Raw genomic sequence first — 72,089 nt, forward strand, 5'->3', positions numbered from 1 at the left:
CCCCCTCACCGATTTTTCAAATCAGCCTTACCAGCTTCTCTTCCAGACGGAGGTGGTATGCGCCGCAATACAAAAATTGTGTCACAATCAAGTCATTGTCAGGGTTCCCCCGTCGCAACAGGGAGAAGGCTTTTATTCGAGCCTGTTCGTGGTTCTGAAGCCAGACGGCTCAGTCAGACCAATCCTGAACCTCAAATCCCTCAATTTCTACCAATTTCAGACGTTACTGTTTGGTGAAAACCCTCGGAGCCGTGGACAGACCAAAGTAATGGCCGAAATGGTGGTTCTCCTGCGCAAACAAGGAGTCACAATTATCCCGTACTTGGACGATCTCCTGATAAAGGCGAGATCCAGGGACCAATTACTGCAAAACATTACACTCTCCGACAATTCTGCAGCAACATGGTTGGCTCCTAAACTTGCCAAAATCACAGTTGGTTCAGACGAGACGGCTGTCATTTTTGGGAATGATTCTGCACACAGAATTACAGAGAATTTTTCTTCCAGTGGAAAAGGCTCTGGAAATTCAGAACCTGGTCAAACAAATTCTGAAACCAGCAAGAGTATCGATCCATCAATGTACTCGGTTACTGGGGAAGATGGTGGCGGCCTACGAGGCCATTCAGTTTGGCAGGTTCCATGCCAGAGTGTTTCAGTGGGACCTGTTGGACAAGTGGTCCGGGTCCCATCTGCACATGCACCGAAGGATAACCCTGTCGTCCAAGACCAGAATCTCACTCCTGTGGTGGCTGCACAGCTCTCACCTCCAAGAGGGACGCAGGTTTGGGATCCAGGACTGGATCTTAGTGACCACGGATGCGAGTCTCCGAGGCTGGGGAGCAGTCACGCAGGGGGAAAGCTTCCAGGAAAGATGGTCAAGCCAGGAAATGTGTCTACACATAAACGTTCTGGAGTTAAGGGCCATTCACAACGGCCTTCTGAAAGCGGAACATCTTCGCAATCGGCTCGTCTTGATTCAGTCGGACAACATAACAGCAGTAGCGTACATAAACCGCCAGGGCGGAACAAAGAGCAGAGCGGCAATGGCAGAGGCCACAAAGGTGCTCCGTTGGGCGGAAAGGCATACAAGCGCTCTGTCAGCGATCTTCATTCCAGGAGTGGACAACTGGGAAGCAGACTTCCTCAGCAGACACGATCTCCATCCAGGAGAGTGGGGTCTTCATCAAGAGGTCTTTGCAGAAGTGACAAGTCTTTGGGGAATTCCTCAAATAGACATGATGGCGTCTCGCCTCAACAAGAAACTTCAGAGATATTGTTCCAGGTCGAGAGACCCTCAAGCAATAGCAGTGGACGCCCTAGTGACACCATGGGTGTTTCAGTCGGTGTACGTGTTTCCTCCGCTTCCACTCATTCCAAAAGTAATAAAGATCATAAGAAGAACAAAGGTTCAAGTGATCCTCATTGTTCCAGACTGGCCAAGGAGGGCTTGGTATCCAGATCTTCAGGAATTACTCATAGGAGATCCCTGGCCTCTTCCTCTGAGGGAGGATCTGTTACAGCAGGGGCCGTGCGTGTTCCAAGACTTACTGCAACTTCGTTTGACTGCTTGGAGGTTGAACGCCGGCTCCTAGCCCGGAATGGTATTCCCAAGGAAGTCATTCCCACTCTTATTCAGGCCAGGATAGGAGTAACGTCTAAACATTACCACCGTATTTGGAGAAAATACGTGTCTTGGTGTGAATCCAAGAAAGCTCCTATGGAAGAATTTCAGTTAGGACGTTTTCTCCATTTTCTACAAGCTGGTCTGGATGCGGGCCTAAAGTTGGGCTCAATTAAAGTTCAAATTTCAGCTTTGTCGGTTTTCTTCCAAAAACAGTTGGCCTCCCTTCCAGAAGTTCAGACCTTCGTGAAAGGCATTTTGCACATCCAACCTCCCTTTGTGCCCCCTGTGGCACCATGGGATCTTAACGTGGTGTTGCAGTTCCTTCAATCTCATTGGTTTGAACCTTTACAGAAGGTAGAGTTGAAATTCCTTACTTGGAAAGTAGTCATGCTGTTGGCCTTGGCATCCGCGAGGCAGGTGTCTGAATTGGCGGCCTTGTCTCACAAGAGCCCTTATTAGGTCTTCCATGAAGATAGGGCAGAGTTGAGGACTCGTCAGCAGTTTCTGCCGAAAGTGGTTTCATTGTTCCACTTGAACCAACCTATTGTGGTGCCAGTGGCTACTGCCGCCTTGCTGGAATCTAAGTTTCTCGATGTAGTAAGAGCTTTGACAAGCTTAGGAAGCTGTTTGTCCTGTATGCTCACAATAAAATTGGGGCTCCTGCTTACAAGCCGACTATTGCGCGCTGGATCTGTCATACGATTCAGCAGGCTCATTCTACGGCTGGATTGCCGTTACCGAAATTGGTGAAGGCCAATTCTACCAGAAAGGTGGGCTCGTCCTGGGCGGCTGTCCAGGGGGTCTCGGCATTACAACTTTGCTGAGCAGCTACTTGGTCGGGTTCAAACACCTTTGCGAAGTTCTACAAGTTTGATACCCTGGCTAATGAGGACCTCATGTTTGGTCAATCGGTGCTGCAGTCATCCGCACTCTCCCGCCCGTTCTAGAGCTTTGGTATAACCCCACGGTTCTTGATGTGACCCCAGCATCCTCTAGGACGTATGAGAAAATAGGATTTTAATACCAACCGGTAAATCCTTTTCTCTTAGTCCGTAGAGGATGCTGGGCGCCCGTCCCAATGCGTACTGTATCTGCAGTTATTAGTTGTGGTTACACACACATTGTGTTACGTTTATGGTCAGCCTGTTGCTGATGCTGTTTATGCCGTTGACTTGCGTTGTGTTAAATGCCATGTTGTACAGCGTGCTTGAGGTGTGAGCTGGTATGTATCGCACCTTAGTTTAACAATAAATCCTTTTCCTCGAAATGTCCGTCTACCTGGGCACAGTTCCTATAACTGGAGTCTGGAGGAGGGGCATAGAGGGAGGAGCCAGTTCATACCCCTTTGAAAGTTTTAAAGTGCCCATGTCTCCTGTGGATCCAGTCTATACCCCATGGTTCTTGATGTGACCCCAGCATCCTCTACGGACTAAGAGAAAAGGATTTACCGGTAGGTATTAAAATCCTATTTTAACTGCATATCATTGTTATGTAAAGAATGATTTTAGTGTAGGGATAGCAGAAATATGAGGAAACGTGAATCCGTAAATGTTTTGATCAAAATATGAACTATATATCTGTCCGCACACACACCTTAGTTCAAATGGTGCCAAATAACCCCGTCTTCCAGACCACAGACTTTACGGCTTTGCAGAGCCAGGCACCCTACCAGAGAGCTTTTCCCAAAATATGTGTGTCGCTAATGTGACAAGATTACCAAAGCTGGCATTTCATGTACTTGTGTGTGCGGCTAAGTCACTAACCCGTGTAAAAAAAAGTCACAAGACAGAGTTCCGATCCGACTGCGCCTTGTATCATTGTTCTTAGTTTGTCACTTTAGATTAGTACTTCTCTCGCAAAGGGATTCGTATAGTGTCCCTCCAACACTGTGAGCGACTTTGTATTGGATATGATACAAATAGGATGCTCAATGTAGGAACACGCTATCAGAGAGGAGAACGAGGACATATCTGTAACACCTGATACAGAGCTGTTTATCATACAAAGTCAGAGTAACGGTAAGGACAATCTCTGAGCTACTGTCTTGTATACATATACGGCATATATATTGGCATGCAGCTGGCAATGTATAAAAATAAGATTTTACACTTACCGGTAAATCTATTTCTCATAGTCCGTAGAGGATGCTGGGACTCCATAAGGACCATGGGGAATAGACGGGCTCCGCAGGAGACATGGGCACTTTAAGAAAGACTTTAGACTCTGGGTGTGCACTGGCTCCTCCCTCTATGCCCCTCCTCTACACCTCAGTTAGAGAAACTGTGCCCAGAGGAGATGGACAGTACGAGGGAAGGATTTTGTTAATCCAAGGGCAAGATTCATACCAGCCACACCAATCATACCGTCTAACTTGTGATAAACTACCCAGTTAACAGTATGAACAAACAACATAGTCTCGGTCCAAACCGATGAACTATAAGAAAACCCTTATGTAAGCAATAACTATATACAAGTCTTGCAGAAGAATTCCGCACTTGGGACGGGCGCCCAGCATCCTCTACGGACTACGAGAAATAGATTTACCGGTAAGTGTAAAATCTTATTTTCTCTAACGTCCTAGAGGATGCTGGGACTCCGTAAGGACCATGGGGATTATACCAAAGCTCCTAAACGAGCGGGAGAGTGCGGATGACTCTGCAGCACCGATTGAGCAAACCGGAGGTCCTCCTCCGCTAGGGTATCTAACTTATAGAACTTTGCAAAGGTGTTTGATCCCGACCAAGTAGCTGCTCGGCACAACTGTAATGCCGAGACCCCTCGGGCAGCCGCCCAAGAAGAGCCCACCTTCCTAGTGGAATGGGCCTTAACCGATTTTGGCAATGGCAATCCTGCCAAAGAATGTGCTTGCTGAATCGTGTTACAGATCCAGCGAGCAATAGTCTGCTTTGAAGCCGGTGCGCAAACCTTATTGGCTGCATACAGGATAAACAGCGCCTCTGTCTTCCTGACCCTAGCTGTTCTGGCCACATAAATCGTCAAAGCCCTGACCACATCAAGTGACTCGGAATCCTCCAAATCACGCGTAGCCACAGGCACGACAATAGGTTGGTTCATATGAAAAGATGAGACCACTTTAGGCAGGAATTGATGACGAGTCCTCAATTCTGCCCTATCCACGTGAAAAACCAGATAGGGACTTTTATATGACAAAGCCGCTAATTCCGAAACACGCCTTGCAGAAGCTAAGGCCAACAACATGACCGCCTTCTAAGTGAGATATTTCAACTCCACTGTTTTGAGTGGTTCAAACCAAGGTGACTTGAGGAAACTTAATACCACGTTAAGATCCCAAGGCGCCACCGGAGGTACAAAAGGAGGCTGAATATGCAGCACTCCCTTCACAAATGTCTGTACTTCAGGAAGAGAAGCCAATTCTTTTTGAAAGAAAATGGACAAGGCCGAAATTTGAACCTTTATGGATCCTAATTTTAGGCCCAAATTCACTCCTGTTTGAAGGAAGTGAAGTAGACGACCCAAATGGAACTCCTCCGTAGCAGTAGTCCTGGCCTCACACCAAGAAACATATTTTCGCCATATGCGGTGATAATGTTTTGCTGTCACTTCCTTCCTAGCCTTAATCAGGGTAGGAATGACCTCCTCCGGAATACTTTTTTCCGCTAGGATCCGGCGTTCAACCGCCATGCCGTCAAAAGCAGCCGCGGTAAGTCTTGGAACAGACAGGGCCCCTGTTGCAGCAGGTCCTGCCTTAGAGGAAGAGGCCACGGATCGTCTGTGAGCAACTCTTGCAGATCTGGATACCAAGTCCTTCGTGGCCAATCTGGAACAATGAGGATTGTTCTCACTCTTCTTTGTCTTATTATTCTCAACACCTTGGGTATGAGAGGCAAAGGAGGGAACACATAGACCGATCTGAACACCCATGGTGTCACCAGAGCGTCTACAGCTACCGCCTGAGGATCTCTTGATCTGGCGCAATATCGCTTCAGCTTTTTGTTGAGACGGGACGCCATCATGTCTATCTGAGGCAGTCCCCACCGACCCGCGATCTGTGCGAAGACTTCCTGATGAAGTCCCCACTCTCCCGGATGCAGGTCGTGTCTGCTGAGGAAGTCCGCTTCCCAGTTGTCCACCCCCGGGATGAACACTGCCGACAGTGCGCTTACATGATTCTCCGCCCAGCGAAGAATCCTGGTTGCTTCTGCCATGGCCACTCTGCTCCTTGTGCCGCCTTGGCGGATTACATGAGCCACTGCTGTGACATTGTCCGACTGAATCAGAACCGGTTTGCCCCGAAGTAATGCCTCCGCTTGACGTAGGCCGTTGTATATGGCCCTCAACTCCAGTACGTTGATGTGGAGACAAGTCTCTAGACTTGACCAGAGACCTTGGATATTTCTTCCCAGTGTGACTGCTCCCCAACCTCGGAGGCTTGCGTCCGTGGTCACCAGGATCCAGTCCTGAATGCCGAACCTGCGGCCTTCTAGGAGGTGAGCACTGTGCAGCCACCACAGGAGAGATATCCTGGCTCTGGGAGACAGGGTGATCCTTCGATGCCTTTGTAAATGAGACCCGGACCATTTGTCCAGCAGGTCCCATTGAAAGGTCCTCGCATGGAACCTGCCGAAGGGGATGGCATCGTACGATGCCACCATCTTCCCCAGGACACGTGTGCAGTGTAGCACTGAAACCTTTTTTGGCTTTAATAGGTTCCTGACCAGAGCGATGAGCTCCTGAGCCTTTTCCATCGGAAGAAAAACCTTTTTCTGGTCTGTGTCCAGAATCAGGCCCAAAAAGGTGAGACGCATTGTAGGAACCAGCTGGGACTTCGGAATATTGAGAATCCAGACGTGCTGTTGCAACGTCCTCACAGCCAGTGACACGCTGTCCAGTAACTTCTCTCGAGATCTCGCCTTTATGAGGAGATCGTCCAAGTATGGGATAATTGTGACACGCTGCCTGCGCAGGAGCACCATCATTTCCGCCATCACCTTGGTGAAAATTCTCGGGGCCGTGGAAAGCCCAAATGGCAACGTCTGAAATTGGTAATGACAGTCCTGTACCGCAAATCTCAGGAACGCCTGGTGAGGAAGAAAAATCGGAACATGAAGGTAAGCATCCTTTATGTCCAGGGAAACCATCCAATCCCCCTCCTCCAGGCTGGCGATGACCGCTCTGAGCGATTCCATCTTGAACTTTTTCAAGTACAGGTTCAGGGATTTCAGATTCAAAATGGGTCTGACCGAACCGTCCGGTTTCGGGACCACAAACAGGGTTGAGTAATACCCCTTCCCTTGCTGGAGAAGAGGAACCTTGACTATCACCTGTTGCAGATACAATTCTTGAATTGCAGTTAACACTAACTCCCTTTCTGTGGGAGAAGCTGGGAGAGCCGTTTTGAAAAACCGGCGAGGAGGTATCTCTTCGAATTCCAGCCTGTATCCCTGAGAAACAATCTCTATTGCCCAGGGATCCACCTGTGAGTGAACCCAGACGTGGCTGAAAAATCGAAGACGTGCCCCCACTTGAGCTGACCCCGCCAGGGATGCCCCAGCGTCATGCGGTGGATTTTGCAGACGTAGGGGAGGACTTCTGCTCCTGGGAACTAGCTGTGTGCAGCTTTTTTCCCTTGCCTTTACCTCTGGCAAGAAAGGACGATCCCCGTACCTTTTTGCTTTTATTTGAACGAAAGGACTGCATTTGGTAATGAGGTGCCTTCTTAGTATGTTGCGGGGGAACGTAAGGTAAAAAATTCGATTTACCAGCCGTAGCAGTAGAGACAAGGTCCGAGAGGCCTTCTCCAAACAACTCCTCCCCCTTGTAAGGCAACGACTCCATATGCCGCTTTGAGTCGGCATCCCTCGTCTACTGTCGGGTCCACAAGAGTCGCCTAGCAGAAACAGACATAGCATTTATTCTGGAGCTTAGTTAACTTCTTGCTTACGATCCGCAGGATTCTTGAGGGTAGCAGTATCCTGGGAAGGCAATGCCACCTTCTTGGATAAGCGTGTCAACGCCTTGTCTATTTTAGGCGAAGATTCCCATCGTATCCTGTCCTTTTCTGGGAATGGATACGCCATAAGAATCCTTTTGGGAACTTGTAGTCTCCTGTCTGGAGATTCCCAAGCCTTTTCGCACAATTCGCTTAGCTCAAATGGAGGACGGAAAGGTGATCTCAGGCTTTTTCTCTTTATACATGTGTACCCTCGTGTCAGGGACAGGGGGTTCCTCAGTAATATGCAAAACCTCTTTAATAGCAATGATCATGTAACGAATACTTTTAGCCACTTTTGGCTGTAATTTTGCATGCTCATAGTCGACACTGGAATCTGAATCCGTGTCGGTATCTGTGTCAGTGATCTGGGATAATGTGCGTTTCTGAGACCCAGAAGGTCCCTGTGCCACTGGGACAGGCATGGTCTGACTACCTGACTGATCCCTAGCTTCAGTCTTGTCCAATCTCTTATGCAATAAAATAAGAATTTACTTACCGATAATTCTATTTCTCGGAGTCCGTAGTGGATGCTGGGGTTCCTGAAAGGACCATGGGGAATAGCGGCTCCGCAGGAGACAGGGCACAAAAAGTAAAGCTTTAGGATCAGGTGGTGTGCACTGGCTCCTCCCCCTATGACCCTCCTCCAAGCCTCAGTTAGGATACTGTGCCCGGACGAGCGTACACAATAAGGAAGGATTTATGAATCCCGGGTAAGACTCATACCAGCCACACCAATCACACTGTACAACCTGTGATCTGAACCCAGTTAACAGTATGATAACAGCGGAGCCTCTGAAAGATGGCTCACAACAATAATAACCCGATTTTTGTAACTATGTACAAGTATTGCAGATAATCCGCACTTGGGATGGGCGCCCAGCATCCACTACGGACTCCGAGAAATAGAATTATCGGTAAGTAAATTCTTATTTTCTCTATCGTCCTAGTGGATGCTGGGGTTCCTGAAAGGACCATGGGGATTATACCAAAGCTCCCAAACGGGCGGGAGAGTGCGGATGACTCTGCAGCACCGAATGAGAGAACTCCAGGTCCTCCTTAGCCAGGTTATCAAATTTGTAGGATTTTACAAACGTGTTTGCCCCTGACTAAATAGCCGCTCGGCAAAGTTGTAAAGCCGAGACCCCTCGGGCAGCCGCCCAAGATGAGCCCACCTTCCTTGTGGAATGGGCATTTACATATTTTGGCTGTGGCAGGCCTGCCACAGAATGTGCAAGCTGAATTGTATTACACATCCAACTAGCAAAAGTCTGCTTAGAAGCAAGAGCACCCAGTTTGTTGGGTGCCTACAGGATAACAGCAAGTCAGTTTTCCTGACTCCAGCCGTCCTGGAACCTATATTTTCAGGGCCCTGACCACATCTAGCAACTTGGAGTCCTCCAAGTCCCTAGTAGGCGCAAGACACCACAATAAGCTGGTTCAGGTGAAACACTGACACCACCTTAGGGAGAGAACTGGGGACGAGTCCGCAGCTCTGCCCTGTCCGAATGGACAAACAGATATGGGCTTTTTTGAGAAAAAACCCACCAATTTGACACTCGCCTGGTCCAGGCCAGGTCCAAGAGCATGGTCACTTTTCATGTGAGATGCTTCAAATCCACAGATTTGACTGGTTTTAAACCAATGTGTTTTGAGGAATCCCAGAACTACGTTGAGATCCCACAGTGCCACTGGAGGCACAAAAGGGGGTTGTATATGCAATACTCCCTTGACAAACTTCTGGACTTCAGGAACTGAAGCCAATTCTTTCTGGAAGAAAAATCGACAGGGCCGAAATTTGAACCTTAATGGACCCCAATTTGAGGCCCATAGACACTCCTGTTTGCAGGAAATGCAGGAATCGACCGAGTTGAAATTTCTTCGTGGGGCCTTCCTGGCCTCACACCACGCAACATATTTTCGCCACATGTGGTGATAATGTTGTGCGGTCACCTCCTTTCTGGCTTTGACCAGGGTAGGAATGACCTCTTCCTGAATGCCTTTTCCCTTAGGATCCGGCGTTCCACCGCCATGCCGTCAAACGCAGCTGCGGTAAGTCTTGGAACAGACATGGTACTTGCTGAAACAAGTCCCTTCTTAGCGGCAGAGGCCATAAGTCCTCTGTGAGCATCTCTTGAAGTTCCGGGTACCAAGTCCTTCTTGGCCAATCCGGAGCCATGAGTATAGTTCTTACTCCTCTATGTCTTATAATTCTCAGTACCTTAGGTATGAAAAGCAGAGGATGGAACACATACACCGACTGGTACACCCACGGTGTTACCAGAACGTCCACAGCTATTGCCTGAGGGTCTCTTAACCTGGCGCAATACCTGTCCCGTTTTTTGTTCAGACGGGACGCCATCATGTCCACCTTTGGTAATTCCCAACGGTTTACAATCATGTGGAAAACTTCCCCATGAAGTTCCCACTCTGCCGGGTGGAGGTCGTGCCTACTGAGGAAGTCTGCTTCCCAGTTTCCATTCCCGGAATGAAACACTGCTGACAGTGCTATCACATGATTTTCCGCCCAGCGAAAAGTCCTTGCAGTTTTTGCCACTGCCCTCCTGCTTCTTGTGCCGCCCTGTCTATTTACGTGGGCGACTGCCGTGATGTTTTATCCCACTGGATCAATACCGGCTGACCTTGAAGCAGAGGTCTTGCTAAGCTTAGAGCATTATAAATTTACCCTTAGCTATATTTATGTGGAGAAAAGTCTCCAGACTTGATCACACTCCCTGGAAATTTTTTCCTTGTGTGACTGCTCCCCAGCCTCTCGGGCTGGCCTCCGTGGTCACCAACATCCAAAACTGAATGCCGAATCTGCGGCCCTCTAGAAGATGAGCACTCTGTAACCACCACAGGAGAGACACCCTTGTCCTTGGATATAGGGTTATCCGCTGATGCATCTGAAGATGCGATCCGGACCATTTGTCCAGCAGATCCCACTGAAAAGTTCTTGCATGAAATCTGCCGACTGGAATTGCTTCGAAGGAAGTCACCATTTTTTTTACCATGGCCCTTGTGCAATGATGCACTGATTTTAGGAGGTTCCTGACTAGCTCGGATAACTCCCTGGCTTTCTCTTCCGGGAGAAACACCTTTTTCTGGACTGTGTCCAGAATCATCCCTAAGCACAGGAGACTTGTTGTCGGGATCATGCTACTCCGACCTCCAACTGTTCCCTGGACTTTGCCCTTATCAGGAGATCGTCCAAGTAAGGGATAATTAAGACGCCTTTTCTTCGAAGAAGAACCATCATTTCGGCCATTACCTTGGTAAAGACCCGGGGTGCCGTGGACAATCCAAACGGCAGCGTCTGAAACTGATAGTGACAGTTCTGTACCACGAACCTGAGGTACCCTTAGTGATAAGGGCAAATTTGGGACATGGAGGTAAGCATCCCTGATGTCTCGGGACACCATATAGTCCCCTTCTTCCCGGTTCGTTATCACTGCTCTGAGTGACTCCATCTTGATTTGAACCTTTGTAAGTGTTCAAATTTTTTTAGATTTAGAATAGGTCTCACCTAGCCTTCTGGCTTCAGTACCACAATATAGTGTGGAATAATACCCCTTTTCTTGTTGTAGGAGGGGTAATTTAATTATCACCTGCTGGGAATACAGCTCGTGAATTGTTTCCCATACTGTCTCCTTGTCGGAGGGAGACCTTGGTAAAGCAGACTTCAGGAGCCTGCGCAGGGGAAACGTCTCGACATTCCAATCTGTACCCCTGGGATACTACTTGTAGGATCCAGGGGTCCTGTACGGTCTCAGCGTCATGCTGAGAGCTTGTCAGAAGCGGTGGAACGCTTCTGTTCCTGGGAATGGGCTGCCTGCTGCAGTCTTCTTCCCTTTCCTCTATCCCTGGGCAGATATGACTCTTATAGGGACGAAAGGACTGAAGCTGAAAAGACGGTGTCTTTTTCTGCAGAGATGTGACTTAGGGTAAAAAACGGTGGATTTTCCAGCAGTTGCCGTGGCCACCAGGTCCGATGGACCGACCCCAAATAACTCCTCTTCCTTTATACGGCAATACACCTTTGTGCCGTTTGGAATCTGCATCACCTGACCACTGTCGTGTCCATAAACATCTTCTGGCAGATATGGACATCGCACTTACTCTTGATGCCAGAGTGCAAATATCCCTCTGTGCATCTCGCATATATAGAAATGCATCCTTTAAATGCTCTATAGTCAATAAAATACTGTCCCTGTCAAGGGTATCAATATTTTTAGTCAGGGAATCCGACCAAGCCACCCCAGCTCTGCACATCCAGGCTGAGGCGATCGCTGGTCGCAGTATAACACCAGTATGTGTGTATATACTTTTTATGATATTTTCCAGCCTCCTGTCAGCTGGCTCCTTGAGGACGGCCCTATCTATAGACGGTACCGCCACTTGTTCTGATAAGCGTGTGAGCGCCTTATCCACCCTAAGGGGTGTTTCCCAACGCGCCCTAACTTCTGGCGGGAAAGGGTATACCGCCCATATTTTCTATCGGGGGGAACCCACGCATCATCACACACTTCATTTAATTTATCTGATTCAGGAAAAACTTCGGTAGTTTTTTCACATCCCACATAATACCCTCTTTTGTGGTACTTGTAGTATCAGAAATATGTAACACCTCCTTCATTGCCCTTAACGTGTGGCCCTAATAAGGAATACGTTTGTTTATTCACCGTCGACACTGGATTCAGTGTCCCTGTCTGTGTCGACCGACTAAAGTAAACGGGCGTTTTAAAACCCCTGACGGTGTTTTTGAGACGTCTGGACCGGTACTAATTGTTTGTCGGCCGTCTCATGTCGTCAACCGACCTTGCCGCGTGTTGACATTATCACGTAATTCCCTAAATAAGCCATCCATTCCGGTGTCGACTCCCTAGAGAGTGACATCACCATTACAGGCAATTGCTCCGCCTCCTCACCAACATCGTCCTCATACATGTCGACACACACGTACCGACACACAGCACACACACAGGGAATGCTCTGATAGAGGACAGGACCTACTAGCCCTTTGGAGAGACAGAGGGAGAGTTTGCCAGCACACACCAAAAACGCTATAATTATATAGGGACAACCTTATATAAGTGTTTTCCCTTATAGCATCTTTTTTATATATTTCTAACGCCAAATTAGTGCCCCCCCTCTCTGTTTTAACCCTGTTTCTGTAGTGCAGTGCAGGGGAGAGCCTGGGAGCCTTCCCTCCAACCTTTCTGTGAGGGAAAATGGCGCTGTGTGCTGAGGAGATAGGCCCCGCCCCTTTTTCGGCGGCCTCGTCTCCCGCTCTTAACGGATTCTGGCAGGGGTTAAATATCTCCATATAGCCCCCGGAGGCTATATGTGAGGTATTTTTAGCCAAAAATAGGTTTTCATTGCCTCCCAGGGCGCCCCCCTTCCAGCGCCCTGCACCCTCAGTGACTGCCGTGTGAAGTGTGCTGAGAGGAAATGGCGCACAGCTGCAGTGCTGTGCGCTACCTTAAGAAGACTGAGGAGTCTTCATGCCGCCGATTCTGGACCTTCTTCTTGTTTCAGCATCTGCAAGGGGGCCGGCGGCGAGGCTCCGGTGACCATCCAGGCTGTACCTGTGATCGTCCCTCTGGAGCTAATGTCCAGTAGCCAAAGAAGCCAATCCATCCTGCACGCAGGTGAGTTCACTTCTTCTCCCCTAAGTCCCTCGTTGCAGTGATCCTGTTGCCAGCAGGACTCACTGTAAAATAAAAAACCTAAGCTAAACTTTTCTAAGCAGCTCTTTAGGAGAGCCACCTAGATTGCACCCTTCTCGGCCGGGCACAAAAATCTAACTGAGGCTTGGAGGAGGGTCATAGGGGGAGGAGCCAGTGCACACCACCTGATCCTAAAGCTTTACTTTTTGTGCCCTGTCTCCTGCGGAGCCGCTATTCCCCATGGTCCTTTCAGGAACCCCAGCATCCACTAGGACGATAGAGAAATTTACATTAGCATTCAAGACATTCCACATATCCATCCAGTCCGGTGCCGGCGTTGCCGACGGCGACCTGACATTCATGCCCTCCCCCTCCTCCTTAGGCGAGCCTTCATCGTCAAACATACCGACACACTTCACACACACAGGGAAACTCTTTTCTGAAGACAGGTTCCCCCTTAGGCCCTTTGGAGAGACAGAGAGAGAGTATGCCAGCACACACCCCAGCGCTATATGACCCAGGAGAAAAACACAGAATGTTTACCCAGTAGCGCTGCTGTAATGTATAATCGCCAATTATGTGCCCCCCCTCTACTTTAAAACCCTCTTTCACCGTGTGTCAAGCAGGGGAGAGTCCGGGGAGCTTCCTCTCAGCGGTGCTGTGGAGAGAAAATGGCGCTGGTGAGTGCTGAGGGAGAAGCCCCGCTCCCTCGGCGGCGGGCTTCTGTCCCGCTCAAACTTTGTAAAACATGGCGGGGGCTCTTTTATATACATGTACAGTGCCCACCTGTACATGTATATAGGTCATTTTGCCATAGGAGAGGTTTATTGCTGCCCAGGGCGCCCCCCCTGCGCCCTTACAGTGACCGGAGTGTATGGGAGCAATGGCGCACAGCTGCAGTGCTGTGCGTTACCTCAGTGAAGCACCCGAAAGGCTTCTGCCGCCTCAGAATCTTCTTTCTTCGTTTCTTCCGGCTCTGTGAGGAGAACGGCGGCGCGGCTCTGGGATGAACGCCCAATGAACGCCCAGGACGAACCTGTGTTCCACTCCCTCTGGAGCTAATGGTGTCCAGTAGCCGAGAAGCAGAGCCTATCATTTAAGTTGATCTGCTCCTCTCTCCCTCGATGCAGGGAGTCTGTTGCCAGCAGTGCTCCCTGAAAATAAGAAAAAACCTAACAAATATGCTTTCTTAGCAGGAAACTCAGGAGAGTTCCCTGCAGTGCACCCATCTCTTCTGGGCACAGTCTAAAACTGAGGTCTGGAGGAGGGGCATAGAGGGAGGAGCCAGTGCACACCCAGAGTCTAAAGTCTTTCTTAAAGTGCCCATGTCTCCTGCGGAGCCCGTCTATTCCCCATGGTCCTTATGGAGTCCCAGCATCCTCTAGGACGTTAGAGAAATAGGAGTAACTGTGCGCCAGCTTCCAAAATGATGCAGCGCAGAATAGCATTTCCCTATCCCTGTAACCGTTCTATACTTCAGATCCACAGAATGACAATCGTATCCCACACGGCCGCTCCCCACAGAGAATCACATGCTCTTGTGCAGAGACAGGACAACGGTTGTATACTCTATTCCAGAGGTTCCCAAACTGTGTGCCGTGGCTCCCTGGGGTGCCTCGGGACACTTGCAGGGGTGCCCTGGGTTGGTGGTCCAGGACCAATTCAAATTATTCATGGTCAATATAATAGGCAAAACCAGTGCTGGTGGCTGCCAGTCATAAAATGTGGCCAAACAGAAGCAACTCTTGTCCCTCACCACACAACTGACCCTAAGGATGACCTATAGACGCGATCTACTTAATGTAATATTTATTTCTACATTTCTCAATAAGACATTTTTGGCCTAGGGGTGCCCTGAAAAAAATTCTGATATTCTAGGGCGCCGTGATTCAAAAAAGTTTGGAAACCACTGCTCTATTCTATTCCTATATGCTGCCACATCACTTGTCTGTAGTGATCGCCGTGTTAAACGTTTATAATTAGACTGGCCAATATTTGGTCAAACAATGAGAAAAGAAATACATTTATTATTATTATTATACAGTTGAGTTACAAGAGACCTATGGCTGAAATCCCGGCATCTGGACTGAACGCTGCTGGTAAACGTTTCATTGTCTGTAGATGATCGGTTTACTTCCATACCGGACGTTATTTTTCATGATTGGGTCACCGACCGGCATTTTCACTTTACACCACTTTAATCCCTTCTTCAGGATCGGTTTAACGCTGGATGGGGACCAGAAAGTGAGATATCTGGGGGAAACACAAAGGGATAGAAAATAGAAAACAATGACATTTTGCAGGATCTCCATATGTACCCAGGCCAGAGGGCTATGTGCTGTCACCAAGCCGCAACAATATAAACGCGGGCACCGCCCCTAGATGTAGCCGAAGGGCTGCTCGGATGCCGAAAACCATGGTGACCCGCAGGCAAAGTTTATCTTGTATTCTTCCCTATGTACAGTATGGCTGAGGATCACAGACAACTTAGTCCAGCATGTTACCTGTACATCACTTGTACCCCAAAAATATGACTAATTAGTCTTTCCTTTGATGTTAGTATTTATTATAATCAGAGCCTCATCCTCCATGTAGTAGGCAACAAGCCTAAATAGACATCTCACCTGTTTAGCTGGAACTTTGGCTTTGGCACACATCCCTCGGGCAGTTTAGGCCGGTGGTTCGGGAACAGGCCTGCAGGCAGAAAATATTACACAGATAGTCATTCCCGAACTCAGACTCCTATAAATACCAACCAAATATTGTAACGTCTTCTCTTTAGGAAGTTTCAGTCTTTTCACATGGGCCCCAATTTCCAATCCAATCTTGGTCATCAACGATTCACATACATGAACAGTGTGCAATTAACAGAATCCATTAAAAGCATAAGACCATCGTCACCTAAAAGCTTCACTAAAGTACATTTTGTAGGATTTAACATATGGCTGTTGGGAAAGAAAGTATCAGTCAACTAGCTTGACAAAATAGTGGTCTATATGGGTTACTTGAGGGCATTAGAGAGAACACTTCATGGTACGGATGAGACAATTCTCCCAATATATTTTCACTTTATTAAAAATAGTTTTTCCATATACCTTCTGAATACTAGTTAAGAGTAAGCTAATCACTTCACCCCCTGATTTGACACCCCTCTCAAGTGACTCGCGCTCCACTGCCGTGTAATTACCAAACCACACCATTCCATAGGTTAATACACTTTCAATGATACACAAATCAAAATTCACTAAAATTTCCCTACACATTCCTTCCGCTGCTGGGACTTTTTAACTAAATCCTGAGTGTGAACTTTCCAAGACATCCACTGTAATGTTAATACCTAAAAATTGAAATGAGTCCACCACCTCCACACTCCGCTCAGGTCTAACGGGCAATGAACCTGATCGTTCATTTTCCTAAAGTCTACTATAATTAATTTCGTTTTTTTCACGTTTAAGATTATGGGCCTAATTCAGAGTTGATCGCAGCAGCAAATTTGTTAGCAGATGGGCAAAACCATGTGCACTGCAGGGGGTGGGGGGCGGATGTAACATGTGCAGAGAGAGTTAGATTTGGGTGGGGTGTGTTCAAACTGAAATCTAAATTGCAGTGTAAAAATAAAGCAGCCAGTATTTACCCTCTGTGAAGAACAACTCTTCTATTCAATTTTTCTCATGCCACAGACATTCAAGATAAAATTCATCTATGTGATGCTCACATCAAGGCTTACTTCAAGAGACGCCGTTCTTTCATGTAACGGTTTCTTTCTCAGCAAGCCCGTTTGTCGTCCTCAATCGTTCCACAAGTTCGTATTTTGCTTGAATAGAAGAGTTGTTCTTCACAGAGGCTATAAAGAAACCTTTATATGTTTTGTCCTAAGTGTATGAAAGTAAGCACACATGTGAGGAGCATTTGTACACCATCTACACTAGGGTGAACCTTACGGATATCATTGCACTTCCCGAATAGCTATAGTCGATGGAATCTTGGCAGAAGTCACCCTATTTTACCATTCTTCCTGGGAATTTATATTGAATTTTTGTATATCCATTGTGCTTTTTTTTCATATCACCTAATGAAACTGAATCTGCACATGGACTATTCATTGTGATATTGACGGACTTTCCCACAGAAATTGACGAACAGTGAACATTACGGTAAAACATCACCGTTATCTTATCTTTGCGCCATAAGTGGGATCCTATCCAAACCCATATTTTGTTTATTCCCCCTTTTGGTGTGTGTGGTGACACATCAGGATACGACCTCACATCAGGCAGCAAAGGGAGTGCGCAGGAACATATCTAAAATTTGGTTTATTATTCCCATATAGACTAATATTAGCAATATCATCCACAAATGTAATTATGAGGACTGAATCAGAAATAGAAACAAAGTCATAATAAGTGAACAGGGAGTATAAGAGGGGTCTCAACACACATCCCCGTGGGACCCCCTGTACTTATCACAATCTCACCTGGCAGGGAATAATGCATTTTAAAAATCTGTGGCTTTTTTGTCAACGCAGAATCCATTTACAGACAAAATTATCCAGGCCCAATAGTGACAGTTTGTTCACTAAGGACGTTGGTACATCAGTGCTAAATGCTGAACTACCGTCCACGAATAGGATTATTACAAGGGAGTCTTTACTCTCCAAATGGGTAAGTACCTGATGAAGGTCAGCGTCATATGCTGATTCATTAGCTCTATATGCAAGCTGAAATGGGTCTAAATTAGTGGAAATACTCTCTGTTATGTGACCCATCATTAATCTCTCAAAGGCTTTCATTATGGGGGTAATTCTGAGTTGATCGCAGCAGCAAGTTTGTTAGCAATTGGGCAAAACCATGTGCACTACAGGGGGAGCAGATGTAACATGTGCAGAGAGAGTTAGATTTGGGTGGGTTATTTTGTTTCTGTGCAGGGTAAATACTGGCTGCTTTATTTTTACACTGCAATTTAGATTTCAGTTTGAACATACCCCACCCAAATCTAACTCTCTCTGCACATGTTACATCTGCCCCCCCTGCAGTGCACATGGTTTTGCCCAACTGCTAACAAATTTGATGCTGCGATCAACTCAGAATTAGGCCCTACAAGCGATATCAGGGCAATTGGACGGTGATCATTTGCCGCACAATCCTTATTTTTAGATACGGGAGCAATTACGGTCGATGAAAAGCACTTTGGCACAGTACATTGGGCAAGCAAAGGATGAAACGGCTCTAATAGGCTGTCATGTATTATTGGGCACTGGCTAGTACACTACATCCTCCAAGAATAAAACAAGGGGCTCAAAGTAATAGACCGAGGCATGTGCTATGTATGAGCTCAGCTGCACAAGTTATTCTTCGTTAAATGCCCAAGACTGCCCTCTGCCCTCCCCCCTAATACAGTCTCTACATCACCTGCCAGTTTTCAGCCTCTCCCATTATAAACTTCATGAAATCAATTTCAAAATAAAGGATTGGTGTATTTGAAACTCAAGTAGTCATCAACACCGTAACTTGTACTATATGAAGTCTTGTGTACATGGAACGGTTTTGTACAAGGGTCCTGCCGTGTTTTTTATTTTTATTGTTAAGGGTCTTTCTTATTGCCAGTATACCGACATCGGCATCCCGGGTGCTAGAATGCCGGCAGGGGGGCGAGCGCAACGAAGCCCCTTGCGGTGCTCAGTGGCGACTATTCTCCCTCTATGGGTGTCATGGGCACCTACCTTGCCGGTATTCCAGCGGCAGTGTAGTACCCCCATCAGGATCCCGCCATCGCTATTGAGACAGCTGGGATCCCAACGGGCGGTATGTTAACTGCATACCACCTGCAGAACATTTCTCAGCTTGATTAACAGGTGACAACAACTAGAGGGCAGCACTGAGCCAGGTGGGTCTCTTACCTGCACGATGGGCCATCCTCACACAGGCTTCCACTTTTCTCTGTTCCTCTAAACATAATCCGGTCACCCTGCGCGGTAACATTCCCCCGTCCGAGCGGATGAACTGGCTCAGGACTAAGACATCCTGCCGAGCAGATAATCGTCACATTATCCTACGTAACACATAGCACCAGCCAGGGATTGTGCCCTCTTATCTGCTGGAGGTAGATTTTCTATCAAACTTTTTTTTTTTAATATGTTTGTAAGTTTTTTCTTCTTCTCCTTAACATTTAACCAGCTCTTACTATTGTAATCATCTCTGTGACTCTAGTTGCCAGAGGTAGTATCTGTGACTATTGTTTGACTGACATGCCCCCATCGCAGAGGTTCCCAAACTGTGTGCCGTGGCTCCCTGGGGTACCTCAGGACACTTGCAGGGGTGCCCTTGATTGGTGGTCCAGGACCAATTCAAATTATTCATGGTCAATATAATAGGAAAAACCAGTGCTGGTGGCTGCCAGTCATAAAATATGTGTCCAAACAGAAGCAACTCTTGTCCCTCACCACACAACTGACCCTAAGGATGACATATAGACGCGATCTACTTAATGTAATATTTCTTTCTAAGTTTCTCAAAAGGAAATTTTTGGCCTTGGGGTGCAGTGAAAAAAAATCTGATATTCTAGGGCGCCGTGATTCAAAAAAGTTTGGAAACCACTGCCCCATCGACTGATTTCCTCAGGTGTGCCTATGGAGGGTTCTCAGCTCACCTACGTAGATAAGGGGAGAGAGGAAGCTTATAGCTAGGAGAAGGGCCAGGACAGCGGCATTAGGGCAGTAATAAGCCTCATGCACATGAGAATAGATTTATCTTACCAGGTAATCATACTTGTGTTTGAGGTTCCAGCGGCAGATGGGACACTGACCACTTGGGTTTGGAGGCGTCAAACCCACTTTCTCTTCAATAATCCGTCCTTCAATCTACAAAACAAGAGCTCACTCTGAATAATGCACAAGCATTCTGTATTCATCATTACACCTGAAGACAATGGAGGCTCTGCTATTGCTGGCGGATAGTGCTGCCGCCGTCTTGCACGTTCCCAACCACCGGCTACAAGTGTTACTCCGCTACCTTAGGCGTCTAGTGTTCCCTCACCCCTCTTAGAGTGGAGCTCGCATAGGTAACACCATCGTTACTTTATGGTGCATGTCGTACGGAACTGGGAATCATGAGCTCTTCAATGTACTGCGCTCTGTCACATGTCAGCGCTTTATAAATAAAGCGTAATAACACTAGTAGGATTAACAGGTGGGAAACGAGTTTCTAAGGCAACGTCCACTCATATTTATAGACATTCCTCCAATAGATAAGATGATTAGCAAGGACTTGTATTAATGTTTCTACTGCTTTATAGTTGCAAAGAGGATATAAAGTGGTCAGCTTCCATACTGCGCTAAGCGGTTACTTACGATCCAGAACATCGCTGCAGTAATACAAAAGACTAAAGGGTCTATGTACTAAGCCCTGGAGAGAAATGACTTGGACGCAGATAAAGTACCAGCCAATCAGCTCCTAACTGCCACGTTACAGGCTGGTATGTTTTAAAAATGACAATTAGGAGCTGATTGGCTGGTACTTGATCCCTGCCCACAGCTAACAGCATCACTATATAATGGATCCTCTGCGTGTGCTTGGCTCACAGGCAGCAGAGATGCTCTGCCTACAAATCGCTGGAGCTATACTAAGGGGGGTAGCAGAGACGGATGATACAGTACTCCTGGTGGAGTGTGACACACAGCCTGAATGGTCTGTGAAGAATACAGGTACTCAGCGGCTAGATAGCATCTATGACCATGTGTGTGCAGAGTCTGTGCTGTTCTTACATAAATAATTGTTTAATGAACCACAAAAAAAAACACAAGGAATTCAATGTCTGGCCAAAAGCAAATGTAAGACAGGCACAGAGTGGGCACAGCAAGAGAGAAAAGATTTAATATCCTTCGTTGGCATAGAAACCCACTGTATATCTGACAATTCATTTCATGTCTCTGGAAGTGCTGTGTGCGGGGAGCCAAGGGTGTCCAAACTGAGGCCCGTGAGAGGTCTCCTCTGGCAGCCACCCCCCCCCCCCCTAACAATACCATACTGTGAGTGATCTCTGCCTGAGCGTGACATACAGTATGTGCCCATCAGATTATCCACTTTCACTCCCACAGTGGGCTGCAGGCCACCCACAAGTGTGCAAGTCATAGACGGGGTATCAAGGACCATGGATGAGCTTCACAGGTTACACAGATGAGAACACAGTTGGAGATACTTTTTAATAAAGACATTGGGGATAATTCAGACCTGATCGCAGCTGTGTTTTCGTACAGCAGCGATCAGGTCTGAACTGCGCATGTGCGCCGGTGCATGGCTGACAGCCGACGGCTGTCTCAGCCCTACGATTGCCTCTGCCTGATTGACAGGCAGAGGTGGTTGCTGGGTCGGAGGGGGCAGGCCGGCGGCGTTTGGCCACCATTTAGGGGTCGCGGTCCGAGCAACCAACGCAGGCGTGCATGGACCGTTGTTGGCGGGGGGAAGGGGGGGCGCGTGGCAGCTGCGTGACATCACACGCAGCTGCTGTGACCCTGACAGTGATGACTAGCTCCCTGCCAGTGCGTAGGAGCTGCGCTGGCAGGGAGCTACTCTTTTAGTACAAAAGCATCGCCCGACATGCGGGGTGGACTAGCCCTGTGCTGGGCGTCCCCCTGCATGTCTGTGTGACTGATCCTAGATGTGCTAAATTTAGTACATCTAGGATCAGGTCTGAATTAGGCCCATTGCTGTAAGTAACAGGTATCTTCTGCCATAGGTCGACAGGTACAAAAGACCGACAGATGAAAGTGCGACAGTGGTTAAGGTAGTCAGGGACAAAAGGTCGACATGACAGGATGTAGTTATGTGACCGACGGACAAAAGTTTTTTGGGCCAATCTTGGATATTTCATGTTATATGACCATCAGTACAAGTGTGTGCCGTTGTGGGCTTGCGTCGATCGCCACGCTTCGGGCAAGGTGGCTCGCTCTGCTTCATTCGTCCTATAGACGTCCATGTGGATAGTAAATTAAGCAAATGTGGGAAAACAATGTAAAAAACCCCCAAAAACATGCGTGCAATACTGTCATGTCGACCTTTTGTACTTGTCGACCGATGCATTTTCAATCTATTATCTGGATACCGTATTGGTCCCTGGCCTGTGCCCCCGAAATCCGACACCCCTCTATAACCCCCTACTGATCTGAGTGCTTGGCTGCCTACTTGCCCTTCACTAGGTACAATGGGGCTCATTCCGAGTTGATCGCTCGCTAGCTACTTTTAGCAGCCGTGCAAACGCATAATCGCCGCCCATGGGGGAGTGTATTTTCGCTTTGCAAGTGTGCGATCACGTGTGCAGCCGAGCGGGACGAAAAAGTTTTTTGCAGTTTCTGAGTAGATCTGGACTTACTCAACCGCTGCGATCACTTCAGTCTTTTTGGTCTTGGAATTGACGTCAGACACCCGCCCTGCAAACGCCTAGACACGCCTGCGTTTTCCCTACCAATCCCAGAAAACGCCTTCTTCCTGTCAACCTCCTTGCGATCGGCTGTGCGAATGGATTCTTCGTTAAATCCATCGCTCAGCAACGATCCGCTTTGTACCTGTACGACGCGCCTGTGCATTGTGATGCATATGCATGCGCGGTAGTAACCTGTTCGCTGCGCTGCGAAAAAAAGCGAACGAGCGATCAACTCGGAACGACCCCCAATGGGTGCTCACTTAACGAGGGAGTGGGGCCCGAGTTAATGAAGGAGAATATATGAGTTTTAAACCCGTACATGATGTTTCTGCCTAGGTGTGTCCCCAGATGACTCTGACAGAAAGGGCAGGGGGGTGGGGGTTAAGGAGCTACAGGTCCCTCACCTGAATCATAACACCCATAACTCACCTGCCCACTTTTACGTAATAATAATAAAGACAATGGCCCTCATTCCGAGTTGTTCGCTCGGTAAAAATCTACGCATCGCAGCGATTTTCCGCTTAGTGCGCATGCGCAATGTCCGCACTGCGACTGCGCCAAGTAAATTTGCTATGCAGTTAGGATTTTTACTCACGGCTTTTTCTTCGCTCAGGCGATCGTAATGTGATTGACAGGAAATGGGTGTTTCTGGGCGGAAACTGGCCGTTTTATGGGCGTGTGGGAAAAAACGCTACCGTTTCCGGAAAAAACGCAGGAGTGGCCGGAGAAACGGAGGAGTGTCTGGGCGAACGCTGGGTGTGTTTGTGACGTCAAACCAGGAACGACAAGCACTGAACTGATCGCAGATGCCGAGTAAGTCTGAAGCTACTCAGAAACTGCTACGAGGTGTGTAATCGCAATATTGCGAATACATCGTTCGCAATTTTAAGATGCTAAGATTCACTCTCAGTAGGCGGCGGCTTAGCGTGAGCAACTCTGCTAAAATCGCCTTGCGAGCGAACAACTCGGAATGAGGGCCAATGTTGGCAGTGACAAACAAATCCCAGTTCTTGTGTTGGCATCTGCTTGGTACAAACCTATGGTCACAGCTGGAGTCATTACCCTCGTATACAACTTGCCTAAAGAGCCCCCCTGTCCGTTTCGCAGGCCAACTGACCTTGGTAACGCTGTCCTGCATAAAACACTTATATATATATATATATATATATATATATATATATATATATATATATATATATATATATATATATATATATATATATATATTTTTTTTTTTTTTTTAAATAACCGCTAACGGGTTATATGAACACAAGTGATACCACCCACAATGCGTAGTGCAGTCCGGTAATCAGCAGATATTACATGGGGCCCAATCGCTGTACAGTAACTGTTAGTATCTCTTTAACATCGCTATTGCTATTAAATATGCGACCGTCAACAATCGCCGATGCCAGGGAGACAATTTCCTCTGTGCTGGTACATTCAGAGCACATGTTGGACAGCAAAAGTGTTTCTGACACAGCTCAGTTAAGCTTTGATGTTGCTTTAATGCAAAACATTTGTCTCTCCTGCCTGTGCGAGCCGCAGATGAAGCTGTTTCAGGAGGGAATCATCTCAGTCTGGTAGCAGAACACACACAAGTAGGTTCCACTGTATAGAAGTGTCTCTTATCTAAGGTAGATGTGTGTGTGTTCTAACAGTTTGGCAGTGCGCATTGCCAGGTGCCTACCCTCTAAGTGGTTTATATATCACATTGTACTCATTATAGCGGTGTTTAGCCTTAAAGCTGCACTCAGGAGTCCTGGCAACTCCGTCCAACACAGTATCTGCTCACAGCTCCGACTAACAACTTCTGGGCGACACCAACCAACAGACTGAACAGCTTAATGGATATTGTTAGATATTGTGAAGCAGCCAAATACAAAACTACATACAACCAAGAGACAAGAAATACATTGCAAGTGGTCAATTGTCAATCGCTCAAAACAGCAAAGCGAGTTTGAGGTATCAAAATGATCCCAACTCCTCTGGTGTAATGCCGAGACTCTGGGAATCAGGTATAACCTAAATGTAGATCTTAAGGGAGAGGAATCTATTAGAGGCATCTATAGGAGAATGATCAATGGACTAAAAATACAGATAGATAGATAGATAGATAGATAGATAGATAGATAGATAGATAGATAGATAGGATAGAAGATTTATGGTAAGAACTTACCTTTGTTAAATCTCTTTCTGCGAGGTACACTGGATTCCACAGGGAATAACATCGGGGTGTAGAGTAGGATCTTGATCCGAGGCACCAACCGGCTAAAAGCTTTGACTGTTCCCAAGACGCATAGTGCTGCTTCCTCTATAGCCCCCGCCTCCCTGCACAGGAGCTCAGTTTTGTTAACCAGTCCAATGCAGTAGCAGGTAGAAAAGAGACGACAACAGTTAGTAGCCACACAGAACCACATTCTCACGACAGGAGAATGCCATACAAACCCAAAGAAGCTAAGTGCATCAAGGTGGGTGCCCTGTGGAATCCAGTGTACCTCGCAGAAAGAGATTTAACAAATGTAAGTTCTTACCATAAATCTCCATTTCTGCAGCGGGGTACACTGTATTCCACAGGGAATAACGCACTGTAGCGGGCACAAGAACCCAGCGTCCAAAGGAAGCATCCTGGGAGGCGGAAGTATCAAAGGCATAGAACCTAATGAACGTGTTCACTGAGGACCGCGTAGCCGCCTTGCACAATTGTTAAATGGTCGCATCACGGCGGGCCGCCCAAGAAGGTCCAACAGACCGAGTAGAATGGGCTTTAATGGTATCAGGAGCTAGAAGGCCAGCCTCTACATAAGCACGTGCAATCACTATTCTAATCCATCTGGCCAAGGTCTGCTTATTAGCAGGCCAGCCATGTTTGTGAAAATCAAAATGAACAAACAGAATCAGATTTCCGAACCGACTTCGTTCTTTTCACATCTATATGGAGAGCCCGTACCACATCCAAAGACTTCTCTTTGGATGACAAACCTGGAGAGGTAAATGCCGGAACCACAATTTCTTGGTTAAGGTGGAAAGAAGACACCTCCTTAGGCAGATAACCAGAGCGGGTCCTAAGAACCGCCCGGTCACGGTAAAAAATCAGGTAAGGTGACAGACAGGATAAGGCACCTAAATCCGAAACTCGTCTAGCAGAGGCAATAGCCAGAAAAAACAAGACTTTAAGACTAAGCCATTTAAGGTCCACCAACACTAGGGGTTCAAAAGGAGCCTCTTGTAAGGCGTCCAGAATAACTGACAAATCCCAAGGAGCCACAGGAGGAACGTAGGGAAGTTGAATTCGGAGAACACCCTGAGTGACGGTATGAACATCAGGCAAAGTCGCAATCTTTCTCTGAAACCAAATCGACAAGGCCGAAATATGAACCTTGAGATAGGCCAGACGTAAGCCTAAATCCAGGCCCTGCAGAAAAGACAACAGATTAGCAGTACAGAATTTGAATACATCAACATTCTTAGCAGTACACCATGTGAAATAAGAATTCCAGATCCTATAATAAATCCGAGCCGAAGCCGGTTTATGGGCATTCAACATAGTTTGAATGACAGCCTCAGAAAAACCTTTGGCCCTTAGGACGGAATCTTTAAGAGCCACGCCGTCAAAGCCAGTCGGGCAAAATCCTGGTAGACACAGGGGCCCTGAACTAGGAGGTCTGGGCGTTGTGGAAGTAGAAGAGGAGAGACCCTGTAGGTCTGAGAACCAATGCCGTCTGGGCCACGCTGGAGCGACTAGAAGTAGGATTCCTCCTTCTTGCTTGAACTTCCTTATTACCCTGGGCAGGAATGACACCGGAGGGAACACGTACGGCAGCTGAAAGTTCCATGGGATTGCCAGTGCGTCCACGAACGCTGCTTGAGGATCCCTTATTTTTGCTCCGAAGACCGGAGCCTTGTGATTGTGTTGAAACGCCATCAGGTCTACATCTGGTAGGCCCCACTTTTCCAATAGGAGTTGAAATACTTCTGGATGAAGGCTCCACTCTCCGGCGTGCACGTCCTGACGACTGAGGAAGTCCGCTTCCTAGTTAAGGACTCCCGGAATGAACACTGCCGATATGGCTGGCAGATGGCGTTCTGCCCACTCAAGTATCCTTGACACTTCCCTCATTGCCATGCGGCTTCGAGTGCCACCTTGATGATTTATGTACGCCACCGTGGTGGTGTTGTCTGACTGGAAACAGAACAGGCCTGTTCAAGTACAAAGCAGGGCTAGTGTCAGTGCATTGAACACTGTCCACAGTTCCAGAATGTTTATCGGGAGGAGAGACTCCTCCCTGGTCCACCAACGCAGGAGAGATTGCACCACCAGATGTAGCGTCTTTGCTTTGACCTGATCCGGAGGATGTTTGTTGAGCAAAACCGAGGCGGGGGTCGTTTCTTGAAAGAGATGGCGTAACCATGAGTGACGACTTCCCTTTCCCAGGCATCCGAAGTGGTCTTTAACCACACCTGAGCAAACCGTATAAGTCGGCCTCCTACCCTGGGATCCCCCAGGGGGAGGCTCGCCCTGTCATGCAGCAGGTTTATCCATTTTGGAAGCAGGCTGACAGGCAGCCCAGGCACGTTTTGGTTTGGGCTTGGTAGATTTGGAAGAGCGTGACTTGTTTGGGTACGCCTGACCCTTTACTGTACCTGGAGAATGAAAAGGAACGAAAGGAGGTACTCTTAGCCTTCAGAGCTGAAGGAGTAGTACTAGGTAGACAAGCCGTCTTAGCTGACATTAAATCAGCAACAATCTTGTTGAGGTCTTCCCCAAAAAGTATGTTCCCCTTAAAGGGTATCACCTCCAAGGTCTTTTTAGAGTCCAGGTCAACAGACCAGGACCCCAACCATTGAATCCTGTGAGCCAGAATGGACGTAGTAGACGCTTTGGCCGCCAGGACACCTGCATCAGAAGCCGCCTCCTGAATGTAATGACAGGCCGTAATGATATAGGAAAGACACTGTCTAGAATTATCAGAAAAATTAGAAGGTAGTTCCGCTTCAACTTCCTCAACCCAGGCTTCAATAGCTTTCGCTGCCCAGGCAGCTGCTATAGTGGGTCTATGTACGGCCCCTGCAAGAGTGTAAATGGACTTCAAGCAACCCTCCACACGTTTGTCCGTCGGTTTCTTCAGGGAGGTGACGGTAGTGACAGGCAGAGCTGAGGACACCACCAGGCGTGCAACCTGTGAGTCCACCGGAGGTGGGGTTTACCAATTCTTACTGATCTCTGCGGCGAGGGGATAACGAGCCAGCATCTTTTTAGACAGTGAAAATTTCGTACCTGGAGATTCCCAGGATTCCTGACGTATGTCAACCAGGTGGTCAGAATGGGGCAGAAGCAATTTAGTCACCTTCTGATGTTTAAACTTATCTGGTTTCTTAGAGGTAGTAGGAGGCTCCTCATCATCCTCAATTTGAAGAATGAGCCTGATGGCCTCCAAGAGGTCAGGAACATCCACTTATGTCAGAGTTTCCCCATCTGAAGTATCTGGATCAGTATCAGTGGGGTCAGTGTAAGCGCCATCTTCTTCAGAAGAAGTATCCGGGTCATGTGTGGATTGTGAGGAGGTAATGGCCCGTTTAGAAGACCCCTTGGTCTTAGGCGGGCGAGGGTTAGCTTTTTGTTTAACCAGAGTCTGGTTTAATTGCTGTAACTGAGAATACCGAGTATCCGCCCATGGCGGATTAACTGCAGGGACAATATGTGGCTGTAATGGCACAGAAGGTCCCATAGGGGGCGTAAGCCTAGTTACCAGCGTAGTCAGTAAAGTAGTAAAGGTAGCCCACGGTGAGACTTGATCTGCCCCTGGTGCTGCCGACTGAGCCTGGGGTGCAGAGACCCCCGTACCTGAACCCTTTGCTGCTATATTTTCCTCATGACCCTCCATGGTGTCAGCACTGCCTGGTGCAGGATCAGCCCCGGAGTCCTCACCCTGTCTAGCAGACATTACTTGTAAGCGTATCCTTAGGGTGACCAAAAGTACAATAAGAGCTGACAGAATACCCGGAAAAAAAACCCTTACAGTGTGGCTGCAAGCAGAACACAAAGAATGGGGATTTAAGAGGTGTACAGTGACTGTAACTTTCACAGAGAAAATACCAAACAAGTATATCCTGTGAAACACTATATCTATAGGACCCTGACGCACGTAGACCCCTCAGGGTATAGAATATAGGGATAGCAAAACCTGTGGGATACACGGAATAGAAATCACACGACAGCTACTGGCACACACAGTCACATGTACAATGCAGTAATTATTACAAACAACAATAAAACTGCACTGGACTAGCAATACTAAGTAATACTACAGAGTAATGCTAAATAACAATATAGATATAACAATGCACAGTGAAACTGGATGTATATCACAGAGTGCTTGTACTAAACAACCCTGAATGTATGCACTCTTTCTTAACTAATGCTGTCTAAAGATATGCAGAATACTTAAGTGTCCTGTAAATGCACAGCGCTGGATGCAGGCGGCTTTACAGAGGAGACAGAGCCCAGCAGTCCCAGGATCAGCGCAGCATGGGAGAAATGGCGCCCAAACGCTGACAGGGAGTGAGGGAGGCAGAGAGAAGCAGCTTCAGGGCAGGAACATTTGCAGTAAATGGCGGCTGGGGGAGGGGCTACAGGTCAGAGCCTTATCCCCTTGCTGGACTTCATCACCGGGTACTGCGGGCCTTGTTAAAACGTATTTTTAGTAAAATACTCTTGCCCTGGTGGTCTAGTGGGGTCCCTGTATGGCCACAGTGTGCGAGCGGTCCGTCTCCTAAAGACCGCGCCGAAAAGCGATTTCAGCGGGTCCCGTCTGGGGGACCCTCTTACCTCCTCCCCTGGTGCGGCCACGCGATCTTGGAGAGCAGCGATGAGTGTGTGTGCCCTGATGCAGACCGGAGCCCTCCGCTGTAAGTACCCGGCAACCAGGGCGCGGGAGTATACAGCGCCGCTGGGGGAGGTGATGGAGCTGCAGCACGAGATGTCAGAATGACATCTAGTATTCAATACCTATGCTGCAGCCCTTGAAGTCTTCTATTTTCCATTATAAAAGCTCTTTGCAGGCACCAATTTACAAACTGAGCTCCTGTGCACGGAGGTGGGGTTATAGAGGAGGCGGCGCTATGCATTTTGGGAACAGTCAAAGCTTTTAGCCTGTTGGTGCCTCGGATCAAGATCCTACTCTACACCCCGATGTTATTCCCTGTGGAATACAGTGTACCCCACTGCAGAAAGACATATAGACAGATAGATATAGAGGTATATTCAATTAAGGTCGGATCCGTTCCGACATGCATTTGTCGGAATGGATCCGACAAGCCCTATTCAAATGAGCGTCCAAATCCGACTGTCGGATTTGTCTGCTCTCGGTGTCCTGTCCTGCTGCTGCTAGCGGCTGCCGGGTGTAGCTGTCAGCGGCGGCAGGGGGAGCTATCACGGGGGTCCTGTGAGGCAGCCGGGGGGGGAGACCCATCAGCGGCGCCAGGGGTACACATCTGCAGCGGCTGGAAGACTTGTCAGGCGGCCGGGGGGACCCATCAGCGGCGCCGGAGGAGGCATCTGCGGCGGCTGGAAGACTTGTCAGGCAGCCGGGGGGACCCGTCAGCAGCGCCGGGGGAAGACATCTGCGGCGGCTGGGGGGACCAGCCAGAGGTAGTGCCCTGCAGCCCGCCGCCCCGCTCCCCCGTCTCATGTCCTCAATCACACTTTTTTAAAAGTCGGATTAAAATGGTTGAAAAGGGGGCCAAAACCTTTTCGACAGAAGCACGTGGATCAGCAGCTATTCCGCTGATCCACGTGCTTTTCCACAAGTCGAATTCCTCGACTTGTCGAATAAGTTGGGGTTATACTGAATAGGTCGGAATCCCTTCCGACCTAAAAAAGTCGAAAACTGCCGTCTTTTCAACAGACGGCAGCTTACGACTTCAAATGTATATACCCCATAGACAGACAGACAGACAAGAGCAGGGATCCCTGTAATAAAGACAGCGATCCCTGTTCAATAGGCACTACTGACCTAATGAGCTGGGCACTGATGCTCGCACTGGGATATACACGGTTAATGTGCTGGGCGCTGCTGGCACATTTGTTGGGTGTTTCTAGTACATTCTGGCCACTGTCCGGCTCATTCACTCCTCACAATAAGTTACAGAATTCCTGACTCCTGACTTCTGGAGTAAACAGTCGGGGATACAGGGCAAGGAACTGGAAGCTCCAGTCCTAGGGGTCAACCCAACTAGGTGCGAGTTTGAGAGAACGAGTGTGTTTCACGAAACGCACGTGTATCGCACAAACATGCAGTCCAGAGAAATGTGACTTTCAATCAGATGCCCCTTCCCGGGACTCGCGGCGAGGTTGCGTAACTTTCCTACAAAAAGTAATCAATGTTTTTTAAAGGAGTCAGATTTCATAGAGAAAATGTAAGCGAGTTCGTAATTGAATTGCAAATGTAATTCATAGACCGGGTTCACCGTGAGAACGGACCCAACTCGCACCCAATTGGACTGACCCCTTAGACTCTGACCACACTTCACATAATATATGGGGCACATATGGAATACACTGACTCACCGTAGTCACTTTTCCTTCTTTAACTTCCACCACTAGAGAGAAACAAATTACATTTTGTAAAAAAACCATATAATAAGGGAGCACAGTAAATATCACACTTGCATTCGCTTTGTAAACATATTGTGTAATACTGTCTGGTCTAATGCTGACAATACACGGTCAGATAAAACTCCCCATCATACAGACAGACCAATTATCGGACGTTGCCATACGCTGTCAGATAAAACTCCCCATCATACAGACAGACCAATTATCGGACGTTGCCATACGCTGTCAGATAAAACTCCCCATCATACAGACAGACCAATTATCGGACGTTGCCATACACTGTCAGCTAAAACTCCCCATCATACAGTCAGACCGGTTATCTGATATTTTCATATACTGTCAGATAATTGGCCTCCCTGTCTGATGGTGGTATATCCACTATCGGGTCTGAGCACAGATTATAACATAAGTTGGGCATAACTGGTGTCGGCCATACACTGTGCAATTATCGGCCTGATCAGGTGATAGTCTGCTGATTGATGCAACAACTGCACAGTGTATTTCACAATATTACAAATGACTGAAAGTCACTCATTTCCTTCACGTGACGGAACACAGACTAGAGATCAATGTAGAGCGCATAAAGACCGTTGGTACCAGGTGTACTGGCAAGGCTATGTCCAAGAGTCCACATTCGTGGGATGAGGAGGTCATAGGACTAAACAATGGGCCACTCCACAGATAACATCCGAGCAACAGCATTGCTGTGGTTGGAAATGGACAATTGATAAAAGACAGGAAAGATTTTCCCAGGTAAACTTGTGGACTACACTCAACTAACAGGTATGTACAATGGTAGAGAAGAGGCACAATTTGCACCTGACCACACATAGGGTACTGCAAGGTCCAAGGGCACAACAGTGAACATGGGGCCTAATTCAGACCTGATCGCTAGCAAGCAATTTTTGCACTGTTGCAATCAGCGATCAGATAGTCGCCACCTACAGGGGGAGTGTATTTTAGCTGTGCAAGTGTGCGATCGCATGTGTAGCAGAGCTGTACAAACAGATTTTGTGCAGTCTCTGCACAGCCCAGGACTTACTCAGCCGCTGCGATCACTTCAGCCTGACCGGAACCGGAATTGACGTCACGAACCCTCCCTACAAACGCTTGGACACGCCTGCATTAAACCAGACACTCCCTGAAAACGTTCAGTTGACACCCACAAACGCCCTCTTCCTGTCAATCTCCTTGTGTTCGCCCGTGCGAACGGATCCGTCGCACAAACCCATTGCCAATCCGCTTTGTACCCGTGCGACGCGCCTGCGCATTGCATACGCGGTTTGGACCTGATCGGACTCTGTGCGAAAACGCAAAGCAGCGATCAGGTCTGAATTACCCCCGTGGACTCAACGCATGCTATATGCAGAGCTTTAGCGTAATCTTCCTATGTTTTCTCCTGAGCGGAGGCTTGTCTACTCTGCCTTGGTGTCTTTCTTCTCAACACTATGCAAGCAGCTATTTGCCCCAAACAGGACAGAAGGTTCCACATTACTTGGGATTTTACAATAATATATATGCGTGTATATATTTAAGCTTGGGTACACACTTGACAATACGTTCCATGAGCGATATCACCTAGTGCAGGGGTGGCCAATCAGTCAGCGACAAAGAGCCAAGAAAAAGCTTTGGGCATGCCTAAGAGCCGACACCATGTGCACGCCAAAGGCACGTGTGCAAAAATGGGGCACGGTCTTGTGCCCGCTAGGTCACGGGCATTATAAAATACATTAAAAAAGCCAGATCTAAAATAAAATACATAGAAATGGACAAAACCACATAAAATACATTTTAAAAGCCACATCCACATAAAATAAGAATTTACTTACCGATAATTCTATTTCTCGGAGTCCGTAGTGGATGCTGGGGTTCCTGAAAGGACCATGGGGAATAGCGGCTCCGCAGGAGACAGGGCACAAAAAGTAAAGCTTTACGATCAGGTGGTGTGTACTGGCTCCTCCCCCTATGACCCTCCTCCAAGCCTCAGTTAGGTACTGTGCCCGGACGAGCGTACACAATAAGGAAGGATTTATGAATCCCGGGTAAGACTCATACCAGCCACACCAATCACACCGTACAACCTGTGATCTAAACCCAGTTAACAGTATGATAACAGCGGAGCCTCTGAAAAGATGGCTCACAACAATAATAACCCGATTTTTGTAACTATGTACAAGTAATGCAGATAATCCGCACTTGGGATGGGCGCCCAGCATCCACTACGGACTCCGAGAAATAGAATTATCGGTAAGTAAATTCTTATTTTCTCTATCGTCCTAGTGGATGCTGGGGTTCCTGAAAGGACCATGGGGATTATACCAAAGCTCCCAAACGGGCGGGAGAGTGTGGATGACTCTGCAGCACCGAATGAGAGAACTCCAGGTCCTCCTTAGCCAGGGTATCAAATTTGTAGAATTTTACAAACGTGTTCTCCCCCGACCACGTAGCCGCTCGGCAGAGTTGTAATGCCGAGACCCCTCGGGCAGCCGCCCAAGAAGAACCCACCTTCCTTGTGGAGTGGGCTTTTACCGATTTTGGCTGTGGCAGGCCTGCCACAGAATGTGCAAGCTGAATCGTACTACAAATCCAGCGAGCAATAGTCTGCTTAGACGCAGGAGCGCCCAACTTGTTGGGAGCATATAGTATAAACAGCGAGTCAGATTTCCTGACTCCAGCTGTCCTTGAAATGTATATTTTTAAAGCTCTGACAACGTCCAACAACTTGGAGTCCTCCAAGTCGCTTGTAGCCGCAGGCACTACAATAGGTTGGTTCAGATGAAATGCTGACACCACCTTAGGGAGAAAATGCGGACGAGTCCGCAGTTCTGCCCTGTCCGAATGGAAAATCAGATATGGGCTTTTGTAAGATAAAGCTGCCAGTTCTGACACTCTCCTGGCCGAAGCCAGGGCTAGTAGCATGGTCACTTTCCATGTGAGATATTTCAAATCCACAGTTTTTAGTGGTTCAAACCAATGAGATTTGAGAAAGTCCAAAACAACATTGAGATCCCACGGTGCCACTGGAGGCACCACAGGGGGCTGTATATGCAGCACTCCCTTAACAAAAGTCTGGACTTCAGGAACTGAAGCCAATTCTTTTTGGAAGAAAATCGACAGGGCCGAAATTTGAACCTTAATAGATCCCAATTTGAGACCCATAGACAATCCTGATTGCAGGAAATGTAGGAATCGACCCAGTTGAAATTCCTCCGTCGGAGCACTCCGATCCTCGCACCACGCAACATATTTTCGCCAAATGCGGTGATAATGTTGCGCGGTTACTTCCTTCCTTGCTTTAATCAAAGTAGGAATGACTTCTTCCGGCATGCCTTTTTCCTTTAGGATCCGGCGTTCAACCGCCATGCCGTCAAACGCAGCCGCGGTAAGTCTTGAAACAGACAGGGACCCTGCTGAAGCAAGTCCCTTCTCAGAGGTAGAGGCCACGGATCTTCCGTGATCATCTCTTGAAGTTCCGGGTACCAAGTCCTTCTTGGCCAATCCGGAACCACTAGTATCGTTCTTACGCCTCTTTGCCGTATAATTCTCAATACTTTTGGTATGAGAGGCAGAGGAGGAAACACATACACCGACTGGTACACCCAAGGCGTTACCAGCGCGTCCACAGCTATTGCCTGCGGATCTCTTGACCTGGCGCAATACCTGTCCAGTTTTTTGTTGAGGCGAGACGCCATCATGTCCACCATTGGTCTTTCCCAACGGGTTACCAGCATGTGGAAAACTTCTGGATGAAGTCCCCACTCTCCCGGGTGAAGGTCGTGTCTGCTGAGGAAGTCTGCTTCCCAGTTGTCCACTCCCGGGATGAACCCTGCTGACAGTGCTATCACATGATTCTCTGCCCAGCGAAGAATCCTTGCAGCTTCTGCCATTGCACTCCTGCTTCTTGTGCCGCCCTGTCTGTTCACCTGGGCGACTGCCGTGATGTTGTCCGACTGGATCAACACCGGTTTTCCTTGAAGCAGAGGTTCTGCCTGGCTTAGAGCATTGTAGATTGCTCTTAGTTCCAGAATGTTTATGTGAAGAGACGTTTCCAGGCTCGACCACACGCCCTGGAAGTTTCTTCCTTGTGTGACTGCTCCCCAGCCTCTCAGGCTGGCGTCCGTGGTCACCAGGATCCAATCCTGTATGCCGAATCTGCGGCCCTCCAATAGATGAGCACTCTGCAACCACCACAGAAGAGATACCCTTGTCCTTGGAGACAGGGTTATCCGCTGGTGCATCTGAAGATGCGACCCTGACCATTTGTCCAACAGATCCCTCTGGAAAATTCTTGCGTGGAATCTGCCGAATGGAATTGCTTCGTAAGAAGCCACCATTTTTCCCAGGACTCTTGTGCATTGATGTACAGACACCTTTCCTGGTTTTAGGAGGTTCCTGACAAGCTCGGATAACTCCTTGGCTTTTTCCTCCGGGAGAAAAACCTTTTTCTGAACCGTGTCCAGAATCATCCCTAGGAACAGCAGACGTGTTGTCGGAATTAACTGGGATTTTGGAATATTCAGAATCCACCCGTGCTGTTTTAGCCCTTCTTGAGACAGTGCTAATCCCATCTCTAGCTGTTCTCTGGACCTTGCCCTTATTAGGAGATCGTCCAAGTATGGGATAATTAATACGCCTTTTCTTCGAAGAAGAATCATCATCTCGGCCATTACCTTGGTAAAGACCCGAGGTGCCGTGGACAATCCGAACGGCAGCGTCTGAAACTGATAGTGACAGTTCTGTACGACGAACCTGAGGTACCCCTGGTGTGAGGGGTAAATTGGAACGTGGAGATACGCATCCTTGATGTCCAAGGATACCATAAAATCCCCTTCTTCCAGGTTCGCTATCACTGCTCTGAGTGACTCCATCTTGAACTTGAACTTCTTTATGTACAGGTTCAAGGATTTCAGATTTAGAATAGGTCTTACCGAGCCATCCGGCTTCGGTACCACAAATAGAGTGGAATAATACCCCTTTCCTTGTTGTAAAAGGGGTACCTTGACTATCACCTGTTGAGAGTACAGCTTGTGAATGGCTTCCAAGACCGTCACCCTGTCGGAGGGGGACGTTGGTAAAGCAGACTTCAGGAAACGGCGAGGTGGATCCGTCTCTAGTTCCAGCCTGTACCCCTGAGATATTATCTGCAGGATCCAGGGATCTACCTGCGAGTGAGCCCACTGCGCGCTGAAATTCTTGAGACGACCCCCCACCGCCCCCGAGTCCGCTTGAGAAGCCCCAGCGTCATGCTGAGGCTTTTGTAGAAGCGGGGGAGGGCTTCTGTTCCTGGGAAGGAGCTGCCTGTTGCTGTCTCTTCCCCCTTCCTCTGCCTCGTGGCAGATATGAATATCCCTTTGCTCTCTTGTTTTTAAAGGAACGAAAGGGCTGCGGTTGAAAAGTCGGTGTCTTTTTCTGTTGGGGAGTGACTTGAGGTAAAAAGGTGGATTTCCCGGCTGTAGCCGTGGCCACCAAATCCGATAGACCGACACCAAATAACTCCTCCCCTTTATACGGCAAAACTTCCATATGCCGTTTTGAGTCCGCATCGCCTGACCACTGTCGCGTCCATAAACTTCTTCTGGCCGAAATGGACATAGCACTTACCCGTGATGCCAGTGTGCAGATATCCCTCTGTGCATCACGCATATAAAGAAATGCATCCTTTATTTGCTCTAAAGACAGTAAAACATTGTCCCTATCCAGGGTATCAATATTTTCAATCAGGGACTCTGACCAAGCTACCCCAGCACTGCACATCCAGGCTGTCGCTATAGCTGGTCGTAGTATAACACCTGTATGTGTGTATATACTTTTTTGGATATTTTCCATCCTCCTATCTGCTGGATCTTTAAGTGCGGCCGTCTCAGGAGAGGGTAACGCCACTTGTTTTGATAAGCGTGTGAGCGCCTTGTCCACCCTAGGAGGTGTTTCCCAGCGCGCCCTAACCTCTGGCGGGAAAGGGTATAAAGCCAATAACTTCTTTGAAATTAGCATTTTTTTATCGGGGGCAACCCACGCTTCATCACACACCTCATTTAATTCATCTGATTCAGGAAAAACTATAGGTAGTTTTTTCACACCCCACATGATACCCTGTTTTGTGGTACCTGTAGTATCAGCAATATGTAACGCCTCCTTCATTGCCAAAATCATATAACGTGTGGCCCTACTAGAAAATACGGTTGATTCGTCACCGTCGCCACTGGAATCAGTGCCTGTGTCTGGGTCTGTGTCGACCGACTGAGGCAAAGGGCGTTTTACAGCCCCTGACGGTGTTTGAGGCGCCTGGACAGGCACTAATTGATTGTCCGGCCGTCTCATGTCGTCAAACGACTGCTTTAGCGTGTTGACACTATCCCGTAATTCCATAAATAAAGGCATCCATTCTGGTGTCGACCCCCTAGGAGGTGACATCCCCATATTTGGCAATTGCTCCGCCTCCACACCAATATCGTCCTCATACATGTCGACACACACGTACCGACACACAGCAGACACACAGGGAATGCTCTTAACGAAGACAGGACCCCACTAGCCCTTTGGGGAGACAGAGGGAGAGTTTGCCAGCACACACCAAAAGCGCTATATATGACAGGGATAGCCTTATAATAAGTGCTCCCTGTATAGCTGCTTTAATAATATAGTTTTGCCACAATTTTGCCCCCCCTCTCTTGTTTTACCCTGTTTCTGTAGTGCAGTGCAGGGGAGAGCCTGGGAGCCTTCCTGACCAGCGGAGCTGTGTGAGGAAAATGGCGCTGTGTGCTGAGGAGATAGGCCCCGCCCCTTTTTCGGCGGGCTCGTCTCCCGCTCTTTAGTGGATTCTGGCAGGGGTTAAATATCTCCATATAGCCCCCGGAGGCTATATGTGAGGTATTTTTAGCCAAAAAAGGTTTTCATTTGCCTCCCAGGGCGCCCCCCTCCCAGCGCCCTGCACCCTCAGTGACTGCCGTGTGAAGTGTGCTGAGAGGAAAATGGCGCACAGCTGCAGTGCTGTGCGCTACCTTAAGAAGACTGAGGAGTCTTCTGCCGCCGATTCTGGACCTCTTCTCGTTTCAGCATCTGCAAGGGGGCCGGCGGCGAGGCTCCGGTGACCATCCAGGCTGTACCTGTGATCGTCCCTCTGGAGCTAATGTCCAGTAGCCAAGAAGCCAATCCATCCTGCACGCAGGTGAGTTCACTTCTTCTCCCCTAAGTCCCTCGTTGCAGTGATCCTGTTGCCAGCAGGACTCACTGTAAAATAAAAAACCTAAGCTAAACTTTTCTAAGCAGCTCTTTAGGAGAGCCACCTAGATTGCACCCTTCTCGGCCGGGCACAAAAATCTAACTGAGGCTTGGAGGAGGGTCATAGGGGGAGGAGCCAGTACACACCACCTGATCGTAAAGCTTTACTTTTTGTGCCCTGTCTCCTGCGGAGCCGCTATTCCCCATGGTCCTTTCAGGAACCCCAGCATCCACTAGGACGATAGAGAAAATACATTAAAAAAGCCAGAGCCAAATAAAATACATTTAAAAGCAAGATTAACATAATACACTTCAGTTCCTCCATGTGTCACTCCAGCCCCCCATGCCACTGTAGTCGCCCTTCATGTGTCCAGTAGCCCCTGCTCCAAACCTGAGGTGGTCCAAGCTGAGGTAGCTGTAGTCCCCCTTTGCTTGCCAGTGGGTTCTCACCTAGTATCCGGCTCCCTCAGTCCACTTAGTGGCGCTAGCACTGCGTGCCCGGCTGGAGCACTGTGGTTTCTGGATCTTTTGCGGTCACCTGACCTCAAGTGTCAGGAGCCGCATCTAAATGAAGAAAGAGCCGCATGCGACTCAAGAGCCACTGGTTGGCCACCGCTGACCTAGTGTTTTCCCTACTCTCCAGGGTGGCCCATATAGTGTGTACACACTGTGTAATATCAAACGATATCGCTCAGTGACGTCACGCAGCCAGCCCGTACATGAAGTTTTGTACGATAAGTCCAAATTGAGCTACATGTACAGGAGACAGGGGGGAGAGGCAGGGGAAGGGGGGGGGGGGGGGGGGGGGACCCGCGGGAGCACGCATCATTCATGGTTTGTATCGTACACACTGGACGAGATCGCTCAGAAGGGTGAAAATGAGCGAGATCGTTTAAAATATCGCCTAGTGTGTACGCACCTTTAGACTTCGAAATTCATGAAATTTAGAGATTTAAATTACTCACACACCAAAAGGTAGCATGGCAGATGGGTCAATACTACCCGCAGTGTCCATTGTGCTCCTATAATGTCATCTTAACGGGACTACATAGCTTTTTTTTTTTTTACACGATTGTTGTTTCATAATTTAGAAAACAGGGGCCAGGCTTATTTTTTCTCTACAACTGCTAAATATCTGCCTCTACAGTACAGACACTGAATTGGAGAGTATCCGAGTGATGGGTAACAGGGGGCAGGATAGACACACAATGGGCCTTATACAAGGCTGGTCACACATGGAATCGAATGCTGCTCCCTCGTCTTCACGTTTCCTAGGCCAGATGCGGCTGCAGTACGAATGGAAGTGCGCCTTCATTGCGAGTAGTCAGGATCTCAGTACACAATGGCAATAGTCACGCAGTGCCAGTAATAAGTGACCAATAGGCTTGGAGGGTCTTAAAGGTGAAGCAAAGCAGGCGCATATATATATATATATATATATATATATATGTGACAAAAGATTGAAGAAGCAGGGAGCGCCAATAGAGCACTATTGGCGCTCCCTGCTTCTTCAATCTTTTGTCAGGACTATCACCCGTTCGGGATCGGGTAACATTGGGGAGGCGACAGCTGGAAGCTCCAGAAGTGCACACTGACAAATCTTCCTTTCCAAACGATATTGGCTGTCAGTGAACCTGAGGAACATTGCTTCTTATTCAATTCTGTGGACATTTTAGTTCCACGGGACTTTCCATGTGTGTTTATTTATATGTATACATATATATAAGAAAGTTTATTACCGTATGTTTGCGCTCATACTTTCTGTTTATATATATATATATATTTATTATTATTTTTTTATTTTAACAATTTAAAATACTATATGTGGCGGATTCCCCTTCCCCAGATGAATACGAGGAGTTCTTCATTTGTGTAAAAAGAGTGTGGATTGTAGCGTACAAAGTAACTTTTAGAACATGAATGCAGCAGTTTTAGTGCGTTGTCAGCGTCTGAATGCCGTCGACATCCTCGTGCAACATACACCAGGGTTCCATCGCCCACAAGTCAGACCCCTCCAGCCAGCAACATGTGCGCCCCTTTTAGACAGCCATTTTAACTGCAGCTCGCGACAGCACACAATTCCTGTACTTCTGGCACGTCTGTACGCCCACTAGTCGCACAACTGCACACGCCTCCTAGTGCATGCAGATGCAGGCCCGGCACACGCCTGGTACACACTGTGCATGCTCATTAACAATATATTCAGGCTGCAGCTGGCAAAAACCAGACCGCAAACGGCGATAACGCTGCGATAATGCACATGGTGAATAAGTATTACGCAACACATAGATAGGCAGATAGTGATTATATGGCCTCTATATGTGTATACAGGGAGTGTGTATGGGTCATACCCAGTGTTCCCCACATCCCCGACCCCTATACTCTCCCCACGCAGGTAGATGACACAGAGATGACGGACACATGGTGTGTCCCTGCCACCTCCCCTCTCCCCCTCACTCACATTCCCGCAGTCCTCGGCTCTGAGCACCGGCAGCAGCCCACCACGGCCTGCTCAGCAGCCCCAGGCCGGGCCGAAGCAGCCGGCTGACAGGTGAAAGGAGCAAGCAGGGGGCCGCCATCTTCTGCCGAGCTTCGTCACTTCCGCTCCCGGCAGCCGCGCGGGCGTCTATCTCCATGGCGACTGCGGCGGCCATCTTGGTTGAGGGAAGTTTGCCTTACTTAGTCCATGTTGTAAAACACACACAGTCACACACACCTCTGTCTCTGTGGGTATGGGACTCGGTCGACACCCATTGGTCGACAGTGGGTAGGCCGACACTAGATATAGATCAACACGGCCAGTAGGTCGATATGTGGTGTCACTTGACGAATAAAACGACACCAAAAAAACATAAAACGCTCATGTTGACCTTCTTCATGTCGACCTAATGGCTGTGTCAACCTATTTCTAGTGTCGACCTGCCCACTGTCTACCAGTGGGTGTCGACCTAATTGGTGTCGACCTAGAGTCCGGATTCCATCTCTACATACTTGCCTACCTGACCCTCTCCATGAGGGAGAAAATGCTCTGTTCCTGGACTTTCCTTGTTATGTATGATTGCCATCACCTGTGGTGAAACACCTTTCTTATCAATTAACTAGCTCACCACAGGTGATGGCAATCATACATTACCAGGAAAGTCCAGGAACAGAGCATTTTCTCCCTCATGGAGAGGGTCAGGTAGGCAAGTATGCATCTCTGTCTATCTGTTTCTCGCTTGATCTCTCTCTGTCAGGGGTATATTTACTAAAGTGCGGATTTATAGAAGTGGAGATGTTGCCTATAGCAACCAATCAGATTATATTACCTTATAGAAGATGCTTGATAAAGGATGAGGAATCTGGTTGCTATGGGCAACATCTCCACGTCTATAAACCTGCACTTTAGAAAATAAGGTTTTCAAGACGTGGACATGCTGAGCAAATCAATGAGCACAACTCGTGAGCACCTGTGTGTTACTACATACGTGTGCACTGTGACGTGAGAGATCACACACCGCGTGATAGTGTAATTCTTCACGAACCTCACAAGACGCACATTGTAATGTGTCCTGGTTTTGCAGCAGAGCATCCGGGTGGCCCGCCACACATCATGATGCTGGGCTGTAAACAGGGGTGTACCGCCATCTACCTGTGGTATGGCGCTCTGCAGTTCAGCCAGAATACCATCTTGCACATCCTTATGACGTGCTGGGAGCACAGCTTCCTGGTTCCGGCATGGCGGCCGGGTCCCCTCATCGTGACGTTGTCAAAGTCGAAAAATATCGTGATCCACAATGCCTTGCACTAACCCCATACACATGCCCGCTGCGCGTGCACACGCTCTCCCGTGCGTGCGCATATTCGCAGTTGCGTAATGGAGCTTCTACGGCCGTGCGCATTGGCGCGTGGTATGCACATTTACGGTAGAGTTTGTGAGCGTCCGGCGGGCGACTCGATCGCCACATAGTTAACCCAAATAGCGTGTTTTATAGGTAATATTCCCTTTTATAATATCTGTAAGTATGTTTAGTGTAACTGGTTCATGGACAAGGGAATTCCTCTTTTCATGATACGAAGGGTCAGACAGGGTCTGAGCGGTGGTGTTTAGTACCTAACCGAAGAGTATTTTATTAGAAACATTCCGGTGTTGGTTAGGAAGAGATTGGTCGCTCCAGCGTATAGTTATATGTAAAAGTAGATTATGGACTTTAAAAGTATTTGCTGTTTTATTACACATGTGGTGGGAGTCCTGAGGATTCCTCCCACCTGAGCAGTTTGAAATAGTCACAGCCCACCTGTTCAAATCCACCTATGACCTTTTGTTACAGTGCAGAGAGGCATTCCTGTGTCCAATGAACAATAAGATTGTAGGGCCCTTTGTAGTGTACTGTATGTTGTGTATATAAGGCAGCCAGCCTGGGCCAGCTCTCTCACTTCTCTCCACAAGGTTTTCATCATTGATTAACGGAGAGCTGGATTTCCAGATAGCGCAGGCGATTCATTCCCACGTGTGTAAGTTTCTCTGTGACCAACTTATTCTCTGTCTGTATTTGCCATACTCTCTCTCTCTCACTGTTATTGTTTAGGATTAAGACGCTATTGTATATTTATGTCTAGTATTCTGTTTAGGTGTTTTATGTTAGTGCTGTAGTGTATAAGCTGTTAACTGTATTTTTCCTTTTTACATAGCTAAATCCTCGTTAGTAAAGGTGTTGGAACCTCAGCAAGGTGTCTGTGTTTCTCTAGCTAGTACAAAGGGTTTCTGAGTATCTCAATCACTCAAACAGCTTGCTTAAATATCCAGGTTAACCAGTGGTATATCATTACAGTATCTCAATACTAAGACTTACAGTATAATCATACTCTGTGTTTAAGGTTTAAAAGGTTATTATCTGTGTGTACGCTCGCTGTGTGTATTCCGTACACTCAGCGCAGCGTGTGTACGTAACTTGCGTACCACGTGCGAGGTCTTTGTACGCAAATAGCGTACGGAGTGCGTAGCACGTGCACGTGGTTTAGCGGCCATTACGGCTTGAAGGTATTAGTAAATAGCTTGTGTTAAAAGGTAGAAAACTGACACTATCAATTGTGGGCAAGTCCGGTCCACCTCATATCCGCAGTCAGGCGAAAACGCGCAGACTTTATCGATCAGCAAAGGGCGAAAAGGTGGTATCTTGTAGTGCTGATCGGATGTGCGTCTGCGTCTGATTCTCTTGGTTTGTAGTGATGCTGATGAAATCCGAAGAAGGTAAGAACATTAAGCTATTGTTTTTTTAAATCTGGTTTTAATTTCTATTTGGTGCCAACTGCACACGCAGATTGGATTGCTTGTCTGTTTAAATAGGTTTAAAAGTATTTTTAATCGCTCTGCATAGCTTGATAGTTTTATTTTTAACCCAGGCTTAAAAAAAAATAACTTCAGGGGCTTGAATGATGATTTTCCTTGTGACAAAAGAAGCCGCATGGTCTGTCCTCCATTTTGTGTAACCCTCATGGATGTGGAAGGGGGAGGAGCAGCGGCCATTTTGGGAAGGTCAACATTTTTTTTCTTTCTGAATGGCTGATTTTCAGTTGACTCGAGAATAATCAGCCATCCATTGTCAAAAAGAAATCACCATTTAATGAGTTTTCAATGCATTTATTTAATCCATATCATAATCAATCATAAATAGTTCAGATAGGGTTTAATGTAAGTTAATAGTAAAATTAATATTTGATGTAAGAACGACACACAGAAATAAAACAAAGTTTTTTTTTTTTCTCTTTCTCCCTTCAAGAGTCTGTTTTAACTCTGCTACTTGTGAGATGGGCCATTGAGATGCAAATTAACCTGTGTAACTGGTGATACTTCTCAACTGTTTTTTTTTTCTCTCCCAGCAGTGAACGAAATCGCCTTCACAGATAGTTAAAAGCACATTCATATGCAAATTAGAAGCACTGAATAAGGTCTCATAGATGTAATAGTGATTAGTACATAGATGTAAATATTATATGTGTGTGACATCAATGTATGTTATTAGATTAATTTAGAATTGCATTTTCATCTGTGTATTTTCACATCTCGCCTTCCTGTTTGCCATTTATCATTGATAACGTGCTGAGAAAGATTTGTTGCTATTGGTAGTTAAAAGTAAAATTAATACGTAAGGGAGTAATTTGTAAAACACGCACACGGCTTTGCCTAAGATACAAGGGAGGGCTGTGTGGTGCTCGGTAAATGATTACAGTTAAATATCATTTGCATTGATAGAAACGTGTTACTGGTGTTACTGTGGACGTGTCTGGCCTGTGTACACGTGTCCCTAACAAAGGGCGGGACAAGCGTACGCGACGCAAGGGTCGACGCACGGAGCGTATATTACGCAACGAAGCGTATGGGTACACCCACTTAATACAAAGCACACGATAGTATTGTTTTAGTAGGCGATACGGAAGCAACGTGATAATAGCGCAAGTTAATCTCAGTGTCCAAAATTTTAAATCCTTCTCTAGTTGCAACTCCTCTGGGACTAGCCTGTGATACTGCATGAAAGGAATTTTCTGTACAGAAAAGAAAGTAAAGAGTATATGAGATGAAAGAGTGTGTGCATATATATAAGTTTCTCATTTTTGTTGGAACCCCCAGAAGTCGAGTTCTCGTGAGGTACATCCGTGAAAGTGACAGCGCGTGGTGGCTTGGGAGGCATCCCTTGTTAAATATTGAAATAAGAGCATTAGAGTATAGCAGATTAGGAGGTCTACTGTAGACACAGACCAGGAGGTCACGGACCAGGAGGTCCAGACAGACCAGGAGGTCTAGGTGCAGCAGACTAGGAAGTCCGCTATAAGATAAAGTCAAGAAGCACAACCCCTGGAGGGTTGGTGCGGTACCCATATAGGCCATTACGCTCTGGCTGAAGGAATTCGCAGCCACAATTATCGATTCCATTGTTCGTTCCGCACATAAGATTAGTTGCTTATGTGCAGTACGATTGTACCACATGTAATTGTGTGCATTAGTTTGTAACTTGACCCAGTACCATTTGCGTACGCTAGAGGGGTCATAAACGCTATTTGTACATTCTAACGTGATTTGTGTAAAAAAAAAAATATTTTAAGGGAGGTTTGCTGGTCACTCGGAAATTCTCCAACAACCGATACTTGCTGGGGACGGGTAACCTACTCCCACACGTCCCAGTAAATAAAGGTTTATAGGGGCCCTAGGTTGGGTACAGCAGCTCTGAGTCAGTGATTGAAGTACTGGCCAACGTGGGCGAGAGTGTGTGAAGGTACTCGGTAAACTTTCACCGTTGGCTTACCCCGGGCAACTTGGTTTTTGTAAGGGTTCGCTGAAGACCCTGATTTGAAGGTCAGAGGTAGTGAAAGCAACACCTGCAAAGATGGGGGCCAGTTGTTCAGGTAAGGGACGATCAACCCTGGTTCAGGTTGATTTAGTAAACCGGCCAATAGGGTCGGCAAGGTATATCATGTGTGAAAAATACGGATCACACACAGAGGTTTTGTGCAATTATTATTATTATTACCAGTTATTTATATAGCGCACACATATTCCGCAGCGCTTTACAGAGAATATTTTTGGCCATTCACATCAGTCCCTGCCCCAGTGGAGCTTACAATCTATATTCCCTACCACATGTACACACACACACATTCACACTAGGGTTAATTTTGTAGGGAGCCAATTAACCTACCAGTATATTTTTGGATTGTGGGAGGAAACCCACGCAAGTACGGGGAGAATATACAAACTCCACACATTTAGAGCCATGGTGGGAATCGAACCCATGACTAGAGATGAGCGCCTGAAATTTTTCGGGTTTTGTGTTTTGGTTTTGGGTTCGGTTCCGCGGCCGTGTTTTGGGTTCGAACGCGTTTTGGCAAAACCTCACCGAATTTTTTTTGTCGGATTCGGGTGTGTTTTGGATTCGGGTGTTTTTTTTCAAAAAACACTAAAAAACAGCTTAAATCATAGAATTTGGGGGTCATTTTGATCCCAAAGTATTATTAACCTCAAAAACCATAATTTACACTCATTTTCAGTCTATTCTGAATACCTCACACCTCACAATATTATTTTTAGTCCTAAAATTTGCACCGAGGTCGCTGTGTGAGTAAGATAAGCGACCCTAGTGGCCGACACAAACACCGGGCCCATCTAGGAGTGGCACTGCAGTGTCACGCAGGATGTCCCTTCCAAAAAACCCTCCCCAAACAGCACATGACGCAAAGAAAAAAAGAGGCGCAATGAGGTAGCTGTGTGAGTAAGATTAGCGACCCTAGTGGCCGACACAAACACCGGGCCCATCTAGGAGTGGCACTGCAGTGTCACGCAGGATGTCCCTTCCAAAAAACCCTCCCCAAACAGCACATGACGCAAAGAAAAAAAGAGGCGCAATGAGGTAGCTGTGTGAGTAAGATTAGCGACCCTAGTGGCCGACACAAACACCGGGCCCATCTAGGAGTGGCACTGCAGTGTCACGCAGGATGGCCCTTCCAAAAAACCCTCCCCAAACAGCACATGACGCAAAGAAAAAAAGAGGCGCAATGAGGTAGCTGTGTGAGTAAGATTAGCGACCCTAGTGGCCGACACAAACACCGGGCCCATCTAGGAGTGGCACTGCAGTGTCACGCAGGATGTCCCTTCCAAAAAACCCTCCCCAAACAGCACATGACGCAAAGAAAAAAAGAGGCGCAATGAGGTAGCTGTGTGAGTAAGATTAGCGACCCTAGTGGCCGACACAAACACCGGGCCCATCTAGGAGTGGCACTGCAGTGTCACGCAGGATGTCCCTTCCAAAAAACCCTCCCCAAACAGCACATGACGCAAAGAAAAAAAGAGGCGCAATGAGGTAGCTGTGTGAGTAAGATTAGCGACCCTAGTGGCCGACACAAACACCGGGCCCATCTAGGAGTGGCACTGCAGTGTCACGCAGGATGTCCCTTCCAAAAAACCCTCCCCAAACAGCACATGACGCAAAGAAAAAAAGAGGCGCAATGAGGTAGCTGACTGTGTGAGTAAGATTAGCGACCCTAGTGGCCGACACAAACACCGGGCCCATCTAGGAGTGGCACTGCAGTGTCACGCAGGATGTCCCTTCCAAAAAACCCTCCCCAATCAGCACATGATGCAAAGAAAAAGAAAAGAAAAAAGAGGTGCAAGATGGAATTGTCCTTGGGCCCTCCCACCCACCCTTATGTTGTATAAAGAAAACAGGACATGCACACTTTAACCAACCCATCATTTCAGTGACAGGGTCTGCCACACGACTGTGACTGATATGACGGGTTGGTTTGGACCCCCCCCAAAAAAGAAGCAATTAATCTCTCCTTGCACAAACTGGCTCTACAGAGGCAAGATGTCCACCTCATCTTCACCCTCCGATATATCACCGTGTACATCCCCCTCCTCACAGATTATCAATTCGTCCCCACTGGAATCCACCATCTCAGCTCCCTGTGTACTTTGTGGAGGCAATTGCTGCTGGTCAATGTCTCCGCGGAGGAATTGATTATAATTCATTTTAATGAACATCATCTTCTCCACATTTTCTGGATGTAACCTCGTACGCCGATTGCTGACAAGGTGAGCGGCGGCACTAAACACTCTTTCGGAGTACACACTTGTGGGAGGGCAACTTAGGTAGAATAAAGCCAGTTTGTGCAAGGGCCTCCAAATTGCCTCTTTTTCCTGCCAGTATAAGTACGGACTGTGTGACGTGCCTACTTGGATGCGGTCACTCATATAATCCTCCACCATTCTATCAATGTTGAGAGAATCATATGCAGTGACAGTAGACGACATGTCCGTAATCGTTGTCAGGTCCTTCAGTCCGGACCAGATGTCAGCATCAGCAGTCGCTCCAGACTGCCCTGCATCACCGCCAGCGGGTGGGCTCGGAATTCTGAGCCTTTTCCTCGCACCCCCAGTTGCGGGAGAATGTGAAGGAGGAGATGTTGACAGGTCGCGTTCCGCTTGGCTTGACAATTTTGTCACCAGCAGGTCTTTCAACCCCAGCAGACCTGTGTCTGCCGGAAAGAGAGATCCAAGGTAGGCTTTAAATCTAGGATCGAGCACGGTGGCCAAAATGTAGTGCTCTGATTTCAACAGATTGACCACCCGTGAATCCTTGTTAAGCGAATTAAGGGCTGCATCCACAAGTCCCACATGCCTAGCGGAATCGCTCCCTTTTAGCTCCTTCTTCAATGCCTCCAGCTTCTTCTGCAAAAGCCTGATGAGGGGAATGACCTGACTCAGGCTGGCAGTGTCTGAACTGACTTCACGTGTGGCAAGTTCAAAGGGCATCAGAACCTTGCACAACGTTGAAATCATTCTCCACTGCACTTGAGACAGGTGCATTCCACCTACTATATCGTGCTCAATTGTATAGGCTTGAATGGCCTTTTGCTGCTCCTCCAACCTCTGAAGCATATAGAGGGTTGAATTCCACCTCGTTACCACTTCTTGCTTCAGATGATGGCAGGGCAGGTTCAGTAGTTTTTGGTGGTGCTCCAGTCTTCTGTACGTGGTGCCTGTACGCCGAAAGTGTCCCGCAATTTTTCTGGCCACCGACAGCATCTCTTGCACGCCCCTGTCGTTTTTTAAAAAATTCTGCACCACCAAATTCAAGGTATGTGCAAAACATGGGACGTGCTGGAATTTGCCCATATTTAATGCACACACAATATTGCTGGCGTTGTCCGATGCCACAAATCCACAGGAGAGTCCAATTGGGGTAAGCCATTCCGCGATGATCTTCCTCAGTTGCCGTAAGAGGTTTTCAGCTGTGTGCGTATTCTGGAAAGCGGTGATACAAAGCGTAGCCTGCCTAGGAAAGAGTTGGCGTTTGCGAGATGCTGCTACTGGTGCCGCCGCTGCTGTTCTTGCGGCGGGAGTCCATACATCTACCCAGTGGGCTGTCACAGTCATATAGTCCTGACCCTGCCCTGCTCCACTTGTCCACATGTCCGTGGTTAAGTGGACATTGGGTACAACTGCATTTTTTAGGACACTGGTGAGTCTTTTTCTGACGTCCGTGTACATTCTCGGTATCGCCTGCCTAGAGAAGTGGAACCTAGATGGTATTTGGTAACGGGGGCACACTGCCTCAATAAATTGTCTAGTTCCCTGTGAACTAACGGCGGATACCGGACGCACGTCTAACACCAACATAGTTGTCAAGGACTCAGTTATCCGCTTTGCAGTAGGATGACTGCTGTGATATTTCATCTTCCTCGCAAAGGACTGTTGAACAGTCAATTGCTTACTGGAAGTAGTACAAGTGGGCTTACGACTTCCCCTCTGGGATGACCATCGACTCCCAGCGGCAACAACAGCAGCGCCAGCAGCAGTAGGCGTTACACGCAAGGATGCATCGGAGGAATCCCAGGCAGGAGAGGACTCGTCAGAATTGCCAGTGACATGGCCTGCAGGACTATTGGCATTCCTGGGGAAGGAGGAAATTGACACTGAGGGAGTTGGTGGGGTGGTTTGCGTGAGCTTGGTTACAAGAGGAAGGGATTTACTGGTCAGTGGACTGCTTCCGCTGTCACCCAAAGTTTTTGAACTTGTCACTGACTTATTATGAATGCGCTGCAGGTGACGTATAAGGGAGGATGTTCCGAGGTGGTTAACGTCCTTACCCCTACTTATTACAGCTTGACAAAGGGAACACACGGCTTGACACCTGTTGTCCGCATTTCTGGTGAAATACCTCCACACCGAAGAGCTGATTTTTTTGGTATTTTCACCTGGCATGTCAACGGCCATATTCCTCCCACGGACAACAGGTGTCTCCCCGGGTGCCTGACTTAAACAAACCACCTAACCATCAGAATCCTCCTGGTCAATTTCCTCCCCAGCGCCAGCAACACCCATATCCTCCTCATCCTGGTGTACTTCAACACTGACATCTTCAATCTGACTATCAGGAACTGGACTGCGGGTGCTCCTTCCAGCACTTGCAGGGGGCGTGCAAATGGTGGAAGGCGCATGCTCTTCACGTCCAGTGTTGGGAAGGTCAGGCATCGCAACCGACACAATTGGACTCTCCTTGTGGATTTGGGATTTCAAAGAACGCACAGTTCTTTGCGGTGCTTTTGCCAGCTTGAGTCTTTTCAGTTTTCTAGCGAGAGGCTGAGTGCTTCCATCCTCATGTGAAGCTGAACCACTAGCCATGAACATAGGCCAGGGCCTCAGCCGTTCCTTGCCACTCCGTGTGGTAAATGGCATATTGGCAAGTTTACGCTTCTCCTCCGACAATTTTATTTTAGGTTTTGGAGTCCTTTTTTTTACTGATATTTGGTGTTTTGGTTTTGACATGCTCTGTACTATGCCATTGGGCATCGGCCTTGGCAGACGACGTTGCTGGCATTTCATCGTCTCGGCCATGACTAGTGGCAGCAGCTTCAGCACGAGGTGGAAGTGGATCTTGATCTTTCCCTAATTTTGGAACCTCAACATTTTTGTTCTCCATATTTTAATAGGCACAACTAAAAGGCACCTCAGGTAAACAATGGAGATGGATGGATTGGATACTAGTATACAATTATGGACGGGCTGCCGAGTGCCGACACAGAGGTAGCCACAGCCGTGAACTACCGCACTGTACTGTGTCTGCTGCTAATATAGACTGGTTGATAAAGAGATAGTATACTCGTAACTAGTATGTATGTATAAAGAAAGAAAAAAAAACCACGGTTAGGTGGTATATACAATTATGGACGGGCTGCCGAGTGCCGACACAGAGGTAGCCACAGCCGTGAACTACCGCACTGTACTGTGTCTGCTGCTAATATATAGACTGGTTGATAAAGAGATAGTATACTCGTAACTAGTATGTATGTATAAAGAAAGAAAAAAAAACCACGGTTAGGTGGTATATACAATTATGGACGGGCTGCCGAGTGCCGACACAGAGGTAGCCACAGCCGTGAACTACCGCACTGTACTGTGTCTGCTGCTAATATATAGACTGGTTGATAAAGAGATAGTATACTCGTAACTAGTATGTATGTATAAAGAAAGAAAAAAAAACCACGGTTAGGTGGTATATACAATTATGGACGGGCTGCCGAGTGCCGACACAGAGGTAGCCACAGCCGTGAACTACCGCACTGTACTGTGTCTGCTGCTAATATAGACTGGTTGATAAAGAGATAGTATACTCGTAACTAGTATGTATGTATAAAGAAAGAAAAAAAAACCACGGTTAGGTGGTATATACAATTATGGACGGGCTGCCGAGTGCCGACACAGAGGTAGCCACAGCCGTGAACTACCGCACTGTACTGTGTCTGCTGCTAATATATAGACTGGTTGATAAAGAGATAGTATACTCGTAACTAGTATGTATGTATAAAGAAAGAAAAAAAAACCACGGTTAGGTGGTATATACAATTATGGACGGGCTGCCGAGTGCCGACACAGAGGTAGCCACAGCCGTGAACTACCGCACTGTACTGTGTCTGCTGCTAATATATAGACTGGTTGATAAAGAGATAGTATACTCGTAACTAGTATGTATGTATAAAGAAAGAAAAAAAAACCACGGTTAGGTGGTATATACAATTATGGACGGGCTGCCGAGTGCCGACACAGAGGTAGCCACAGCCGTGAACTACCGCACTGTACTGTGTCTGCTGCTAATATATAGACTGGTTGATAAAGAGATAGTATACTCGTAACTAGTATGTATGTATAAAGAAAGAAAAAAAAACCACGGTTAGGTGGTATATACAATTATGGACGGGCTGCCGAGTGCCGACACAGAGGTAGCCACAGCCGTGAACTACCGCACTGTACTGTGTCTGCTGCTAATATAGACTGGTTGATAAAGAGATAGTATACTCGTAACTAGTATGTATGTATAAAGAAAGAAAAAAAAACCACGGTTAGGTGGTATATACAATTATGGACGGGCTGCCGAGTGCCGACACAGAGGTAGCCACAGCCGTGAACTACCGCACTGTACTGTGTCTGCTGCTAATATATAGACTGGTTGATAAAGAGATAGTATACTCGTAACTAGTATGTATGTATAAAGAAAGAAAAAAAAACCACGGTTAGGTGGTATATACAATTATGGACGGGCTGCCGAGTGCCGACACAGAGGTAGCCACAGCCGTGAACTACCGCACTGTACTGTGTCTGCTGCTAATATATAGACTGGTTGATAAAGAGATAGTATACTCGTAACTAGTATGTATGTATAAAGAAAGAAAAAAAAACCACGGTTAGGTGGTATATACAATTATGGACGGGCTGCCGAGTGCCGACACAGAGGTAGCCACAGCCGTGAACTACCGCACTGTACTGTGTCTGCTGCTAATATATAGACTGGTTGATAAAGAGATAGTATACTCGTAACTAGTATGTATGTATAAAGAAAGAAAAAAAAACCACGGTTAGGTGGTATATACAATTATGGACGGGCTGCCGAGTGCCGACACAGAGGTAGCCACAGCCGTGAACTACCGCACTGTACTGTGTCTGCTGCTAATATAGACTGGTTGATAAAGAGATAGTATACTACTAATATTATATACTGGTGGTCAGGTCACTGGTCACTAGTCACACTGGCAGTGGCACTCCTGCAGCAAAAGTGTGCACTGTTTAATTTTAATATAATATTATGTACTCCTGGCTCCTGCTATAACCTATAACTGGCACTGCAGTAGTGCTCCCCAGTCTCCCCCACAATTATAAGCTGTGTGAGCTGAGCAGTCAGACAGATATATAATATATATAGATGATGCAGCACACTGGCCTGAGCCTGAGCAGTGCACACAGATATGGTATGTGACTGACTGAGTCACTGTGTGTATCGCTTTTTTCAGGCAGAGAACGGATATATTAAATAAACTGCACTGTGTGTCTGGTGGTCACTCACTATATAATATATTATGTACTCCTGGCTCCTGCTATAACCTATAACTGGCACTGCAGTAGTGCTCCCCAGTCTCCCCCACAATTATAAGCTGTGTGAGCTGAGCAGTCAGACAGATATATATAATATTATATATAGATAATAGATGATGCAGCACACTGGCCTGAGCCTGAGCAGTGCACACAGATATGGTATGTGACTGAGTCACTGTGTGCTGTGTATCGCTTTTTTCAGGCAGAGAACGGATTATAAATAAAAGTGGTGGTCACTGGTCACTATCAGCAAAACTCTGCACTGTACACTACTGAGTACTCCTAATGCTCCCCAAAATTAGTAAATCAAGTGTCTCTCTAATCTATTCTAATTCTAAACGGAGAGGACGCCAGCCACGTCCTCTCCCTATCAATCTCAATGCACGTGTGAAAATGGCGGCGACGCGCGGCTCCTTATATAGAATCCGAGTCTCGCGATAGAATCCGAGCCTCGCGAGAATCCGACAGCGTCATGATGACGTTCGGGCGCGCTCGGGTTAACCGAGCAAGGCGGGAAGATCCGAGTCGCTCGGACCCGTGAAAAAAAACATGAAGTTCTGGCGGGTTCGGATTCAGAGAAACCGAACCCGCTCATCTCTACCCATGACCTCAGTGCTGTGAGGCAGTAATGCTAACCATTACACCGTCCGTACTGCCCACAATGAATGGGAAAGAATGACTGTGCATGACGGGGAAAAGTTCCCACGGGTAGGCAGTTTTAGCCCCGAGGTGTTACAAAATCTAGGGAGAAGGATATGTCTAATTAAGTCCGCGGAGAGGCGGATCCGACATTATGATTGTTTACAGTTATGGCAACGGGAAAGTGAAATACAAGGAGGATTAGCTTACACAGCTGACTCTCACTGTGGTAAGAAAAATATGGCAACAAGAGAGAAAGTGGTTACAGAGAATGGCACACTGGTATATGATAATTGTGCACTTAGCAACTGTATTATTGATGATAAGAATAATTGTAACAAATGTAACAATGATAAAAGTAAAACTGTTAAATGTACAACTGTTAACCCGTGCAAGTTGCATCCCATGTTAAACTTCCCTCAGGACTACAAGCAAGAAAGTGAGCCCAGCACGATGTCGGCACCTTTTCCAGCAGCCATCATACGAGACATCCAGGTGGACGCGACCCAATCGGTAACGGCAGTAGTCGAACCCCCTAACGGAGGTTCAGGTGAGGTCGTGTCCACAGGTACGTACGATGTTATATATCACGCACAAACAAAAGTACCTCATATTGTAGATGATGTGGTTGAATTTAATCCTGTCAGGGTGATCACAGTCCCCAATGGGAAGACTGACGCTCAGGGAATCATTCCCGCCAGGGACAGTGCAATGCGCCGTCCCTGGTCCCGGACAGAATTAAGGACAATTATGTCTGAATTCCCTGATCCTAGGAAAGATCTAGTTGCATGTCAGAGGTTTATTAAAGAACTAGGAAACTCCACAGAACCCACCAACAAAGAGTGGCGGACAGTGCTGAGGGCATGTTTGCCCTCCAGTGTTGACCCTGCGAAATTTATTACTGATTGTAAATTAGACACAGAAGTACCTCGTACGGAGGAACACAATCAGGAATGTATTAAGCAGATCAACCGACAGTTAGGAGGATATTTCCCAGCCGTTGTTGAGTGGAACAAAATCTTCTCCATAAGACAAAAAGAAGGGGAAAGTACTTCTAATTATTTCAATCGAGCACTGCAAGTAATGGCTAGAGACACTTGGATCACGGACATTGAGAAAAATGCACAGCAGAGAGATATAGCGGTTAAGGTATTAATGGATGGTTTAAAAGAAACCTTAAGGACTAGAGTACAGACCACCAACCCAAACTGGAGAAATATCTCGGTGGCTGCATTAAGAAAGTCCGCTGTTGGGCATGAGCAAAACATCAGCAAGCATAGGGAAGCACAGGGAGGTAAGAAGCCTCAGATCCCTGTGAGTAAGTCAAGGGTGATAAGATGTTATAATTGCCAGAGGGAAGGTCATTTTGCACGAGATTGTAGAAATATGCAAAAGTCATATCAACCCCCTAGACAAAAACATGAGCAAAGTCATGATACACGAAATTGTAATCAGGAATCACCTAGGAAGAAGTTTGGGCCGCACTTGTAATATGCAGTCAGGAAAGTTGATCATTAGGCCTGGTAGTAAGCCTGAGGTTACAGGTAAGGATATTGGGAGGTCAGTTTTTTTGTAGACACAGGAACGGCCAGGTAAACTTTGTAATTTATCTGTAAATGTTTCTTTTTCCCCATCTCTGACGTTCATCGGCAGAACTCAAACATCACATAGCTACTTGGTCTTTGCAGAAGTCTACCTAACCCCAGTGTGACCTACCGACATCGGTGTGTCCCGGCCAGGCACAAAAGGGTGGAGTGTGGAAATACTGGTGGGGGAGACTGCGCAAAGATACCAATGGATGTGTTGGTGTGACAGCCTGATGGTGAACGGAAGATCTGACAATGTTTTTTTTGTTTGTTGTTTTATGTAACATATATATGAATTGTTCTCTCTCTCTCGTTTGTTTTTCTCTCTCTCTTCTCTCTCATGTTCTCATGCTTTACAGATGGTATGTCACACATCAGTTAGACAAATGGTAATGCAAGATTTTTGCTCCTTACAGAAAGATCGCAGATTTGGAAGGAACATTGTATCACCAGAATGTTCGTTTGGAAGACTGAGAGACAGCACCTTTGAGATGACAACAGAGCAAGAAGAACAACAAGACTAGAGGACAAAAGCATCGTAACATTTTTCTTTCCCCTCAAATTATTTATTTTGTACCCCCATTACAAATTTCTCTTTCTCCTCCTGTAAGATGGACTCGCCCCAAGAGACTGTGATCCGGATTTTCCTGTTGACCCTGTTGTTGACCAGAGCAGTCTGTTTCGGTGAGAGTACCATGGAGGTCGAGAAAGGATCTTGAATGGGTTCGGATGACCAGGATGGAGGCGTAGATTTCCAAGAGCAACACAATCACCGAGTAAAGGCGAGTATCAGAAAACGATCTGGTAGCATTGACAATAGAAGGAATTGTGAAGGATTGTTAGCTGGAGAAAACTGCATCTGTAGGCATTGTGACAATATAGTTGAGGATGGGTGCATCAAGAAATGTCAGTCCAGTTTTAATATCCACATGGACCGGCATCCATTGAGTGATTATCACTCCTTAGTAAGTAAAGTGTTAAACCAGACAGACTGTTGGGTATGCTCTCAAGTACCTCAAGGTCATAGCAAATCAGGACTAGTACCATTCCCTTTAACTGTAGGAGAGGTACTTGAGTTAAGCGGTGGGAGGCCGGTGGACAAGAGGTTTAATATCTCTAGTCCTCCTAGTTTGAAGCTCCACCAATATCATGTGGATAGGTCCTTAGTATGCTTTAACATTTCCAATCCCCGAAAGCCGGGAAATTGGGAAGTGTCATGGAGTAATCAAACCATGACCTTTTCACACAGAGCCGACAGAATGCCCATAGATACAGAACTTATACGCCACATAGTCAACAGTGGAAAATATTTCCGGTATAGGTACACTCTCGGAAGTAGGACCATGCGAGTTGGAGAAGTATCACCAGGATACTGTGCACATATCATACAATCGGATACGTGTACTAGACAGATGGGAGAATTAGGGTTAGGAGATTTCACATGGAAAGTTTGTAACATGGTTATGTCATACTCAGTCCCATATGTTCTCCCCGATGATGCATATTTCATATGCGGGAGGAAGGCGTATAAGTGGCTTGCCCCAAACTCAGAGGGATTGTGTTACATTGGAAAAGTACTGCCTGAAGTAATGACTGTATCCCATATCAAAATGAAAAACATTCACCGCGGTGCCCAAGCTCCTTATACTCACACTCATTACGAGCACATCGTTAAACGGCACCTGATAGAAAGGACAGAGCATCCGGCCTCTGATTTGATCCATGAATCCACCGGGATTCAATTCCTACTCGCGTTAGATATCACTCGTACCGCCAGAGGAGTGATAAACTTTAGATATATATCTGCGCTAGCAAACTTGTTAGACAATATCACCGAAATGTATGACGACACGTTCAGGTATACTGGGAGAAAGTTACAAGCCTACAAAACAGAGCTGGTTCAGCATAAGATGATTCTCAATTATCTCACAGCAGTGACAGGTGGGTATTGTGTTACCCTAGCAACTCAGTATGGTATAAAGTGCTGCACGTATATTACAAACAGCACTGAGTACCCGGCCGAGGTCATAGACCAAAAGATGGATGACATTTTGCAATTAAAGTGGGAGTTTCGAAGGAGACATAATCTCACTCTCGCTGCTGTGGGTAATGAGCTGACCAGTTGGGTATCATGGTTGAACCCACGAAATTGGTTCTCTGGTTTAGGAGAATGGGCCCAAGGCATTATAATGGATGTAGGGAAATTTCTCTTGTGTATTCTGGGAGTCGTCATATTGGTTGGTCTGATATTTAGATGCGTTCGGACTTTAACGAAGTGTAAAGGTAGTACCAGAATGATGAGTCTGAGGAGCGAGGACACTGTAATAAGAACAACTAATTTGATTTATGACCCAACGATAGAGACAATGTAGTGATGAAAATGTGATTCCACGGTCCGTTTCTTTCACCCGTTTCTCCTTTGTTTTCCTCCAAGGTACAAAGACATCCGCGTGAAAGAAGAATTTGACAACCTCTTTTATGCAGACCTTTGATGAACTGTGTCACAGACACCCAATACTTTTAGTGACTTTAACTATCTACGGAAAACCCAAAACTTTAGAGACTGTAATTTTATGGACACTGGAACAGCTTTTGCACGCCACTTACAGCAAAAGCACCGAGAGACATCAGACAACATGTACATCAAGACAAGACATCAGACAAGACCTCAATCGGCGACTGTCTATTAAAACTCACATAGTTTTACGACTGCATTTATAACGATTGTTTCTTATCTTCATCTCTACAACCTCCAGGTAGTATCTCACATAGTCGACAGGTGATTCTCACATATTAGCATCCACATATTCTCCCCCTCATGTATCATCAACTAATGTGCACCCCATTTGTTGCAACCAAAAGCCGAAAAGAGCTCGGTAGAGTTTGACAGCCCATCCACAGACCCTTAATACGGGATAAGAAGGATTCAAATGTATACTTCGCAATACCTCGAAGCTTGATTTAAAACACGTACGGCACGATGATACATGACCCCTCAGACATGGAGTCATACACACATGCTTCTACTATCTCACTAGGTCATATCTTTCCCACCTTCTCCTCTCCTCCCTTTACCCAATCATAAAAAGGTATTTACATGATGACATATATTTTTCTGTTTGAATTGTTTAGGAAGTGGCAGTTATTGATGACTGCCAAAGGGTGGACTGTCAAAGTCGAAAAATATCGTGATCCACAATGCCTTGCACTAACCCCATACACATGCCCGCTGCGCGTGCACACGCTCTCCCGTGCGTGCGCATATTCGCAGTTGCGTAATGGAGCTTCTACGGCCGTGCGCATTGGCGCGTGGTATGCGCATTTACGGTAGAGTTTGTGAGCGTCCGGCGGGCGACTCGATCGCCACATAGTTAACCCAAATAGCGTGTTTTATAGGTAATATTCCCTTTTATAATATCTGTAAGTATGTTTAGTGTAACTGGTTCATGGACAAGGGAATTCCTCTTTTCATGATACGAAGGGTCAGACAGGGTCTGAGCGGTGGTGTTTAGTACCTAACCGAAGAGTATTTTATTAGAAACATTCCGGTGTTGGTTAGGAAGAGATTGGTCGCTCCAGCGTATAGTTATATGTAAAAGTAGATTATGGACTTTAAAAGTATTTGCTGTTTTATTACACATGTGGTGGGAGTCCTGAGGATTCCTCCCACTTGAGCAGTTTGAAATAGTCACAGCCCACCTGTTCAAATCCACCTATGACCTTTTGTTACAGTGCAGAGAGGCATTCCTGTGTCCAATGAACAATAAGATTGTAGGGCCCTTTGTAGTGTACTGTATGTTGTGTATATAAGGCAGCCAGCCTGGGCCAGCTCTCTCACTTCTCTCCACAAGGTTTTCATCATTGATTAACTGAGAGCTGGATTTCCAGATAGCGCAGGCGATTCATTCCCACGTGTGTAAGTTTCTCTGTGACCAACTTATTCTCTGTCTGTATTTGCCATACTCTCTCTCTCTCACTGTTATTGTTTAGGATTAAGACGCTATTGTATATTTATGTCTAGTATTCTGTTTAGGTGTTTTATGTTAGTGCTGTAGTGTATAAGCTGTTAACTGTATTTTTCCTTTTTACATAGCTAAATCCTCGTTAGTAAAGGTGTTGGAACCTCAGCAAGGTGTCTGTGTTTCTCTAGCTAGTACAAAGGGTTTCTGAGTATCTCAATCACTCAAACAGCTTGCTTAAATATCCAGGTTAACCAGTGGTATATCATTACAGTATCTCAATACTAAGACTTACAGTATAATCATACTCTGTGTTTAAGGTTTAAAAGGTTATTATCTGTGTGTACGCTCGCTGTGTGTATTCCGTACACTCAGCGCAGCGTGTGTACGTAACTTGCGTACCACGTGCGAGGTCTTTGTACGCAAATAGCGTACGGAGTGCGTAGCACGTGCACGTGGTTTAGCGGCCATTACGGCTTGAAGGTATTAGTAAATAGCTTGTGTTAAAAGGTAGAAAACTGACTCTATCAACGTCATGACATCACATGCGTTGTGGGTGGGCAGCCTAGGGCACATTTCACCCTGCTACTACTCAGTCAAGACATACCTCCCAACTGTCCCGATTTCAGCAGGACAGTCCCGCTATTCGGACACTGTCCCGCTGTCCCTACCGCAGGTTGCAGTGTCCCGCGGACGGGGGACAGTTTGGGGAGGCTTTGATCCCCCGCTGCTTTGCTCTGCAAAGCAGCCGGTGATCACTGAATAGATGCCATGCGCACGCGCACGTCATCTATTCAATGCTGGGAGGGGAGCAGGGGGCTGCCCAGCTGCTCGGGGAGCGCTGGGCACACCCCGAAAATGCAGAAAACGGGTCCGTGGTGTTCGACCACGCCCACTCTCCTTCTGTGACAAGCCACGCCCCTTTTTGGGTCGTGCGCGCCTTTGCAGCGCAGGGATCCCCTTTCCTGCCACTTTATAGTTGAGAGGTATGGTCAAGATACGCCTCCCCCCCAGGAGCGGGATCAGTACTAAATCCCGCTGGACGGGATCCCGGCAGTCGAAATACCGTCGCCGGAATCCCGACCACACAATCCCGACAGGGGTGGCGAGCGGAACGCCGCGCCTTGCGGGCTCGCTTCGCTCGCCACGCTGAGAAGGTAGAAACTAGAGATGAGCGCCTGAAATTTTTCGGGTTTTGTGTTTTGGTTTTGGGTTCGGTTCCGCGGCCGTGTTTTGGGTTCGAACGCGTTTTGGCAAAACCTCACCGAATTATTTTTGTCGGATTCGGGTGTGTTTTGGATTCGGGTGTTTTTTTCCAAAAACACTAAAAAACAGCTTAAATCATAGAATTTGGGGGTCATTTTGATCCCAAAGTATTATTAACCTCAAAAACCATAATTTACACTCATTTTCAGTCTATTCTGAATACCTCACACCTCACAATATTATTTTTAGTCCTAAAATTTGCACCGAGGTCGCTGTGTGAGTAAGATAAGCGACCCTAGTGGCCGACACAAACACCGGGCCCATCTAGGAGTGGCACTGCAGTGTCACGCAGGATGTCCCTTCCAAAAAACCCTCCCCAAACAGCACATGACGCAAAGAAAAAAAGAGGCGCAATGAGGTAGCTGTGTGAGTAAGATTAGCGACCCGAGTGCCGACACAGAGGTAGCCACAGCCGTGAACTACCGCACTGTACTGTGTCTGCTGCTAATATATAGACTGGTTGATAAAGAGATAGTATACTCGTAACTAGTATGTATGTATAAAGAAAGAAAAAAAAACCACGGTTAGGTCACTGGTATATACAATTATGGACGGGCTGCGGAGTGCCGACACAGAGGTAGCCACAGCCGTGAACTACCGCACTGTACTGTGTCTGCTGCTAATATATAGACTGGTTGATAAAGAGATAGTATACTCGTAACTAGTATGTATGTATAAAGAAAGAAAAAAAAACCACGGTTAGGTCACTGGTATATACAATTATGGACGGGCTGCCGAGTGCCGACACAGAGGTAGCCACAGCCGTGAACTACCGCACTGTACTGTGTCTGCTGCTAATATATAGACTGGTTGATAAAGAGATAGTATACTCGTAACTAGTATGTATGTATAAAGAAAGAAAAAAAAAACCACGGTTAGGTCACTGGTATATACAATTATGGACGGGCTGCCGAGTGCCGACACAGAGGTAGCCACAGCCGTGAACTACCGCACTGTACACTGGTTGATAAAGAGATAGTAGTATACTCGTAACAACTAGTATGACGACGGTATAAAGAATGAAAAAAAAACCACGGTTAGGTGGTATATAATACAATTATGGTTGGACGGACTGCCTGCCGAGTGCCGACACAGAGGTAGCCACAGCCGTGAACTACCGCACTGTACACTGGTTGATAAAGAGATAGTAGTATACTCGTAACAACTAGTATGACGACGGTATAAAGAATGAAAAAAAAACCACGGTTAGGTGGTATATAATACAATTATGGTTGGACGGACTGCCTGCCGAGTGCCGACACAGAGGTAGCCACAGCCGTGAACTACCGCACTGTACACTGGTTGATAAAGAGATAGTAGTATACTCGTAACAACTAGTATGACGACGGTATAAAGAACGAAAAAAAAACCACGGTTAGGTGGTATATATTATAATACAATTATGGATGGACGGACTGCCTGCCGAGTTCCGACACAGAGGTAGCCACAGCCGTGAACTACCGCACTGTACACTGGTTGATAAAGAGATAGTAGTATACTCGTAACAACTAGTATGACTATGACGACGGTATAAAGAAAGAAAAAAAAAACCACGGTTAGGTGGTATATAATACAATTATGGATGGACGGACTGCCTGCCGAGTGCCGACACAGAGGTAGCCACAGCCGTGAACTACCGCACTGTACTGTGTCTGCTGCTAATATAGACTGGTTGATAAAGAGATAGTATACAATACTACTAATATACTGGTGGTCAGGCACTGGTCACCACTAGTCACACTGGCAGTGGCACTCCTGCAGCAAAAGTGTGCACTGTTTAATTTTAATATAATATTATTTATCATGTACTCCTGGCTCCTGCTATAACAACCTGCAGTGCTCCCCAGTCTCCCCCACAATTATAAGCTTTATATACAATACATTGATGTGCAGCACACTGGGCTGAGCAGTGCACACAGACTGAGTCACTGTGTGACTGTGTATCGTTTTTTTCAGGCAGAGAACGGATATATTAAATAAAACAAACAACTGCACTGTCTCTGGTGGTCACTGGTCACTGTGGTCGTCAGTCACTAAACTCTGTCTGCACTCTGCACTCTCTTCTAATCTACAGTATCACAGCAATCTCTCTCTCTCTCTCTCTTCTAAATCTAATCTAAATGGAGAGGACGCCAGCCACGTCCTCTCCCTATCAATCTCAATGCACGTGTGAAAATGGCGGCGACGCGCGGCTCCTTATATAGAATCCGAGTCTCGCGAGAATCCGACAGCGTCATGATGACGTTCGGGCGCGCTCCGGTTAACCGAGCAAGGCGGGAAGATCCGAGTCGCTCGGACCCGTGAAAAAAAAAGTGAAGTTCGTGCGGGTTCGGATTCAAAGAAACCGAACCCGCTCATCTCTAGTAGAAACGTGGGGGATGAAGCCAAAGACAATAAACAGGCAAAGGAAAACTCTGAAGCACCAGCAGAGAAACAAAATTCTAACTTAAGTTCAATTAATACAAAGATATCTGACAAAGCCGTGGGTGGAACCACTGGGAAATGCGGCAGGTATTTGCTGCTGCATTACGTTTGGACTTCTCAAGCAGGAGAGCCAAGCTAATGGGAGCCAGAGAGATATGCTGATAAGGGCTCCACAAGTGAGAGCTGATCCTCCCCACTGTGTGCACTGGCGACTGCCTACTGCTCAATATCGCTCACTGTTTCGGACCCCTCACAAGCTTACATTAACCCATAACTCTGAACACTGCTGACAAATGCACCAACCACTGCTTACCATCTATACCAGCTGCTGGGAGACAGAAATCAATTTGCAAGTATCGAGGAGACCACAAACGTCTTGCTTTGCTAGTTAGACTCCCTCCGACTTGCTGAGAACTGTTAACCCGCTGATAGTTTCCCTTATTTTAACTGGTGTCATTTAGTGGGCTTTTACTAAGTGTGGGGCTTTTACTAAGGTGGATTCTGCTCTGCTTGTCAGTTATATGGCTCATGTATCCTGCTTTATCAATTGATCACGCTGCTATATGAAACTATTCTTAAATTTAAATTTCTTGGGTTTAAAATTCATTTATGAAAAATAAATTGTGATTATTTGTGTTTGACCCGCGAGTCTACATTTAATTCATTACTATATATTCCCAGCACTTTTTATTTTTATTTTACAAAGTGAACATTAAAATTTTTTCTAAGTATCCGCCAGAGGAGTCTATGCAAAGTTGAATGTGCTCAAACCACTTGGTGAAGCAGCTGGACCAGTCCAAAGCTGGTATGTCGTCTATATGCTGGATGAAGGTCTCCACTGCAGCTTCCGGTGACTCCAAATGAATCCCACGCAACTTGTGCTTGATATGTGGGAACACAAAGAAGTTGCAGTGTGCGTTGGATGACCAAGCTCCTGGATGCGTTCATAAGCCAGAAAATCCACCACTTTCCTGGACTTTTGGGCAGATGCATTGTTATGATGGAGAAAGGCACCACGACTGAGAGTTCTTGGACGGCACCTGGAAATGGCTTCCAGCACTTGCTGCAGGCATTGATTGGCATACCAGTCCCCAATGACAATGCGCTGCTGCATGAGTGGTTCAGTAGCTACATGATCAGTCTTGGTCATAAAAACAGACATCATCAGCTTGGCGACTCTGCATACATGCTTGAACTTCTGTGGCAGTGCATCTACAAATGGGGTCCACTGGCATGGCTGCCAGTAGGGGAAGGGGAGGGGCGGCAACTAGAACGCTGATGGGGCACTCAGCATGCAGAAACCTTGCCCAGGCCAAGCTTTTCATGGAGTATCAAGCAGATAGACGCCTATCTCCTTCTCTGAGTCACGGACACCCTGGCGTTGGCTTCAACTATGCCCCGCACGAAAGAAATGTTGTCCTCGGTGATGGTGGACACAGGTTGATATAGCTAACTATTTATCTTATTACATTCACTATAAAATGGGTAAGAGACTCAGTACGCAATTGGCGTATGGGGTACCGTAAGGGTACGCACTTAGCGTAGCAGACGCTTAACCGTGGTCGAGACGCACATGCGACACGCTCGCTCACAACTTAACGCGTGGTGTCGAGCACGCTATAGGCGGCCGACTACCGTAATACTGCGCTACTAGCGTAGCGTACGCTCGTGACCACGAGGAGAACACGAGCGGCGCAGACGCTCACGAGATGACACTCATACCCCTTTCACATCGCACAAATAACCCGGTACCGACACGGCATATTGCCGTGTCGAACCGGGTCAGTGTGCGATGTGAAAGCACACTGGCCGATTTAGCGGGTCGCCTGACCCGGTAAATCAACCCGGTAAAAATGAAGGGTTTTACCCGGGTTGATTACCGGGTCAGGTGCGGTGTGAATGGGAGCCGTGTCGATGCGACACGGTTCCCATTCACAAGATAGGGAGAGGCGGCGCTGGAGATGAGCTCATCTCCCGACGCCGCCTCCACCCCCGCCCCTGCTGCTGCTGCGCGCTCCGTTGTTATGGCAACCGACCCGGTATATTGCCGGGTCGGAAAGCCAGCAGCGGAGTGCAAATGCCGGATCCCACCCGGTAAGTACACGTTTGTCTTACCGGGTAGAATCCGGCATTTGCAGTCTGAATGCAGCATCAGTAAACCTTGTATGCAACACAGTGAAAGATTGAGTTTGTACTGTAATCCTTGGTTTTGTAATGTGAGCACAATGCAATGCTAATTAACCTCTATTGTATGAAAGCCTCTTGAGCGATTGAGACATTCTGAATACTCTCAGCAATGTAATAAACACACAATACCTTGCTAAGGTTCCAACACCTTTACTAACAATATCTAGCTATGAAAAAGTTAAAACAGTTAACAGTTGATACACTACAGGCTAACATCAATATCTAAACATAATAACTACACATATACAATATACAACAGTTTAACAATAACAGAGAGAGAGAGAGAGAGAGAGTATGGCAAATACAGAGAATAAGTTGGTCACAGAGAGTACTTACACACATGGGAATGAATCGCCTGCGCTATCTGGATATCCAGCTCCCAGTTAATCAGTGATGAAAACCGTTGTGGAGAGAAGAGTCTTGGGTCCCCAAGCCTATTTCAAACTATATTTATGTACTAGCTCAAGACATACTTCAATAGATACTATGTGTCCTCTTTTCATTGGTTAGGGGGTGGGACATGTATTGCACCTGGGATCATTGGTTAGTTCAAGAAATGGGCGATGGCTAGGACTTGTCAGTATTCTAAATTCCTCTCTTGGTTGTATTGGGGAAACCTATTGTTTGGATCTTCCAAACAAACTCTGTCTCTGTGCTTTGTTTACCCTCTGGTCACCTCTTTCAGTTGAGACAATGACATCTCAGCACTCATTATTCTGGAGTGAAACCTGGACCTATTCATAAACAAAGGTATAAGCCCTCTTCATAGAATCTCAAAGCTTAGTGTAAGTAAGGCTATTTGTTTTCGGTCTGTGTGAAAGAGGTGACTGAATTCCAGTCCCCCACCCTGCATTTATGTGTAATTTATTCTGAATGCAATTAATATTATGTTCTACTTCTGTGCATAACCATGAGCAGGAACTATGCGAATCCCTCCCAACTGTCATAGACACAACACTTCTTCAATACCCCACAGCTGGACACCATACACTACCCTCCAACCTTTGTCTGAGCCCTCCCAGCATGCAAAGAGGAATCTTTCTGTCTAAGAGGTTTTAAACTTACCATACTTGCTGACATTATGAAGGGGGATATTAACTATAAAACGCATTATATTGGTTAAATATGTAGCGATCGAGTCGCTCGCTAGTCGCACACAAACACCGCCGTAAATACCCATCTCCATGCGCAGGCGACGTCAGAGCGTCCCCAACGCAACCTGAGGGGATGCGTACGCACGGGGGAGTCGGTGCGCGAGCAGCGGGCACGTGCATTGGGGTTAGTACAAGGCATCATAGGTCGCTATATTTTTCGACTTTGACAGTCGACCCTTTGGCAGTCATCAATAACTGCCACTTAACAATTCAAACAGAAAAATATATGTCATCATGGAATACCTTTTTATGATTGGGTAGAGGGAGGAGAGGAGAAGGTGGGAAAGGTATGACCTAGTGAGATAGTAGAAGCGTGTGTGTATGAATCCATGTTTGAGGGGTCATGTATCATCGTGCCGTACGTGTTTTAAATCAAGCTTCGAGGTATTGCGAAGTTTACGTTTGAATTCCTTCTTATCCCGTATCAAGGGTCTGTGGATGGGCTGTCAAACTTTACCGAGCTCTTTTCGGCTTTTGGTTGCAACAAATGGGGGAGCACATTTAGTTGATGATACATGAATGGGGGGATATGTGAGTGCTGATATCTGTATCTATATTCCCTATCGACTATGTGTGTCATTACCTGAAGGTTGTAGAGGTGAAGATAAGAAGCAATTATTATACATGCAGTCGTAAACTATGTGAGTTTAATATGCATTCGCCGATTGAGGTCTTGTCTGATGTCTTGTCTTGATGTACATGTTGTCTGATGTCTCTCGATGCTTTTGCTATAAATAACGAGCAAAAGTTGTTCCATTGTCCATAAGGTTACAGTCTCTAAAGTATTGGGCTATCGTAAAAGTTAAAGTCACTAGTGAAATTGGGGGCTTGTAGCATAGTTCATCAATGGTCTGTATAAAAGAGGTTGTCAAATTCTTCTTCCAAGCGGATGTCTTTGTACCTTGGAGGAAAACAAAGGAGAAACGGGTGAAAGAAACGGACCGTGGAATCACATTTTCATCACAACATTGTCTCTATCGTTGGGTCATAAATCAAATTAGTTGTTGTTATTACAATGTCTTCGCTCCTCAAACTCATCACTCTGGTATTACCTTTACACTTTGTTAAAATCCGAACGCATCTTAATATCAGACCAATCAATATGACGACCCCCAGAATACACAAGAGAAATTTCCCTACATCCATAATAATACCTTGGGCCCATTCTCCTAAACCAGAGAACCAATTTCGTGGGTTCAACCATGACACCCAACTGGTCAGCTCATTACCCACAGCAGTGAGAGTGAGATTATGTTTCCTTCGGAACTCTCACTTCAATTGCAAAATGTCATCCATCTTTTGGTCTATGACCTCGACCGGGTCCTCAGTGCTGTTTGGAATGTACGTGCAGCACTTTATTCCATACTGAGTTGCTAGGGTGACACAATACCCGCCTGTCACAGCTGTGAGATAATTGAGAATCATCCTATGCTGAACCAGTTCTGTTTTGTAGGCTTGTAACTCTCTCCCAGTATACCTGAACGTGTCGTCATACATTTCAGTGATATTGTCTAATAAATTTGCGAGCGCAGATATATACCTAAAGTTTATCACTCCCCTAGCGGTACGAGTAATATCCATCGCGAGGAGAAATTGAATCCCGGTGGATTCATGGGTCAGATCAGAGGCATGATGCTCTGTCTTCTCTATCAGGTGCCTTTTAACGACGTGCTCGTAGTGAGTGTGAGTATAAGGAGCTTGGGCACCGCGGTGAATATCTTTCATTTTGATATGGGATACAGTCATTACTTCAGGCAGTACTTTTCCAATATAACATAATCCCTCTGAGTTTGGGGCGAGGAACCTATACGCCTTCCTCCCGCATAAGAAATATGCCTCATCGGGGAGAACATATGGGACGGAGTATGTCATAACCATGTTACAAACTTTCCATGTGAAATCGCCTAACCCTAATTCTCCCATCTGTCTAGTACATGTATCAAATTGTATGATATATGCACAGTATCCTGGTGATACTTCTCCAACTCGCATGGTCCTACTTCCTAAAGTGTACCTATACCGGAAATTTTTCCATTCTCAACTATCTGGCGTATAAGCTCTGTGTCTATGGGCATTCGGTCGGCTCTATGTGAAAATGTCATGGTTTGATTACTCCATGACACTTCCCAATTTTCCGGCTTTCGGGGATTGGAAATGTTAAAGCATACTAAGGACCTATCCACATGATATTGGTGGAGCTTCAAACTAGGAGGACTAGAGATATTAAACCTCTTGTCCACCGGCCTCCCACCACTTAGCTCAAGTACCTCTCCTACAGTTAAAGGGAATGGTACTAGTCCTGATTTGCTATGACCTTGAGGTACTTGAGAGCATACCCAACAGTCTGTCTGGTTTAACACTTTACCCACTAAGGAGTGATAGTCACTCAATGGATGCCGGTCCATGTGGATATTAAAACTGGACTGACATTTCTTGATGCACCCATCCTCAACTATATTGTCACAATGCCTACAGATGCAGTTCTCTTTAGCTAACAATCCTTCACAATGTCTACAAATAACATGGCTGCTAGATCGTTTTCTGGTACTCGCCTTTGCTTGGTGATTGTGTTGCTATTGGAAATTTACGCCTCCGTCTCAGTCATCAGAAACCCATTCCGGATCCTTTCTCGACCTCACTGGTACTCTCACCGAAACAGACTGCTCTGGTCAACATCATGGTCAACAGGAAAACACGGACTGCAGTCTCTTGGGGCGAGTCCATCTTACAGGAGGAGAAAGAGAAATTTGTAATGGGGGTACAAAAAATACTTTGAGGGGAAAGAAAAATGTTACGATGTCTTATGTCCTCTAGTCTTGTTGTTCTTCTTGCTCTGCTGTCATCTCAAAGGTGCTGTCCTCAGTCTTCCAAACGAACATTCCGGTGATACAATATTCCTTCCAAATCTGCGATCTTTCTGTAAGGAGCAAAAATCTTGCATTACCATTTGTCTAACTGATGTGTGACATACCATCTTTAAAACATAAGAACATGAGAGAGAAGAGAAAAAAAACAAACAAACGAGAGAGAGAACAATTCATCACATTTTACATTAAACAACAAACAAAAAACCATTGTCAGATCTTCCGTTCACCATCAGGCTGTCACACCAACACATCCACTGGTATCCTTGCGAAGTCTCCCCCACCAGTATTTCCACACTTCACCCTTTTGTGCCTGGCCAGGACACACCGATGTCGGTAGGTCACACTGGGGTTAGATAGACTTCTGCAAAGACCAAGTAGCTATGTGATGTTTGAATTCTGCCGATGAACGTCAGAGATGGGGAAAAAGAAACATTTACAGATAAATTACAACGTTTACCCGGCCGTTCCTGTGTCTACAAGGAACTGACCTCCCAATATCATTAACTGTAACCTCAGGTTTACTATCAGTCCTAATGATCACCTTTCCTGATTGCATATTACAGGTGCGGCCCAAACTTCTTCCTAGGTGATTCCTGGTTACAATTTTGTGTGTTATAACTCTGCTCGTGTTCTTGTCTAGGGGGTTGATATATCTTCTGTAGATCTTTAAACCTACAACTTTGTGCAAAATGACCTTCCTTCTGGCAATTATAACACCTTATCACCTTTGACTTACCCACAGGGATCTGAGGCTTCTTACCTCCCTGTGCTTCCCTGTGCTTGCTGATGTTTTGCTCATGCCCAACAGTGGACTTTCTTAATGCAGTCACTGATGCTTAATACATTCCCGATTGTGTTCCTCCGTTTGAGGTACTTCTGTGTCTAATTTACAATCAGTAATAAATTTCGCAGGGTCAACACTGGAGGGCAAACATGCCCTCAGCACTGTCCGCCAATCTTTGTTGGTGGGTTCTGTGGAGTTTCCTAGTTCTTTAATGAACCTTTGACATGCAACTATATCTTTCCTAGGATCAGGAAATTCAGACATAATTGACCTCAATTCCATCCGGGACCAGGGAAGGCGCATTGCACTGTCCCTGACGGGAATGGTTCCCTGAGCGTCAGTCTTCCCATTGGGGACTGTGATCACCCTGACAGGATTAAACTCAATTACATCATCTTGTGTTGGTTCTACAATATGAGGTACATTTGTTTGTGCGTGATATATAACACCGTACGTACCTGTGGACACGACCTCACCTGACCCTCCGTTAGGGGGTTTGATTATTGCCTTTACCGAATTGGTCGCGTCCACCTGGATGTCTTGTGTGATGGCTGCTGGAAAAGGTGCCGACATCGTGCTGGGCTCACTTTCTTGCTGGTAATCCTGAGGGAAGTTTAACATGGAGTGCAACTTGCACGGGGTAACAGTTGTACATTTAACAGTTTTACTTTTATAATTGTTACATTTGTTACACTTATCCTTATCATCTATAATACAGTTGCTAAGTGCATTTTTATCATACACCAGTGTGCCATTCTCTGTAACCACCTTCTCTCCCGTTGCCATATTTTTCTTACCACAGTGAGAGTCAGCCGTGTAAGCTAATTCTCCTTGTATTTCACATTCCTGTTGCCATAACTGTAAATAATCATAATGTTTGATCCGTCTCTTTGCAGATTTAATGAGACATATCCTTCTCCTTAGATTTTGTAACACCTCGGGACCAAAACTGCCTACTTGTGGGAACTTTTCCCCATCATGCACAGTCATTCTTTCCCATTCATTGACCTTTGCGTGTGATCCATTTCGGACTTCCCTGTCTGTATCACACGTTATCCTTGCCGACTCTATTGGCCGGTTTACTAAGTCAACCCGAACCGAGGTTGATCGCCCCCTACCTGAACAACTGGCCCCCATCTTTGCAGGTGTTGCTTTCACTACCTCTGACCTTCAAATCAGGGTCTTCAGCGAACCCTTACAAAAACCAAGATGTCCGGGGTAGGCCGGCGACGGAAGTTTACCGAGTACCTCCACTCACTCGCCCACATCGACCAATACGCCCACACGCTGCCCTAGCGCTGGCGTACTCGACCTAGGGCCCCTGCGACCTGAACCTCTATTTACTGGAACATGTGGGTGTGATCCGAAGAGCACTTAACCCTTCCCAGTAACTATTGGTTGTTAGAGAATTCCCGAGTGACCAGCGAACCTCCCTTAAAATAAAAAAAAATTACACAAATCACGTTAGAATGTACAAATAGCGTTTATGACCCCTCTAGCGTACGCAAATGGTACTGGGTCAAGTTACTAACTAATGCACACAATTACGTGCGGTACAATCGTTCTGCACATAAGCAACTAATCTTATGTGCGGAGCGACCAGTGGAATCGAAAATTGTGGCTGCGAATTCCTTCAGCCGGAGCTTAATGGCCTATATGGGTACCGCACCAACCCTTCCTGGTGTTGTGCTTCTTGACTCTATCTATAGCGGACTTCCTAGTCTGCTGTACCTGGACCTCCTGGTCCGTGCTACAGTAGACCTCCTGGTCTGCTATACTCTAATGCTCCTATATATGTTTAACAAGGGATG

At 46.8% G+C, this 72,089-nt stretch overlaps 1 protein-coding gene across 1 annotated transcript; it reads right to left on the bottom strand.

Annotated features, from left to right (window-relative positions):
- Nucleotides 1-15,258: 15,258 nt before the first annotated feature.
- Nucleotides 15,259-41,167, bottom strand: MRPS18A (mitochondrial ribosomal protein S18A). The gene is made up of 6 exons (XM_063918884.1): nucleotides 40,975-41,167; nucleotides 31,248-31,279; nucleotides 20,016-20,120; nucleotides 19,161-19,284; nucleotides 15,889-15,958; nucleotides 15,259-15,517 (listed from the first exon to the last, which is right to left on the bottom strand). The coding sequence occupies exons 1-6, from the start codon at nucleotides 41,165-41,167 to the stop codon at nucleotides 15,373-15,375; spliced, it is 669 nt and encodes a 222-aa protein (XP_063774954.1). The 3' UTR covers nucleotides 15,259-15,372.
- Nucleotides 41,168-72,089: the final 30,922 nt, after the last annotated feature.

Source organism: Pseudophryne corroboree, chromosome 4, assembly GCF_028390025.1.
Source record: "Pseudophryne corroboree isolate aPseCor3 chromosome 4, aPseCor3.hap2, whole genome shotgun sequence".
In the NCBI taxonomy this organism is placed as follows: domain Eukaryota; kingdom Metazoa; phylum Chordata; class Amphibia; order Anura; family Myobatrachidae; genus Pseudophryne; species Pseudophryne corroboree.

Bases quoted from the DNA above. Each gene is read 5' to 3' on its own strand.
- MRPS18A (XM_063918884.1), bottom strand. From the start codon at position 41,167: ATGGCCGCCGCAGTCGCCATGGAGATAGACGCCCGCGCGGCTGCCGGG. The intron at 20,121-31,247 runs GTGAGTCAGTGT...CTTGTTTTGTAG, and splicing joins AAGAAGGAAAAGTGACTACG to ATTGAAGGACGGATTATTGA. The intron at 19,285-20,015 runs GTAAGATAAATC...TCTGCTCGGCAG, and splicing joins AACACAAGTATGATTACCTG to GATGTCTTAGTCCTGAGCCA.